This window comes from Phragmites australis, chromosome 15 (assembly GCF_958298935.1).
Source record: "Phragmites australis chromosome 15, lpPhrAust1.1, whole genome shotgun sequence".
Taxonomy (NCBI): domain Eukaryota; kingdom Viridiplantae; phylum Streptophyta; class Magnoliopsida; order Poales; family Poaceae; genus Phragmites; species Phragmites australis.
Window position 1 is genome coordinate 8,645,453 of NC_084935.1, and position 61,163 is coordinate 8,706,615.

At 44.0% G+C, this 61,163-nt stretch overlaps 5 protein-coding genes and 1 pseudogene across 5 annotated transcripts; 4 read left to right on the top strand and 2 right to left on the bottom strand.

Annotated features, from left to right (window-relative positions):
• The first annotated feature begins 2,682 nt into the window (after positions 1-2,682).
• LOC133893435 (aspartic proteinase nepenthesin-1-like) lies at positions 2,683-4,467 on the top strand. Its single transcript, XM_062334448.1, has one exon. It carries the CDS (start codon positions 2,894-2,896, stop codon positions 4,220-4,222), a length of 1,329 nt encoding a protein of 442 aa, XP_062190432.1. The 5' UTR covers positions 2,683-2,893; the 3' UTR covers positions 4,223-4,467.
• Positions 4,468-9,157: 4,690 nt separating this feature from the next.
• On the top strand, positions 9,158-10,759 carry LOC133893492 (aspartic proteinase nepenthesin-1-like). The gene has a single exon (XM_062334520.1). The coding sequence runs from the start codon at positions 9,177-9,179 to the stop codon at positions 10,563-10,565; it is 1,389 nt and encodes a 462-aa protein (XP_062190504.1). The 5' UTR covers positions 9,158-9,176; the 3' UTR covers positions 10,566-10,759.
• Positions 10,760-11,921: 1,162 nt separating this feature from the next.
• LOC133892105 (aspartic proteinase nepenthesin-1-like) lies at positions 11,922-13,331 on the top strand (annotated as a pseudogene).
• Positions 13,332-23,798: 10,467 nt separating this feature from the next.
• LOC133893451 (pre-rRNA-processing protein ESF1-like) lies at positions 23,799-29,368 on the bottom strand. The gene is made up of 7 exons (XM_062334474.1): positions 28,671-29,368; positions 27,470-27,586; positions 25,999-26,282; positions 25,539-25,701; positions 25,186-25,314; positions 24,359-25,086; positions 23,799-24,246 (listed from the first exon to the last, which is right to left on the bottom strand). The coding sequence occupies exons 1-7, from the start codon at positions 29,301-29,303 to the stop codon at positions 24,000-24,002; spliced, it is 2,301 nt and encodes a 766-aa protein (XP_062190458.1). The 5' UTR covers positions 29,304-29,368; the 3' UTR covers positions 23,799-23,999.
• Positions 29,369-29,501: 133 nt separating this feature from the next.
• LOC133893452 (glycerol-3-phosphate acyltransferase 9-like) lies at positions 29,502-35,436 on the top strand. The gene is made up of 12 exons (XM_062334475.1): positions 29,502-29,726; positions 29,851-29,908; positions 31,357-31,475; positions 32,348-32,447; positions 33,281-33,376; positions 33,769-33,865; positions 33,964-34,051; positions 34,124-34,220; positions 34,536-34,621; positions 34,710-34,829; positions 34,986-35,084; positions 35,172-35,436. The coding sequence occupies exons 1-12, from the start codon at positions 29,620-29,622 to the stop codon at positions 35,218-35,220; spliced, it is 1,116 nt and encodes a 371-aa protein (XP_062190459.1). The 5' UTR covers positions 29,502-29,619; the 3' UTR covers positions 35,221-35,436.
• Positions 35,437-36,058: 622 nt separating this feature from the next.
• On the bottom strand, positions 36,059-36,890 carry LOC133893454 (NDR1/HIN1-like protein 26). The gene has a single exon (XM_062334476.1). It carries the CDS (start codon positions 36,854-36,856, stop codon positions 36,251-36,253), a length of 606 nt encoding a protein of 201 aa, XP_062190460.1. The 5' UTR covers positions 36,857-36,890; the 3' UTR covers positions 36,059-36,250.
• Positions 36,891-61,163: the final 24,273 nt, after the last annotated feature.

The following is a 61,163-nucleotide window of genomic DNA, read 5'->3' on the forward strand; positions in this document are numbered from 1 at the left end:
TGTTCTCCTATCTCTCTCCTTATTTTTCTGTATTTACATTTAAGTATTTTGCTTACTTGTAAACTTTACTTTCCGTATTTACTTTGTGTCCTATCTTACTTGTTTTTCATATTTCCCTCTAGTTTAAATGGTAGTCATATTTCTATTCATGTAAACTAAAGTTACTACTTATTCTAAAATTTAGTAGGAGTAAATTTTTAATAGCACAATTCATCTCCTGTTGGACTATCGATCCTTTCAATTCCGCGTTCATCCTGAAATGGAAAGCAACACAGAAATAAATGGAACCGAACGAAGCCTCCCTTCCACGCAACTGCACGCGCGGCCACCGGCCTGCAGATCCACCCCTCGGCTTGTTCCACATCTGCCAGGTACGTTTCATCTTCCCCAGCAGCCAGGTACGTGCCCATGCCTCAAGAAGTTGCAGGTGAGATTTTTTTAGTGTTACCGAGCAAGATTCTTAGAGCTGAAATCAATTCGGTTGGTGCCTGGCTTCCTCTAGAAGTGTTTAGTTTGCAATTTGCTAGAAGGCATACGCACATACTAGTGCATACGAGGAGATGCAACGGCAACTTATTGCTTTTAGTGACAAATTGCTAGTTTGTTAAAACTCAAAGTGTAGTGCAAGTTTCAGATTACCATGGTATTGCCAAGGGGCTTCTCTTCCTTATTCCTATATTTTATTTTCGTGTAGGATTCAAGAAGCATGGCATCTCAAATCTTATATTTTTCTATTCCTGTGTTTTTTCTATCCTACCTTCAAAGAGACCCTCAACAATGAAAAACTAAATTATGAGATCAAATTTGGAAGAACTTAACATACAGTGAAAATTTTGAAAAGTAAATCACATAAATCTCTAGTCTGTACATATTTCACGGATTCCGTCTACCATCAATACTAGAAAAAACACAAACAATCTTTCTTCACCCGACAGATCCCACATGATCAATCTTTTGTAAGGTTGTGCTACATCTGTTGTGCTGCCACACCTCTCTCCCCACCAGACTCTCCACCCCTCCCCCTCCGTCTCCTTTATGCCATCATTCTCCACCACCACCTCTCCCTTCCCATCCTCTCTCCACCCTCACTTCCCCGCACCCTCTTCTTCCCTCAATACCCTAGCACCATCCCATACCACCACAACCACCTTCACCACCACTAGCACCACCACAGCACGCCTTCACCTCCTTTCTCTCACATGTGGTAGAGCTCAGGCTATCGACGGGAGTTATGATGAAGGTACGATGGCCCATGATCACCACAATGACCCTAGAGTTCCGACTAGACTATAAATAATATATTTTATTAGAAAAATATGATCAAACTAATTCTGAAGATAGGATCATAATAAAACATGCCTTGTAGTCTTGGAGGGAGGGAGTAGTAACAAGCATAAATATATGAATAATCACATACCGACAAAATGTCTTCACTTAAATTTATACCACAGGAATGCTTTAAATCCTATCAAACACATCAGGATGTCCACAGTTAAAACGTACACTGCCAAGAAAGTTAGTTATGTCCGATACACAACATATAGACCATAAGACATGCCTCCGCTTAAACTCGAAAAGCTTCAGTGCCAAGAAAGTTTCAGATAATGACATTAATTGCAGGAAAAAGTAATGATCTAGAGTGATTATTTCAGTGGAGTCAGGTTACGTGGGGAAGAATATAAAACTTTTATTTAACGTTGTCTATCAAATATAGCTAAATATTAATCGCACACATTAAATTGCATAGCAAATAAAGTTATGTATATTTTTAAATAAATAATAGAATACAACTTTCAATTCTAGCTATGTAATCGCACACGACTATTTGGCTTGTATAAATATAAGGTGGCTTCAAGGCAAAGCAAGAGTATAAAAGTTTTTTTATGCTTCTAGATAGGAGATAGTACGTGATTGAAAAGTTCAGACTTTTTCGTATGGCAACGTTCAAGAGGACTTGTACAAACTATAAATAGAAGCAGTCTGTCTATAGCATTCCACTATTTTATTTCTTTGTGCTTCAGTGGACCTCTCTTAAATAGTCTCGAAATCACTCAACACAGCATAGACTTCACACGAGCCTTTCTATGCCGAGTCAAATACAACTTTTAGCCTTGTAGTGTTGACATTGATATAGCGACTGATGACTGATCGTGTTAGGTGGTTTGAAGTGGTGGACATTTCTCGGAAGGAAGTGCAGAATCATGATTCATCATCTAGGCAAATGGTACGGAGGCACTGTTATAGTAGAATTAGGCCTGAGTGTATGTTTCGTGTTGGGGTTACGATAATCTTCTCTGTATATTTCAATTTTATTGATATCTCTTAGATTAATAAAAGTTTTGCTATACGCCACGAGACTTTCGCTTTGCATTTATTTTTCTGATAATATCGGTGCTCATCCAGTAACAACAGAGGTGGTTACAAGGCGACGTTCCACGCGGTTTTCTTCTCCGATTGGATGCAGTCAATTCATGCACCTGACCTGCTTTTGGACCGCGACGGCTTTTGACAAATGCGCCTAACAATTATCCAACGACCGCAAGGCCCGTTCAATTTAGTAGAACCAAGTTCGAATGCTTATTGCCTGCACGCCGAACAAATAGCTCACCTAATCCCTTAAAAATTCAGTTGCCATGTAATCGAAGGCACCACCTTCTTGGCGTGAGCTTGACAACTGACAAGAACGACAGGATATACGCAGAGCTCAAAAACGCGGCTGCTGCTCTTCCAGGCAATTCGCCAACGAAGACCGGCACAAGATGGCGTGCTCTGACCAGGTAGTAGAGGCAGCTCGCCACAACACAGGGCATGATCACTAGACACTGGCTTATATAACACGAGCATTTCGATGCCGTTCTTGTACATTCCCAGCTAGTACGTGCTGCAGCCTTAGATGTCATCGACTTCACAAATGGCGTCAGTCGCCGTCCTCCTTCTCGCCGCTTGCGCAACAATGGCCTCGGGTGCCGCCGGCGTCCGTGTCGGGCTCACGCGCATCCACGCCGAACCCAGCGTCACCGCGTCCCAGTTCGTGCGCGACGCCCTGCGCCGCGACATGTACCGGCAGCATGCCCGGTTCGGCAGGGAGCTCGCGGCGTCCTCGGACGGCACGGTGTCCGCGCCGACCAGGAAGGACCTGCCCAACGGCGGGGAGTACCTCATGATGCTGGCGATTGGGACGCCGCCGCTGGCGTACCCGGCCATCGCCGACACGGGCAGCGACCTCATCTGGACGCAGTGCGCGCCCTGCGGCAAGCGGTGCTTCAAGCAGCCGGCGCCGCTGTACAACCCGTCGAGCTCCACCACGTTCGGCGTGCTCCCGTGCAACAGCTCGCTGAGCATGTGCGCGGCGCTGGCCGGGGCGACCCCGCCGCTGGGGTGCGCGTGCATGTACAACCAGACGTACGGCACCGGGTGGACGGCGGGCGTCCAGAGTACGGAGACATTCACGTTCGGCTCGGCGGCGGCCGACCAGACCCGCGTTCCCCACATCGCCTTTGGGTGCAGCAACGCGAGCAGTGATGACTGGAACGGCTCGGCCGGCCTCGTCGGGCTGGGCAGGGGAATCTTGTCTCTCGTCTCGCAGCTCGGCGCGGGCAGGTTCTCCTACTGCCTCACGCCGTTCCAAGACACCAACAGCACGAGCACGCTCCTCCTCGGCCCGTCGGCGGCGCTCAACGGCACTGGCGTCCGCTCCACGCCGTTCGTCGCCAGCCCGACCAAGGCGCCAATGAGCACGTACTACTACCTCAACCTGACGGGCATATCCATAGGCACGACAGCTCTGTCCATCCCACCCAACGCGTTCTCCCTGAAAGCCGACGGCACCGGCGGGCTCATCATCGACTCCGGCACGACCATCACGTCGCTGGTCGACACGGCTTACCAGAAGGTCCGAGCCGCAGTCAAGTCCCTAGTGACCCTTCCGACGACCGACGGGTCGGACGCAACGGGGCTCGACCTGTGCTTTGCGCTGACGTCCCAAACGTCGGCGCCACCGGCCATGCCAAGCATGACGCTCCACTTCGACGGAGCGGACATGGTGCTGCCAGCGGACAGCTACATGATCTCGGGCTCCGGCCTGTGGTGCCTGGCGATGCGGAATCAGACCGACGGCGCGATGAGCACGCTCGGTAACTACCAGCAGCAGAACATGCACATCCTCTACGATGTCCGGAAGGAGTCGCTGTCGTTTGCTCCGGCCAAGTGCAGCACGCTCTGACCAGATTTGAAGATATATATGTGCATAGGATCCCTGATTGATTTTTATATAATGAGTATTCAACAAAACATTCCAATTCAATTATTCAACTGAGTAATCCAAATGTAAAATATTTCAAAGGAGACACTCAAGTACCCAACATATGCAAGCAAACACGAAATAGATGACTGAAGTGGGATGTATAGAGCTGAAGAGAACAAATTACAAAACGACACAATTCATTATCTCCATAATCTGCAAACTCATCGTTGTCGTCACCACGATCATCACAGGAAGTGCAGGCACATGTCACTCAATTAAACCTGCGACTCCGACTCAATCTTATCTTTCTTTTGAAAGCCACCCTCTGAGTTGGTTTTCCATATGATTTATCATAACCTTCTAATCCTGTTTCTCCGCCAATAATAATGCGGAAATCAGCGCCAAGTACGTGTCATAGTCTTCCTTCCAATACATCTCCCGAAGTATACGCTGACTTGAGGGGGACGTAGACAAAGTCTTCTATTCAAATCCTCCTTTGTAATTTCTTTGCCACAGAGCTTCAATTGAGAGACTATGTTTTGTAGAGCTAAATCATACTCAGTCACATAATTGAATTTTTCATAGCGCAATTGTTCCCAATCATACTTTGCTTGTGTAACTCTATCTCCTCCATCTCTTATCAAAGTGAACCTCTAGGCCTTGCCATATAACAAGTGGATCCCGTTCAATGATATACATATTTTGGAAATCGTCACCTATATGGTGCCATAGATAATTCTGAGCCTTAGTCTTTTGCTCATCAGGAGCAATGGAATCAGGAATAATTGTCTCACTGAGATTATTCCTGGCTAAATAATTCTCAACCTCGCTAGCTCATGCCAGATAATTTCTTTGGCTGCTAAGACAATCGACCTACTTCAATGGTTCATATATACTTTGCTACAATTTGATATCCCCCAGGAACAATTTTCATGAAAACAAAACAAAAAATAATTATATGTAACATACCTTACAAAAAATAATTAAACAGACAATAACTTGTTTTGTGCACTAATTGCAAAAAAAAAAAACCTTGTATGTGCACTGGAACGCAATACAAATAGTAATAGCTACTTTTTTATTACCAGGTTCCCTTTTACCCAGGACCTTCTCGGAGGTCATTTTTAAAGAGGCGTGCATGCCCGGGGTTCGAACCCCGGACCGACCAAGTCGCGCTTATGTGTCTTAATAGCTCCTCGGTTACCACAACAAAACTACTCCATCCGTTATATATGCAACAATATACATGCCCAAGTTATTCCTAGAAAGGCAAAACATATGCCAAAGTTACATAGCCATAATTTCAGAGTAGATCTAAACAGTCATTACATGAACAGGATCAAATAAAGTTATATGACCTCAAGATACACAAGTGTTGGTAATCAAGCATATAATAAAAAAGAAGCATGGGCATGCATAATTCCAAGATTAAAAAAAAAAAAGATGGAACACATGTCACTACTATAGAATAGATCTTATATACCGGCCTATCATTGTCGATTTTTTACGAGCGGGTAGTGATAGAGTATCCCTATCGGTTTATATCAAGGATCGGTACTAAAAATCTATTCAAAAAGAACAGACAATGAAACTTGATTATCACTGTCGGCTCTAGCTATGAACTGGCAGTGATAGTTTGTCAAGCATCATTACCGGATCACTGCTAGTTACGAACCGACGATGATAATAGATGATAGTTTATCTTAAAAAATTTATAATTTTTTCATACGAAGTTGAATGGGTACAAATTTTATATTAAAATTATAACCCTCGACGAGATTTACAACTTTGTAGTTAAAAACTTTTTAATTTGAGGTATTTTAAATACCCAAATAATAGATGACAATGAAGTCGAGCGAGCTGGTTGAGCGACTGGCGTACATGGTGGGAGGCGTGGTCGGGATGCGTGGTCGGCATGGTCAGGAGGTTTATCTTAAAAAATTCATAATTTTTTCATAAGAAATTGGATTGGGACAAACTTTATATGTAAATTATACCTCTCGATAAACATGGCCAAATGGGCCGTTCGTGCCGGCCCGGCACGGGCCCGACTCGGCACGGCCCAGCTACGGCACGGCCCAAACGGCCCATCTACAGTACGGACCGTGCCGTACCGGCCCGCGTGCCTTCCCCTCGGCCCACGGCACGGCCCGTCGGTGACCGTGCCGGGCCGGGCCGGCCCGGGCACGATTTCGGCCCGACGGGTCGAAATAGATAAAAAAATATAAAAAATGAAAAAATACATAAAAAAATATATAGAAAATAGATAAAAATATAAAAAATAGATAAAAAAAATATTTAAAAATAGATAAAAATATATTTAAAAATAGCTAAAAAATTAAAAATATAAATAAAAAATAGAAAATAGTGCCAGGCCGAACCGTGCCGGCCCGACTTGACCGGGCCGTGCCGTGCTGGCCCGTCGTGCCGCGCGCTCGGCCCAGGCACGGCCCGTGGCGTCGTGCCGTGCCGGCCCGACCCGTCGGTAATCGGGCTGTGCCGTGCCTGGGCCGTGCCTACAGTACCGTGCCTCGGGCCGGTCCAGTAGCCACGGCCCATTTGGACGTCTTTACCTCTCGACGAGATCTACAACTTTGTAATTGAAATTTTTTTCCTTTGAAATCATTTACATATCTAAATAATTATTTTGAAGTTTTAGATAGAAGAGATCAAAAGAATTGATATGCTACTGCTATCACTAGGATTTTTATGGTGAGATGATAAAGATGTATCGTGTAAGCTAAGAGGTCCTGGATTCAAGTGTTATGAACCAAAATCGCGTGACTTATAATTTGCGGGGTGCCTGATCAGTCAAAAAAATTTGTTTTTTAATATCATTTTGAGTGGATTTTCTAAAAAAATTGCAATACCACCCGTTGAAGTCACCGGTTGACAATGATGTCCCTTCACTGCCAGTTCTAAAGTGCTAATTACTCACTACTATCTCTAAAACTGACAGATAATAGGATTTTAGAGTCAATAATAAAACTCTTTTCTGTAGTAGTAGTGTGCACACTCACAAAGTTTTGTCGTTGTAGTGGTGTGATGTCTCGTTGGAGGGAACGTAGATCACCTCGTCCCACACGGGTGGAAGAGAATAGTACTGACAGAGAATAGGATTTTAGAGCCAATAATAAAACTCTTTTCTGTAGTAGTAGTGTGCACACTCACAAAGTTTTGTCGTTGTAGTGGTGTGATGTCTCGTTGGAGGGAACGTAGACCACCTCGTCCCACACGGGTGGAGGAGACGACGATACATGGAGAGAATTAGTGTCGATTGATTTCTCTCTGTAGGGCATATAAGTCTTTATATAGGCAATTGATGTGGTTGTCGTGGCCAATTTGGTAATGTCTATAGTCTCCTTGCCCTAAGTTTCCTTTTTTTTTCCCTGGTAGTTGGGGCAACACGTCGAGGCTGGGCGATGCGACTTTTGACAATGCGAGCTCCGAGCACAACCGACCGTGATAGCTTCGCTGAATTTTATGTTTCTTTCTTCTCGTAGTAAAAATTATCATTTGAGTTGAAGTCTTGTGGGATGTTTTACGGTAGTATACTCTACATCACCGATTTTTTTTCCTGAATTTTTCATCACTACATATTTGGTGGGTGCTAGATATGTTCTCGCAACAAGTAAACTCATTGGAGCATTTATTCGAGTCAATTTAAGTTTGATTTCTTCCTTTTCAACGATACATATTTCCATACAACTTCTTTTGATATTTAAAAACATCGTCTTAGATGCTTGTCAATTAATCGGGAGTAAGCCAAACAATTAAAGTAATAAATATGTGAAAGCTAGTAAACTAACCATATGAAATGGCTAAAATATGCACTAGGGAGGAGAATTATAATTACCTAGTACATTATTTGTATTTAGTGATTCGGCCCTGTTAGATAGTATGCATTGGGGGAGTTATATGCATTGGGTGGTTGTTTGTAAGTGATGTAGAAGCCACAAAAATAGCAAAGTAATGTCTTGCCGTTGGAGTGACCATAGGTTTTTGACAAGTTTCAAGCACCTAATGGCTTTGACTGCATGTACGAAGTGGGCTTGCTCTTGCCGTGTCAAACCAAGACAAGTGAAAGTAGTATAAAACCAGTGTAAGAGTGTAGAGAGCAAGAGCAAATTAAGACTAGAGTGGCAACCTAAAGGTTTGAGTTATTATGCTATAGTAGTGTTGGTGATTTAACAATGGTGTTATTTTCAAATTGTTTCTATCTTAATCAAACCATATATTTTCTAAATATTAGTTGCATCGTTAGGTTGAGACATGTATGAGTTGCTCAGCGGGGGGGAAATCACAATAGTTTTGGATTGAACATGAGGGTCATGATACCCCATAAGCAGGAAGGTTGGCGCTACTACTATAGAGACCCACGATCATCATGGCTCTCTGCTATATTCAGTAGTCAACACAAGTTCAGCATCTTCATCCCATTGTGCTTAAGAAAATGTGTCTCAGGAGTACACGTGGGGAGGGCCGTGACTCGGAGCAGGCCCGAGAGAGCATCGGGCCAGCTGATGGGCTATTTCCTATTGGTCTGGGAAAATGGGCCAGAATCAGAACTTCTTTATGGTCACTCAACTGGCCCAATACAAGCTCCAACGTTCGTCCGGATTGTGCTCTGGCCGAGTGGCGACATGCAAGCACCGGAGCGCGCGGTTCGCCCGAGAGCTTGCGTCGTCGCCGCCGCGCCGGAAGCACATCACAACTCAGTTCCGCGAGCGGCGTGGCCTCTTGGCACTACCACGGAAGAATCCAACTGGCGACACGAACGCGAACAAGATTTATAAGCATCTACCAATGTCGCACAGACGTGCGATGCACTTCGTTCGCAGCCACCATTCAATCATTCGGATACTTAAATAAGTAGAACCTGTAGACCTAGTTCGTCAACTATCCATAGATCATTCGGAAACAAGAACATGTTATGATCAAACTCCTCTCACTTTCTCTTCCAGTCTTCCTCTCTCCTTACATCCGAGCTCTAATGGCCTCCAAGAGAACACTTCTCCTCTGCCTGCTCCTCTTGTCGCTGTGTCTCTCTGTCTCCACCATCTCGAGCCGTGGAGTTCGCCTCGTGCTGACGCATGTCGACACCCGCGCCGACCTCACGGGGGTTGAGCGCGTCCGCCGCGCCGCTGACCGGAGCCACCGCCGTGTGAACGGCCTCCTCGCCGCGGTCGCGCCCTCCACAGCGAAGACGCTGCGGAGCGACAGTGGTACGTCAGCCACGGCGGCCGTGCACGCGAGCACGGCGACGTACCTCGTCGACCTTGCCATCGGCACGCCGCCGCTCCCGCTCACGGCGGTACTCGACACGGGCAGCGACCTCATCTGGACGCAGTGCGACGCGCCGTGCCGGCGGTGCTTCCCGCAGCCCACGCCGCTGTACGCGCCGGCCAGGTCCGGGACCTACGCCAACGTGTCGTGTGGCTCCAAGCTCTGTGAGGCGCTCCCGAGGTCCTCCCGCTGCTCTGCCCAGGAGCCGCGCTGCGGATACGACTACTCCTACGGCGACGGCAGCTCCACCGACGGCGTCCTCGCCACGGAGGTGTTCACGTTGGGTTCGGGAACAACCGTCCACGCCCTCGCCTTCGGATGTGGCACCGACAACCTCGGCGGCACTGACAACTCCTCTGGCCTGGTCGGGATGGGGCGGGGGCCGCTGTCTCTGGTGTCTCAGCTCGGCGTCACCAAGTTCTCCTACTGCTTCACGCCCTTCAACGACACGACGACCGCCAGCCCCCTCTTCCTAGGCTCGCTGGCGAGCCTCTCGTCCATGGCCATGTCCACGCCATTCGTGCCGAACCCCACGGGCGCGCGGAGGAGCTCCTACTACTACCTCTCACTGGAAGGGATCACCGTCGACGACACCCTGCTGCCGATCGACCCGACCGTGTTCCAGCTGACCGCGTCGGGCCGTGGCGGGCTCATCATCGACTCCGGCACGACGTTCACGGCGCTGGAGGAGCGCGCATTCGTGGTGCTAGCCCGCGCTGTTGCGTCACGGGTGGCGCTGCCACTCGCCAGCGGCGGGCACCTGGGCCTTAGCCTCTGCTTCGCGGCGCCCGAGGGGCGGGGACCCGAGGCGGTGCACGTGCCCCGCCTGGTGTTCCACTTCGACGGTGCTGACATGGAGCTGCCGCGGGGGAGCATCGTAGTGGAGGACCGGCGCGCCGGTGTGGCGTGCCTCGGGATGATGAGCGCGCGGGGCATGTCCGTGCTCGGCAGCATGCAGCAGCAGCATATGCACGTCCTGTACGACCTCGAGAGGAGCGTCTTGTCCTTCGAGCCCGCCAACTGCGGCGAGCTCTAGGACTGGCGGTGATTCGTCGATCTTGAGCCCATTTGTGTGCTGATAAGGGCATTTTGCAGCTGAGTTACACTGTGATTTTTGGGAAGAGATTGTTGTAAGATTGAAGTTCCGCGCATTCTCGTCTAGTTACAACATGGCATCAACAATAATAATTATTGCTACTAGCTAGACTTATCTAAAACAGTAAATGTTGTAGCATCTTTCCTTAGAACACTCTTCGGTTGCACTCTTTCCAGAGGTTCCAAGTTGCGAAAAATTGGCATCTCAAACTATTCTTGTACCATGAATGTGAACATTTGAATCAATTGCAAACGGGACTAAACAAAACACCTCTCAAATCTAGTGTTTTAGTTAACCAATCCTCAAATTAACTTACCAATTTAATGCACCTTAATTAGGATAAGCTCATAAAGTTGCAGTTGCGATCCAAACACTTTTGAGGCTCCGCTCACAAGCTTGAAGACGATCCATCGATGGCCATCAAGTTCCTAAACAAAGTATCTCCTCTCCTTCTCACCTCTCTGCTCTTGGATTGTATTTGTTGTTGGTGATTCTCACAACACTCTAAGTGCACACAGCTACTTGTGCAAATGGAGCTAAAATATCATAGGAGACCTGGTCTCATACATCCGAGGGCTACACTACTCAAGGCCCGTCTTCCATCACCAATCTCAAAGTTCAGTTAAGAGCTTGGCATTTAGGTGTTACTAGTCTGTGTTGCATCTAGGTGCAACAATTGTCTTCGCCATAAGTGGATGTGGACGGGAGGTGCGATGGATGGCTATAGATGACGCCATCAAACGATGGCTTTGGCATGTCCCATTAGTTTTGTTGACAACGCATACCATTCTTTAGTTTTCCTATTACCCTATTTGAGATGCAAAAATATCGATTGAATTATACATAAATGAAAATGATAATTAGCCCGGATAATGCTTACCCATATCCGTACCTACTAATTTTTTTCCGTCCATAACTATACCGTGAACACCCGTGGGCGAAGAGCAAGGACCTGTGGATATACCTATTTACCCACCCGCTAGGTGGTGGTGGGGAGGGGTGGGGCTAGTAGCGGTGGCGGCGGCGCCGTGCCTCGGGGCTAGGCTTGAGATGGCGAGGCTCGGGGTGGGGCTAGCAGCGGTGACGCAGCTTTGGGGACAAGGCTGGGCAACGCCTGGACGAGTAATATTACTTTGGAGAGATTAAATTCAATAAGGTCGCAGTCATGCAACAAAATAAATTCAATAAGGTCGCAGTCATGCAACTGTTCGATTGATTTTTGTAAGGTCAACGAAACTACCTTTGTTCGATCAAACCGAACCAACGAAAAGAAAACGGATGACGACGAAGCACGACATGGCGTGCAAAGGTGTAGCAGCGCTGCTCAGGCTTGCTGCTGTCCTCATGGTTGGCCTCCTCCCGCCGTTGACTTCTGCGAACAACCCTCACGGCGGCTTCCGCGGCACCCTCACTCGCATCCACCAGAACTTTGGCAACTACTCCGCCGCGGCGCGCCGCGACGCGCGTCGCCTCGCGTTCTTCTCCTACGCGGCCGCGGGAGGCGCGCGCACGAGCACGAGCTCCTCCCCTCGTCTCCTCCAGACGCTAGTGGAGAACGGTGCGGGAGCGTACCACATGAACCTGTCCATCGGAACGCCGCCACTGACCTTCCCCGCCATCCTCGACACGGGCAGCGACCTCATCTGGACGCAGTGCGCGCCGTGCACCGCGTGCTTCGCGCAGCCGACGCCTCTGTACGACCCGGCCGGCTCCTCCACGTTCTCCAGGCTCCCTTGCGCGACTCCCCTGTGCCAGGCCCTGCCGAGAGCCTTCCGTTCGTGCGACGCCACCGGCTGCGTCTACGACTACCGCTACACCGTCGGCTTCACCGCGGGATACCTCGCCGCGGATACGCTCGCCCTCGGGGGCACCTCGTTCCCCGACGTCGCGTTCGGTTGCAGCACGGCGAACGGCGGGCCCATGGACGACGCGTCGGGTATCGTGGGGCTCGGGCGCAGCGCCCTGTCCCTCGTGTCGCAGCTCGGCTTCGGCCGATTCTCGTACTGCCTCCGCTCCGACGCGGACGCCGGCGCCAGTCCGATCCTGTTCGGCTCCCTTGCCAATGTGAGGGGCGACAAACTGGTGCAGTCCACGCCGCTCGTCCAGAACCCGTTAGCGCGACGCTCTCCGTACTACTACGTCAACCTCACCGGCATCACAGTCGGCGCGGCTGACCTCCCTGTGACAAGCAGCACGTTCGGGTTCACGGCGATCGGCGCGGGAGGAGTGATCGTGGACTCCGGCACAACTTTCACGTACCTCGCCTAGGCGGGGTACGCGATGGTGAAGCAGGCGTTTCTGTCGCAGACGGCCGGCCTGACGAGGGTGAACGGCGCGCTGTTCAACTTCGACCTGTGCTTCGCGGCGGGTGCCGCCGCTGCCGTGCCCGTGCCGAGGTTGGTGCTGCGCTTTGCGGGCGGCGCGGAGTATGCCGTGCCACGGCAGAGCTACTTCGACGCCGTGGACGAGCAAGGAAGCGTGGCGTGCTTGCTGGTGCTGCCGACGAGGGGCCTGTCCGTCATTGGCAACGTGATGCAGATGGACCTGCACGTGCTCTACGATCTCGACGACGGGAAGCTCTCCTTTGCACCGGCGGATTGCGCTAGCCTTTGATTTTGAGCACCAGACAATGATGTCCGGATTTTGCCCGACCTTTCACGGTACAAACAGGAACAATCTTTGTTCTGAATTTTTCACTAATAAATATGCAGCAGAAAATAATGTTTTCCTTTAATCTAACAATTTTTTTTAATGAACAAGCATGAGATAGTGCCTATTTCATTGATAAAGAAGGAGAGTTACAGTAGTCGGACAACCTAGGAGGGTATCCGCAAAGGAAGAGAACTTTACAAAGTATACAACTAAGATCCTCCAAGAAAATAATGACTGCGGAAAAAAGAGCGACAAATGTTGCTCTCCCGCAAGGCTCCACATCTTGGTCTCCTCGATTTTGCTTAAAAGCGATGTAGCCGACAATTCTTTGCGATCGGAAACGTGTGCATTCCTCTCTTTTCCAGATCTCCCATAAGACCAGGATGACAAGGGTGCGCATATATAGCTTTTCATGGCAGGCCGAAGTGAGTGAGTGCCACCAGTCATGTACCGAGTCGCTAGGCTCCCATGCAGCCGGTTGTATATGTGCTTGTGAGGTCCAATCCACAATGTTTCCCAGACCCATCTAGTGTATCTGCAGCCCACAAGCAGGTCGATTGCCAAAGAATTTACACTTTGGCGGTGCCCTTACCGTCCAGGTCATTTTCTTGAATGGAGTCTTCACGGAGCCAAAGAATTGTGCTCTGTATGCCGAGGCATCCGTGTGCCCAGTATGAGGTGGACCTCTTGGATTATGTTCCATAAGAACACGGACTCGTGCAGATGTTGGACCAAGAGGTTTCCAACTAGATTCAAGTCTCGGATTCAAGTACTGTCATGCAACGCCTCGCTTATCGTCCTTCTTTTATTTTTTGAATTTCAGATTTGAGAGGGATGATGTCCTTGAGCCTCCTCCCTTGCATCAGCTGAGTGCCAGAAGCTTGCTGTGGCCTTGTTGACAATCGTGATGGTCACGGCTGCAGAGAGAGGAGGTGATCCGTGTAGTCGCAAGGCATTTCCATGCCTACCCAAGCTTTATTCCAACGATTTCCACTCATGCCAAAGCGAACGTAGATGTAGCGCGCGGGTGAACTCGTCAAGGTTCAGAATTCCCAACCCCCAGATCAGTCAGTCGACACACACGTTTCCAATTAATTTTGCATATGCCCTCGTGAGTCGTGCATCCCTTGCCCATAGGACACATTTTTGGCATTTGTCCAAGTGCTTGAGCATTTCCTTTGACGTCTTAAGGGCAATGAGAAAATACACTGTCAAAGTCCAAAGATAGGACTGATTTGACTAATGCCATCGGCCTGCTTGGCTTAGGTTCTTCCCCCTCCAGCTCATGAGGCACCCGGCTGCCTTATTCGCTAACGGTTGAAAGTCAGCACGTCTCAATTTGCGTAGTGCTAGAGGCAGGCCTAGGTACTTCCATCGGAAAGCTCATTGGGGCGACCGAGAGGTCAGTGAGGGCCTCATGGAGTCCAATCTGCTCGCATCGGATTGGTGCCATCAGGTTGGAAGTTTGTGTTTAGGCGACCGGGAGGTCAGCGAGGACCTCATGTACAGTCTCCAAAGCATTGAAGGATTTACGCTAGGTTGGCCACATCTTCTCTTGTTTGTTTGATGAAAACGACCGCATCGTCTGCACCGGCCACCCAGTCAATTAAGGACTCCTAACTCCATAGAGCGCTCGAGCAACCAGTACAGCGGGTCGATGGCGAGGATGAACAAGAGGGATGAGAGGGGGTCACCCCACCACATGCCCTGACCATGTTGTATCCAAGTGGTAGGGAAGCCATTCAGTAAGACTTTCGAGGATGAAGTTGCTAGGAGTGCCGCGATCCAGTTCCACCATCAGGTTGGGAAACCATGGTGTTGCATGAGGGATAGGAGGTAATCCTTAGGGGTGTTGTTCCACACTTAGTTGATGATGGTTTTTCAATCTTACAGTATGCAGATGATACAATTATTTTTATGAAACATGATATTAAACAGGCTAAAAATATAAAGCTCTTGTTATGTGCATTTGAGCAATTGTCGGGCCTAAAGATCAATTTTCATAAAAATGAGTTATTCTGCTATTGGAAGGCAAAAGGCCGTGAAGATCAATATACTCAATTGTTTGGACGTGGGATAAAGGACTACCCATTTAGATATTTGGGAATTCCTATGCATCATAGAAAGCTTAGTAATAAGGATTGGCAAATGGTGGAAGAATGATTCCAAAAGAAATTACACAGTTAGAAGGGTAAGCATTTGTCTTATGGTGATAGGCTAGTTGTTGATGGTAAGATTTGGCATTTATAATGGTCATTGCAGTACTGATTAGCTTAACGATAAGAATGTAAGGCTGCTGCTGATTCAATTATTGTTTGGTTTTAAATCGGAAGGCAGAGTGCTCTGATCAGGAAAGCCTGTATGAGATCAGGGGGTGTAACTGCGGAGGATGACAAGGTACAACAATGGATCTCAGAGCTTGTCGGAGGTATCCAGGTGGTTTCCGACCAGGTCTCTGGCTAGGTAGTCTCCGTCTAGGTGGGTTCCGATCAAGTGGCCTCCAACCAGGTCTCCATCCAGATGGCCTCCAACCATGTCTCTAGTAAGGTGTTCTCCAGCTAAGGTGGCCTTTGAGTAGGCAGGTATGTGTTTCCGATCAAATGATTTGCGAGCACGTGGTCTCCGAGCAGGTTACGGACTTGCAGGCTGGTCGAACTTTGAACATGTTGGAACCCGAGCACGTTAATCTCCGAGCAGGGACTGGTCAAGCTTCGAGCATGTTGGAACTCAAGCACATTGGTCTCCGAGCAGTGATTGGTAGAATCCGAGCATGTGGTCTCTGAGCATGCTGGTCGAACTTTGAGCACGTTGGTCTCCAAGCAGGTGGAGAGACTGATCGAATTTGAACATGAGGATTCTAAGCAGGTGGTCGGACCGAGCGATGACTGGTAGAATTTGGAGTACATGGTCAGAACGAGCAGGTGATATGCGAACAGATGTTCGGACTGAGCAGGTAGTCGATTCCAAAAAGGTTGAACTATGCAATAAAAGGATACTCGTGTAGATACATGCAAACTTACATGGTTGAATAGAAAAGATGTGTCAGTTATAGAAAGTTTGGAGATCATATGGCATAGCCGAATCATATCTGTACATCTTGTTTGGTTTGAATTAAGAGTCTTGATCTTTTACAGCTAAGATCTACCACCCTTTAAATATGAGAGGGTCATTGCCGATTGAGAATCATCATCAATCGATCAAAAATACAATCACATCTATCTTTTTACCTAGCTCCTGTAGTCTCGTCCCTTTTTCTTCACCCTCTTGCTGCTACTTGTTCTTGATCTCGACGACCAAAGACAAGCTGTCGACCATCTGCACTCTAACAGGATCCCTCCCGAGTGTGGTGACGATGAAGGTGCAATGATGTGGCACCACGACTTGGGTTTCCTAGGCGTTGCCCGTCAGATAGTTATCGCCAAAACTTCTGATCCACATTGGAGCTTCTGATTATCCTGGTCAGAAATTCTAGTCTAGGATTGCACGTGAGGTGCTTAGTGTTTGGCACGCAGCATCTTTTCACGTCAACACACTTTTTGGTGACTCCGCTAGGGATTCGAAGCTTTTGGCCATAATCAATCTGGCAAAAAATTAATTAAGAAAGTATTGTTACATCTGCGCTCATGGTAACGACACTGCCATCTATCTGCACCAAGTCCGAGGTAAAGCCCAATGTAAGTAGCACACTTATTACTCAGGAAAATGCCAAAGCTATGATTGAGAGTTTAGATTTATATAGCCATGTTAGGGCTTTAATGTTTCAAGTACCAGATTTATCTAGCATTAGAGACAACTCCTATAGCATGGCGTTAGTACTCCAAATATTAATTCTTTTGGTAACATGCAACATAATTATGTGACTCCCAACTCATTGGCAATGCTTACACCACTTAGGATATTACAAACTAAAGTGCCGATGAATGTTCAATATGGCCGAATTAAGTTGATGAATTCGGCAAATTATTTTGAGCCACCATTTGCTAGTAATGTTGGTACCATGCAACAAGAAAGTTTACATATTAATTCATCCGCAACGTTTTCATCTAATGCGTTTATGCAACGAGTTACATTGATGAACAATATATATGGCCAGAATGATATTAGCGATTTGAATACTTATGATGAGCCATCTAGACCAGAGGTTGCATCACAATATTCACTTAACTTGGCCACATATTCGGCTAGTGATCATGGCCGAGTAGTTGAGACACTAAATACGCAAGCACCTTATACATATGCCTCGGTTACGAGTTATAGCTGAGTTGCTGAGAATTTGGCGAGCGTACATACACCTTCATACCACGATGCAACCTATGTTGCGCCTTATACGTTGCCATAGGGCCCCGATATTCCATATGGATCATTGCCGGAAGCAAATTTTAGAACTCTTTTGCAAAATACTACATATATATCAGCCTCATAAGTTATGAAACATCACGGTTATGTGTTGCACTTAATGCCTCCACTTCGACTTCAAATTATAGCCGAATAAACAAAAAATCAGCAAACATGTATGGACCAACATGCAGCACTGTGGCATGTAGTTCACCTTCATGCATACCTTATTCAGCTATTGAGCTAGAGCAGATAGTGTTACGGGAACAATGCATATAGTCGAACATATACCTAACTTGAATGGTGCTAAAATAGTGAATTCGGCTAGGGGCAATTTGAAATGAGAAAAGGAGTTTGGGCTTCACCATATGAAGAGCCAAATTCAAGCTCAAAAGAACAGAGGTATATGCTTGATGAAGTATTTGAAGAAGATCATAGCACGATTTAAGCAGAATTGCAAGAACAGTGTAAGAAACTATTTTTGTGTTATCGAAAAATAAAGCAAGGCATCACTAAGATAAAGGAATTTTCATCTAATGATATCATGCTACAAGAGGTACAATCTACAAGTATATTATTGATTTCCCAATATGATTCTATAGTTTCAATAGATAGATCTATTGGTGATACTATGCTTAATGATTTCAAAAGATTGGGTAAAGAAGGTATTGTAAATAAACAATCAGGTTCGAGTACAAATATTGAAAAGCCGATTACTATTGCATACAAATAGTCGATTAATGAAAAGGGAATGATGTCAATAACTACTAAGGAAAAAAGAAGAGTTGTTGGTTGCTAAGCATAATGAAAAGGAATTGTTGATTATAATGACCGAGCAATAGTTTAGTTCGGTTTCAAACCCTAGTATTATGCAATGACATAATGGCTGAGCACGATAATAGTTTGGATGCTAGCCTGAGCAAAGTCATAACAATAGCTATAGCCGAACAGAGGAATAGTTCGGATGTTTCTAAAAGTAAAAAAGAAATACCCTTGTTGCTTGAAGTCAAACCGTGTATAGAGTATGGATGTGTGCTGCAAGGGGAATTTGAAATAGAACTTGATAAGACAAAATCCATATGCAGAAGACTGTACTCTGATCATGATAATGCGGTCCCCTACCCGTGAGGATTTGAAGTACTAGAGCTAGCAAAATTCACGAGTAAGGGTGATAGAATCGCTGTGGAGTTTGTCGACCAAGTTATTTCACCATATGAGGAGGCCGACAATAACGATATATTAAAGTCAAAATTATTTCCATCATGAATTACTTTACTCTTTCTAAATTTGGTCTACACTTCATCACGAATGGGGCATAAGTTTTGTGATTATTTAGGATTTAGAGATACAAGGCCGAGGCTAGAGGAATTTAAAGATACCAATATTCGTGTGATGGAAGATAATTCTAAGATATTGAACAAGGATCAATCGACTAATGAAAGACGATTGAAGTTTGTTGGAAGTCCGAAGATCCAAGAAGGTACTTGGTCATCCCATCGACATGATCAAACTTGAGAGTAAAAATGTCCTAGTTCAGATATGTCAGGCTGAGTCTACAAAATACAGAGACATGGTTATTAGAGAGGAATATGCAATGCCTTCGGGAGAGAATGATGATCTTTTGATAAATGTGCAAATTTAAAATACTCCGGAAGGTCGCAAGTCAATATCAACACCAAGTTCTAGGGGGAACAAGAGTGCTAAGTTGAAGAAGTTAAAATAAAAAAGCCAAAGGTTGGTAGATGAAAAGTCGTTAATAATAACAAGAACAATGATATGAACAGGATTAAAGGGCCGAAGACTAGATTCAAGGAGCTTCTGGCTAAGTACGAAAAGGAAAAGACCAACAAGGTAAGTGCTAGTCGATTTAATAATTTTAGACGACTGAGGTCATCATCAAAGTAAGAATTCAGTTGTCAATGTTATTAACAGAAAAGTGCCAATGAAGAGGTTCTGTTTCTGCCATACAGGTTGACAATGCCCATGCCTTGGAGATATCATCCAACTGCGTTTGCTCCTTGCCATACATGGGGTTTCAACGATATGTGGATGTCATTGCCTCAAATGCATTCTACTTCTTTTCATTCGAGATGGGCGTCACCAAGGAGACCCGTGTTTGACAAATCATCATATCCTAACATGACTGTTTTGATCGAAGAAATTGGTCTAGTAATAAATGAGAGAATAAAGTGGTTAAGAAAGTGTATCACGTCACGGATAGTGGTAATTCTGATGAGCAATCAGATTTAGTTGGAAAGGAGGAAAAGCTGATTGATATTGCTATAAGGTTGGTTATATGTGAGGCAAAGGGATTGAAGGAGATATGATCAATATATGCCTATGCAAAGGAGGAGGAGTCTAATTTAAAGGAATGTAAACAATCAATTACTGTTGTTGTCCTGGTTGCTGATGATGATAACAGAACAATGGCAGGAGCTAGTCACAAGAATGTTGATGATGTCTGGACTAGTATACAGGTTGAATGGAGAGGCAATAATACTGTGAGTTCGGCCAGGAGTAATGCAAAAGCATCAGGTTTGGCTGCATTTAAAAGAAAGTTGAATGTGCATAAAAAGGGAAAAGGAGTATTTAGGTTGCCTAATGTGAAGCCACATCCGAGACCGTGTTCACTTGGTTTATCATATCCATAGAAGTGAAGATTGTCATAGCAACCTTGCACACAAAGGTTGAAAGAGAGGAAGATGGTTTGGGTCCCTAAGGGTAGCAAAAAGGTTGAAACTAATATTCAAACATCAATTATTGAAGCTACCCAAAAGGCAAAGCCAAAGTTGACATCCAAACAACTTTAGGACAAGCGTGAGGATGAAAAAGGTAATCAACATGGTCTTAGTCAGGGGTGGGGAGCCAAAAGGTGATTACAATGTGAGAAGTCTGCATTAGGGTACCAAAATCATTGGTAACCATATCATCACTTTTTATCATCTATTATGCCAATGCAGATGCCATTGACTCTTTATCCAGGTATGTTTGAATATCCATTATGGATTGGGTATGATCCTTAGATACCGTTTTATAAGTCTTTATATTTTAGTTGGGTACCATCAAAAAAGGAGATGTATGTGATCGGTTGTTACAGTTGTATCCAGAGCATTGTTATTATGTATTAGAAGCCGAAACATTTGTTAGAACTTTTTATTTTGGTTATATTAGTATGCTCAAAGGGATATCTACACTAGGAATATGAATCGTTTTTGTCGCCTGAGGGTATAAGAGTCGATGTTAAGTAGTAATCATTATAGGTTTGTAGTCATGCTTGAGAGTTAGGTTTATTTTTTTTGGCACGCAAGCTTTGCCAAAAAATAAGGGGCATGTACGATGGGAAGATTTGACATCTATAATGGTCATTGCAGTACTGATTAGCTTAACGATAAGAATTTAAGGTTGTTGTTGCTGATTCAATTAATGTTCGGTTTTGAATCAGAAGGAAGAGTGCTCTAATCAGGAAAGGCTGTATGAGATCGGGGGGTAATTGCGGAGGATGACAAGGTACAACAATGAAGCTCGGAGCTTGTCGAAGGTATCCAGGTGGCTTTCGACCAGGTCTTCAGTTGGGTAGTCTCCATCCAGGATCAAGTGGCCTCCGACCAGGTCTCTTGCAAGGTGGTCTCCAACTAAGATGGTCTTCGAGTAGGCAGGTACATGTTTCCAATCAAATGATTTGCGAGCACGTGGTCTCCGAGCAGGCAACAGACTGAGAAGGCTAGTCGAACTTCGAACACGGTGGAACCCAAGCACGTTAATCTTCGAGCAGGGATTGGTTGAGCTTCGAGTACGTTGGTCTCCGAGCAATGACTGATCAAATCTGAGCATGCGGTCTCCGAGCAGACTAGTCGAACTTCGAGCACGTTGGTCTCCAAGCAAGTGAAGAGACTAGTCGAATTTGAACATGAGGATTTTGAGCAGCTGGTTAGACCAAGCGGTGACCGGTCGAATTTGGAGTACATGGTCAGACCAAGCAAGTGATATGCGAGCAGATGTTTCGACCAAGCAAGTAGTCTAGTCCAAGAAGACCGAACTGCGCAATAAAAGGATACTCGTGTAGATACATGAGAACTTACGTGGTCGAATATGAAAGATGTGTCGGTTATAGAAAGTTCGGAGATCAGATGGCATAGCCAAATCATATCTGTAAGTTTTGTTCGGTTTGAATCAGACGTCCTGATCTTTTAAAGCTAAGACATGCTACATTTTAAATATAAGAGGGTCATGACCGATTGAGAATCATTACAAATCAATTAAAAATACAATCACGTCTATCTTTTTGCCTAGCCCCTATAGTCCCGTCCCTTTTTCTTTCCCCTCCTACTGCTACTCGTTCTTGATCTTGACGGCCAAGGACAAGCTGATGGCCGTCTGCACTCTAACGGGGTCTCTCCCGAGTGTGGGTGACGAAGGCGCTACCTGTCGGATAGTTATCATCGGAACTTCCAATCCACATCGAAGCTTCCGATTATCCTAATCGGAACTTCCGATCTAGGATTGCACACAAGGTGCTTAATGTTTGGCGCACAACATTTTTTCGCGTCAACACTAGTCCTTATTAATTATTGTTCTAAGCAGTCTAGTCATATTCATGCTATCCTTCTTTGAAGTCCCTACATGGATTCTAAATAAATTGGATTATTATTGATCCAGGTTTTTCTAGCTGAGTGATGGATGGATATAAAAAAGAATATAGCATGGCTGAATGGAACATGCTATATAGACCAAAGGAACAAGGTGGATTTGGAATCCAAGACATTAACATTCAAAACGAGTGTCTACTAAGTAGATAGCTTTTCAAATTAATTAATGAGGATGTGGTATCCTAGATATTACTTAGAAACAAATATCTAGATAACAAAACTATTGCTCATGTGGAAAAGAAACCAGACGACTTGCATTTCTGTCCAGGTCTAATGAGTGTAAAACTTTTTAAAAAAATTTGCGACATTTTAGACTACTGAGTGAAACACAAATTAAGTGAGCAATATCCCATCATAATATTTTTCTCATGAAACATGCTACCATATTAAATATATTAAGGTCAGATCCTTTTAATGTTTCCTTCAAGCGGGCTTTGGTGGAGAATAAGCTAGAGGCTTGGTATAATCTTTTGACAAGAATTGCATATATGTAACTTATTGACTTACCTAATACTTTTAGGTGGTCATTGCACCAGAGTGATCAATTCTCTATGCAATCAATGTATATGGCTCTTATAAATTCTAACATCATAGATCATAACTGGCATGTATGAAAACTAAAACTCTCTCTAAAAGTTAAGGTTTTCATATAGCTTAGTTAAAATAAACTGACAAGTAATGAAAAGTGATTCTTTTGTAGTAAAAATGAGACTATTTAATATCAATCTATTTATTGCATTTTTATTAAATTTATTTGAAGAGCTTCACAAATCACCTTTGGCTTACAACCTACTATTATCATAGCCAATATGTTCGGAACTTGACTAAATGGAGTAGGAACTAAGCTCAAAAGGCAAATGTTAGTTGGAGCGAGTGTCCTCTGTTGGGCACTTTGACTAAGTCAAAATTATTTGGTGTTTGATAAAGCAAATATTTACTCTTCTATTTAGATAATTTTCAGGACTACATATTAAGTATGTTTCTGGGTATAACTACAAAGAAAGGAGCGGGACAAAATGCGTACCACATGTCGCCTATTTGAGAGAACAATTGTGGAGATTTTCGCTAACCATGGCTAGAGGTTTAGCAATAGAACAAGTATTTAATTATAATCATTATATATTTGTTAGATCTCATTCACTTGTTTGGTGAATTGTTGCTATGTGAAAGATGGTGTCTATATCATAGCGAAAATTTTGTAATAAGTGCCAGCTTGGTACATGGATGTAATGGGTAGGCTATTATTATTCCATTATTAAAAAATGATATCCACTCACAAAAATTTGAGTCAAAAAGTGATGCAAATAAACAAACAAAACTAAATTTTTTTGCTGGAAAACAAGTTTCAAACTGGGCTCCAAACCTAATTTTTGTTCTTTTCCAGCACTCAACTCAATCTCCCGGTCATCAGCATGTAGATGGCTGGGTCACCTTGAAACTTCGTTGTGCACACGGCTTTACCAATCGGATTTCACTAAATTACTAGCAACTAGATTCAACAAACATTCAGGTGAGTTATTCGACCTAAAATGAACAAAACTGGCCAAGTGAATTCTTATATTGTCAAAATCCGAAAATAGGACGCATGTCCGTAGAAGCACAGTTACAAACATAAATAACAATTCATTAAACTATCCTGAAGCCTAACCTCTTCGTCATGAAAAAAAAAAATAGAACTTAAATTTCTTTTAGAGGAATTTCACTAATTTAGAAGTGTACCAGAGCAAAACAATGCTCTTATCTATCGATCACCTGTACTTGCGTTTTTGAATGCACCAAGGTTCCTCTTGAGAGACTTGACCGCAGATAATATCTGCAGCTTCTCTGTGGATGCCCCATCAGATTTCTGATCATCGTTCTTAGTAGCTGCTGCATCATCAGGTGGCAATTTACCTTCCATAGACGATCCCTCCACAGGAGGTTCCCTGTCTGCATTGCCTGCATGTCCCCCCTGCTTCCCAGCTTGCTTTCGCATGAAGGGCGCACTCCTGTATAAGACCAATGGATACATTCAGCAAGAGTAGGCACCGAACCAACCACACTATGCATGTCAGGTACGTTACGCAGTATTATGGCAAGGAAAAATGTATACACATGTACCTCTTGTACTGGGGATCGGTAGGATCCAACGCGAACAAATGAGACGTGAACATTGCTGAGAACCTCTCATCCTTGCTAAGATCAATATCAGGGAGGTTGTCCTCGGCAGATACCTCTTTACCCTTCTTGCCCTTTTTACTCTTTTTGCGCTTCAAGTTATAACCCTTTGCACCATTGGCAGTATCCTGGTCACCAGCAACCAAGAGCTCCAACTCTTCTTTGGTTGCTTCTTGCTCCATATATTCCTCTAGGGGTTTGTCCTTTCCTTTCCCCTTTGCTTTATCTTTGATCTTTGCCTTTTGTTTCTTGCTTTTGATTGGCTTAGTTTCTTCATCAGACTGCTCCTCGGCGAAAAAATCATCATCCTCGTCAGGCTCATCTTCGCTGTTATAGTCATCATCATCCTTTAACCCCCTCTTCCTAGCTTTTCTTTTCTCTTTCATTTTCTCTTGGTGCTTCTCCCAGACAGTCTTCTCCTCATTGCTCTTTCTCTCTAGGATACGTTTACTGAGATCCTCAAGCTCTGTGTTGAATGTAATCTCCATATCCTGGCCATCAGTTTGTTCCTCATCAGATTTGTCACCTTGCAGTAGAAGAGCCAGCATCTCCTCTTTTGTTAGCTTTTGTTTGCATCCCCCGTTTGGTAGAGAGTCATCATCAGAATTGTCTACACCGGCCTCATCTGACGCACTGTCATCACTTGCTAAATACATGTCAAGATCATCTAACTGCAATAAAAAATAAGTCACAAAAGATGCATATAGAAGAACAAGAAACAAATAATTACAGGATAAATAGGAACATTGGAAAACAAAACAAGACATAACCTGATCATCAGTGAACTTTCGCCTCAAGACCTTCTTACGCTCTGGTTCATCATCGTCCCAGGTGAGCTTAACTCTGCTATGTTGCAAAGCACGAGTCTCGAAATCAGGCTCCTTGTAACTCGGAGGTGCCTAAAATCATTCAAGTTATTTACCAAATGAAATGCTTCATTTAGCATGACTGGGAAGCAACTTGTACATTTGTAAAAACATAAAGTAAAAAAAAAAGCAGTGGAAAAGGATAATATAACGATCAGTTGCTTTGGACCAAAAAATAAACGACAACTTGTCACTATGTTATTCCAATAATTGTCACTACTAACTGTTCAACATTACAATTTACAAAAGAAAGGTACCTCTGTAGCAACATCTCGAGCAGGATGTTTGAACTCCATAGAATCGGAAATAAACTGCAAATCAAAGACATTTGCTGTTTTCAAGAACTCGGTACCATCAAGAGTCGTGTACAGGTGATTTGCAGTTGCACTAGAATCACACACCACCACTGCATAGTAATACCTGCCACAGGATCAATACAGGCGTGAGAGAGAGAGAGAGAGAGCAGAAAAGCAACCCTTGGTAATTAACATTTTAATATGGAATAAATTGTTAGAAAAAGCTGATTGGAATAATATGAAGGCAATTCTAGAAATGCCAAGTAGAAACCACCATAGCTAATCTATATCTACTGCAAACTTTTGTAGTTAAAATTATGTAGACATCAATTTCACTCCATTTGCAGCTCATGCCCCAGAAAAACACAGCAAAAACAAAAACATAATCAGCAAAAGAATGTCTATTCACTTCGTTGCTAACCTCAGTCTGTTTAACTCATAAGCACGCAGCTTGTTGTTCTCTTTGTCGGAGTCAACATTTTCATCATCATCGTCGTCATAATCGCTGTTGTCTTCGTCTTCGTCATTGTCCTCGTCATTGTCATCATCATTATCATCAACATTGGCATCAACAAGAGCAGCTGGGCCCTGAGTTGATTCAATTTCCAGGCACTTCAGTCCAAATTCTGATGGATAGATTGAGACTGATAAAACCCGCCCACCTTTTGGGATGCAAGATGTCATCACCATATACAGGTCAACTGCCTGTTGAAATGCGGAAAGCAAAAATACATAATAGTCAGTGGCTAATTGCATCCAAATTACCCATTAAAATTTGCTAGGAAGAAAACTATTTAAAAGTTACAACATCAATGCTAAGGGGCTGTTCAGATCTTCAATTTAGAAGATGTTGATCTTGTTAAATTAGTTTCGTACTTCACAGTTAATCTGTCATATTAAGCTTCAGTATCTCAATTTCCAGTTCCGTACCGCAGGTACCAGTTTATTTCCATTCTGATCCTATGCCGTGTGGCCCTGGCATTCCTCCTACGTGAGTAGATACGGCCCACGAAGGCGTCCACAACACTTAACTACAAAGAACCACAGAATATGATCTAGTCTTATCATTTGTGTAATCATGATTTTCAAGATATGATCGTAAGATCCTGATACTGTAAACTGGAAAATAATCCTAGCTAGGACCTATAGTAACAACCTTGTTCAAAATATTATGGTTGCTATAGAGAAAGTCAACATTATAGAATGAGTAGTGATTCAGTGCTCCACCAAAGAAAAAGAAAGCACATATTCTAAAGCAAATTGTGTGAAGGAAGTTCTCTTGGTTGCTCATGCTAGCACTTAGGACAATGGAAGTGGTGGTGTTTGCAGTGATCTGGATTCCGAAACGGTTCTTTCATGTATATTTGGGCCATCACTGATCAGCCAATGGATATACAAGCCAAAGAACTCAGTAATTTTTTACATCAACATGTACTTTCCTCTTAATCCTCAATAATACCATGTTTTAAAAGAGATATGGCTTTTATCATTTGGAGTCGAAAGCAATTTATCTCCAAACTAAACTGAGTTGTACTGTTGCAAATATCACCTACTTTTAAGTTTCAACAAATAAAAGAGAACAGAACCTAAAGATAATTTCCTGCCAAACAACACACTTATAAATGGTACCGAATAAACCAAAATAATATCGGTTTCGCAAAAATCCCAATTCATCCCCATGAGTTTAAGTAGTTTAAATTAAGTAAAACAGGAAAACTACATGTTAGCCTCACAAAACAGAAGCATTGAGTTTCTTTCAAGGAAAGGAGTTGGTAGAACCAGTTATTTCTTAAGTGCATGAAACAATAAAATGTCCTTTGACCATAGCTCAAATTTGTTTAGGCACAGATGTTTACTTCTCAGCATCAAATAATTTTTGCATTAGCACACACCTTGATATGATCCCAATCCATATTAACAACAGCAAGCCTGTGAGTTTCCTTGTCAATCATAGGCGTATCATCGTGCCGGCCCATTAAGTAATGAGCAATGTCACTGCCGACAGAGTACTGTAGAAAACATAAAAACCAAGAATTAGCCATAAAGCAAGCAACATGCTGTAGCATAGCATGTTTTGCTCTTGAATACAAGGATTATAGATAGAACATTACAACTATCAATCACTGTTTAAAAAATGGAAATTATAAGGCCCATACAAAAGAAATATAAAAGATGCAGCAGCATAAACCAGAGAAATACAGGCAACACCATGAACATACATCATCAGCTAGTAGAGTGCTTCACTAATTGAATGTCCAATTATACTTCAGTACAAGAGCACAACATTATACAAGTGTGAAATTTTCACATTTGACTGAACAGGAGGACGGATGACAACATCAAGCAGGAAATATAAAACACAGATGGTGAGGAGCACTATCAAAATCATCCAGGAAGCAGAGAACAACATTTGCAAAGAAGGATAAAACATAGAAACTCTATCACAAATGTTCTGGAAGCAGGCATCAGTACTTGGTGGGCGGTGCAGTTGTTTATAATCACAAGTATCTCAAATTGATCATATGGGAAATTCCACACATAAGCACACATTAGACTAAAATCTGGGAACAGAACTAACTAAGCAACGAAGTTACTGAGATGTCCATAATCAAGAGTTGTGCTTCAAAGTTGTTAGTTCTAGTTACCAACGTTGAAACACACAACTATAGAAACACACATCTCTATCTATGCGTGACGCATGGAACTACATGCTCTACAAGGAAAATAAACTCTAGAATAGACCAACCTGTACAGCAATGACTAACTAGAACGACCAATTTGGGATTAAAACTAGCACCTTGGCAATCCATATGAAAGTGCTTCCTCCCAAGAATTGAAAAGTATAGTATTTAAACTTCAAAGCAAATTGAGGGCTTGAAGCTTGAACTGAAACTATTCTACTAGCAACCACTATCAACATTGATTTTAAGATAAATGTAATTTAGTTAGTACGAGAACATAGACTGGCAACTATAATAAGACAACAGGAAATGGAAGTAAGCTGCAAACTTTATACTAGTAAAAGTACTTCCCGACCTCAAGCGAGAGCAAATCATATGACAAAGCATCAAAGAATTGGAAGCGACGCATCACCTCATCGTCATCCACGTCTTCATCCTCGTCGTCATCGCTACTGGAGCTCTCTTCCTCCTCCTGCTCCTCATCTTCTTCCACGTCCTCTTCATCCTTTTGTTCAACAAACTTCTCTTTCTCCTTTCCCTTCTCTTTACCCTCCTCTTCCTCATCTTGGGTGAGATAGTAGTGCAGCATGGGGTTGTCCCTGGCGCCCTTCTTTCGTCGCTTGCCGCGCTTGTCCACCGGCGCCGCCGACGAGGCGAACCTCGGGTCCGTCATCATGCTGCTGAACCTCGAGTCCAGCGCCACCTTGGCCTCCTTCCGCCGCATCGGCCGGAACCTCGGATCCGTCCGCGCCGCCGCGAACCGCTCGTCCTCCATCGCCCGCTTCATCTTCTCGGCCCTCCCTCCCTCCACCTCCTCCCCTTCCGATGCCTTGCCCTCGGGCTTCCTCTCCTTCTTGTACTTCTTGCTGTGCTGTTGCTGCTTCTCATCCCGCCCGTCCTTGTGCTTCCTCCTCTTGACCTGGGCGGCGTCGGTGGTGGGATTCTCTTGGTTCTTCTTCTTGTGCTTCTTCTTTTCCTTATCGAACTTAGATTTCTTGGCCTTCTTGTGGCGCGCGGGCTCGTCGGAGCTGGCCGGCGGCGCCATGGCGGCTGCTGCGAGTGCGCGGTGGCGGCGGCGAGAGGGGCACAAGGGTACCGGCCCCTAGAAGAAGATCGCCTCGCTTTAATGCAACGTGATTGGGCCGGTCCGGGCCGGACTAGACTGCTAGTGGGCCAACTGGGCCGGCCCATAAAGCGTCTGCCAGGTGGGGTCCTCATGTTTATGAGCTGCTTCCTCTCGTCGGCCACACCGTACACGCCTCATTACGCCCATCCACGTGCTCGCTCGCCCCCATCGCGAAGCTTTCCTCGGCGGCGTCGCCGTCTCCGACTCACCGGTGGCGGGCGTGCGGCGCGCAGAGATGGCGTCCTCGTCGGTGGCGGCGGACATGGAGCTGGACCGCCCGAACCTGGAGGACTACCTCCCGCCCGACTCGCTCCCGCAGGAGTCCCCCGGGAGTCTCAACCTGTAATTGCCCTAGGGCCCTGTCTCGACGTGTCACCTTTCCCATTCCGTAACCCTAGTTTGGCTAGTGCGTCGATCCTAGCGAGATTCATGAGGCGTTTTGGTTCCCTAATCTGCGCTTATGCAGGCGCGATCTGCTGGACATCTCGCCGGTGCTCACCGAGGCGGCGGGCGCTATCGTCGATGTGAGTGGCTCACTGGATCTTTAATCTTCTGTTGCTTGTGTATTTTCGGGTTAGAAGGTGCTGTTCTAGAGGAGCGATAAATTTCTAGGCTTCTGATCTGCGATGTTTAGCAAGCTTCTTCTGTTGGTAGCAAGCTTCTTCTGTTGGTAGCAAGCTTCTTCACTGAATTGTTTTTCGTCCATGCTTGGGTCTCTAGAATCGTGTAGAATTTTGGTATATTCCATTCACTAGCTAGGCGTAGAATATACTCCATTTGATTTTAAGGTCACTGAGTCTGAGGATTAACGTTCTGGTTTTGTTCAGTGAATTTATGTTTTAAAACCTCTGCAGCTAGATTTAATCTTATAGTGAATTCAGAGGACTTCACAAAAAACAATTCCTTCATTTAAAACAGTGTGTGTTTTGTGGTTATTGCTTTGCCTTAGTTTGTTAATCTTCCTCGTTTAGGAGGACTTCTCATCATTTACGTGGAGTTTGGGACTTTAGAATCCACAAGGTTTAGCTAAAACAGGTCCCCTTTCCTATCAGGAATAGTTAATGCTGTTTCTTTTTTCTATTTGTTAGGTTGTTTATGTAGAAAACTTGTGTAATTTGTAGTTAATTGTCATCACTCAGGTGAAGCTGAAAGATCTACTAATTAAGGCTTTCAGCCTGGTTCACTACTGAGGCTTTCAATCTGAGTGACTCAGCCTCCTTTTTAAATGATTTGCTAATAGTAAATCTTGCCAATATGGTTTTTGTAGAGCAGCTAGGTACCAGGTGCCCTTTACTTTACCAAATCATTTATCTCAGCAACCTGGGCAGCAATCCTCTTCATCTCACACCACATCTTCCTCCCACTCTATAACTGTCTGTTATCACCTGTCCCCACTGTGGGTAGTACCTCAGCTGCCTCCCCCCAGCACTTCTGCCACATTGTTCCAGTTTCTTGCACCATTAGCATCCTGTGGTTTTGGCTACTGCATGCTTCTTGCCCCTTCCCTGGCCCTTCTGCACTGGCATCATTCTTTTTTTGTTTGTTTGTTCATATTTTTACATTGGTAAGCTTAAAACGCATGGTTTTTACGAACATTGTCAAGTATCAACTAAGATTGCAGTTAAATCTTCATCTGTTAAGGTGTAAATGGAACATGATAGTATCATGTTCCATATGGATATGACTTTGAGCATCTTTTGTATATGTTAACCATTTGCCAGATAATAATTGGAACACAAAAAATACCTGATGCTTGAGGTGCGCATAATTTGGGTTACGACTTTGCAAAGTTTTTGCCGTGTCTTCATGGCCTAAAACCTTGCAGATCGTCATAATTTTATTTCCACTGGACTACTGTGTTTGTGACTTAAATAGTCATATGGGATAAACAGGACAACCTTTTTATTTTGATTCTTCCTTATTTGTTTGACTATGTCTACTTATTTCATTGCCTGCATTTACACTTATGCAGGATTCATTCACTCGTTGCTTTAAGTCGAATTCTCCAGAGCCATGGAACTGGAACATCTATTTGTTCCCCTTATGGTGCTTGGGGGTAGTAATAAGATATGGTGTACTCTTTCCACTGAGGTAGTAATAAGATACCTCTCCCTTTTTTTCAACTCTTGCATTATTCTGCATTTATTTATTTATTTTCAGCATATATTGGGAAGTGTTTCAACCCAATAAGAGTAGAACACAACTTTTGGAGCAAACGAGGATTGGGGGAGTGTTAAGCCTATTCAGATCACAATGCTAAATCTGTAATTGGGTCCATTTGACCACCATCACCGCCCACAACCTTCACTTTTTTAGAGAAAACAATGTAAAAATGGCATGATCTATACTTTCCTTCATAGACCAGATTGGAAAAAATATTTCTGACAAAACTATCTCTTCCTTAATTCAGAGAAAGATTAGACTGCCCTTTTCTTTCCTCTAAACAACCAGCGTAGTGGGTGATGGATGTTTTGATTGGCATCCACCCACTACTCCACTATTTAACAAAACTGCTTTAATATGTGTGCAGTTTAGTTTGAAAGCATGGAAGACTAGTATCCATGGTCACGTAGTGTAATGTAGTAGAAGAAAGAAGTGCATTTGCCATTTCATTATACTTCCTTAACTAGATGCTTCAAGGTAAGCATTTTATTGGTGTAACCCTTCTAATATGAACTAAACAGTCCGGCCAATGATGCACTGCACACATTTTCAACCCTGCTTAGTGTTTGGTCACATTTGTTCTTTAGTTTCTTGTGGAATTTTTTTTCCCATATTCCCTCCATGACCTCATTTATAACACTCTTTCTACGAAATATCAAAAGATGTCAAGACTTTTATAAATGTTTGCAGATAAGTGTCTCAGTGAAATCCATTTTCCGCATGTGCTTCTCGTTCCTCTAATGTTTTCTTTCGTAAAATATTGAATCATAATCAACTGGTTGTTTTAACTATCTAATCAGGTTCTTGACGCTTGCAATAGGATGGTTAGTATTTTTTGCTGCCTTTTTTCCTGTCCATTTCCTTTTGAAAGGGCAAGATAAGCTGAGAAGTAAAATTGAGGTGAGCTATTTTATCTCCATATATCTATGTTAGCTTCCATAGTATCTCTGCTCTTCCATCTTTTCTTAGATTAGTTATCCCTATACTGCATGCGTGTGTGTGTGCATGTGTGTGTGCATGTGCATGCACACAAGCGCATGTCTTTATTTGCCTCCAATCAGAAAATGAGATGCTGACCTTCAGAACTTGGAGTAATAACTTGCTGCTGCGGTTTCCAGCTTTGACTGTCTATGAGTTTTGCTGTTGAATTGTAGGGATTGATATCTTCTACCTAGTTCACACTTAAGTTTGACAATGACTAGCTTTGAGTTCCGTCTCGTTTTTCCAACAATGCCTTCAACTTCAGGGGAGCTGCCTTGGGGGCAAGAACTACCTGCAACATGAAAATTATCTACAGACCATCTATGCTTATAGTTATCCTGTTAGTTGTACTATTAAGACTAGTAAGTGTTTATTGAATAACCCCTTCAAGTTTTTTGAAACCCAACTTGTGCACGCACAATTACTCGTGAGCAGCACAGGTCATTGCTATCAGATTTAGGTTCTCCGGAGGGGCATATGCCCTGCATAATCATGAGTCAGCTGTACCCCTACCACTAGGTCTTGTCTTTTCTCTCTCTTTTTCATGAAATAATATTTCGCTTTGTTTAGGTTTGACTATAGGAAATTAGCTTTTCAAGACTGCAACAGTTTTTATGGTTTTCATAACTTAGTCCATATTTTCAAGCCCCCTAATTGTTCATTTCTTGGCCATTTCTTTTTTACACCATTGCTATAGTAATTTGTAAGTTTTCAAGTTCTTAATTACATTCTTTGCTTCAAACTTCATGCAGAGAAAGTTGGTTGAAATGATGTGCAGTGTTTTTGTTGCTTCATGGACTGGAGTGATCAAGTATCATGGACCACGCCCAAGCACACGACCTCATCAGGTTACCTTTTTCTTTGTTCTGGTAACTCATGTTTACATGACTTGTGCATATGTAACACTAGAGAGGTCCAATTGTCCATGCTTTTGGGTTGCAAACATAATAGGGGTAAATCTAGCCATGTTCACATGGAATCTTTCATTGGCTAATGTAAAACAAAGTACCTTTCCATCACATGTATTTGATATCTCACATAGTGGAACTTATGTGCATTCTATGCCATGTTATAATATTATCGTTTCACTTTCTAATTTAGACTGCCTGTAGCTCCAATAATAGCATTTGTATGAAACCATTATGTAGGTCCTTATTGTTCTTATATAATCACCAGTGCTTCTGTAGATGTTATTTAATTGCTCATTAGTGCCCTTTGCAACTCTGTTCCAATACAACAGGTGTTTGTTGCAAACCATACATCCATGATAGATTTCATTATTCTGGAGCAGATGACAGCATTTGCTGTCATTATGCAAAAGCATCCTGGATGGGTTGGTCAGTCTCTCATTCTTCAGAAACTTCTCTGCTGATTTTCATTTTAAATCTAATGCTAGATCGATAATTTATCTATTCATGTGCTCCCATTTTTCCAGGATTTATTCAAAAGACTATCTTGGAAAGTGTGGGTTGCATCTGGTTTAATCGTAATGATCTTAGGGATCGCGAAGTTACAGCACGGAAGTAAGTTTTCTTTATTGAATTGTAATCCTATTGATCATATAGTACAATTTATTCATAGAATTATATTGTCAGGCTACGAGACCATGTCCAACAACCAGACAACAACCCTCTCTTGATTTTCCCGGAAGGAACTTGTGTTAACAACCAGTACACTGTCATGTTCAAGAAGGTGAACCCGATCTTTTTAAACTGACTATATAATTGGACTCTCTGAATAAGTTACATAATCAACGTACCTTCACCATACTCACGGTGTCAATACAGCATCATTTTTAACTTTAGTATCAAACTGACAAGCATAGTATTCCTGCCTTTCTGGTACGAAGCGAACATAAAAGATTTCATTGTTGGGCATACAGAAGACAGTCAAAAGATGGCAGATGCTGGAAATTAGACACTCTTTGCATGGCGTTTATTTGGATATTTTCTGTTATTGACCAATGACCATGACGATGAGTTTGATTCTTTCTCTATATGTTCTCAGGGTGCTTTTGAGCTTGGCTGTGCTGTCTGTCCAATAGCAATCAAGTACAATAAAATATTTGTTGATGCCTTTTGGAACAGTAAGAAGTAAGGGATACAAAGGACAAAAATAAATTTACGTTATCCACACTTGGCTTCTACATTCCACATAATTAACTAACATGAACTGTTTCAGACAATCTTTCACAATGCACTTGGTTCGGCTGATGACATCATGGGCTGTTGTGTGTGATGTTTGGTACTTGGAGCCTCAATATCTGAGGGATGGAGAGACTGCAATTGAATTTGCTGAGAGGTAACATATTTGGATTCCATTTCTTTTCCAAGAAAAAGATAGGGCATTTATTTTCCAAGAAATAAATAGAGCATTTCTTTTCCAAGAAAAAAGATAGGGCCTTTTGTAAAAAGGCTAGAATTTACTTTTTCATACATAATTAAATGCTTTGCACAGAGTAAGGGACATGATAGCTGCTAGAGCTGGTCTTAAAAAGGTTCCATGGGATGGCTATCTGAAACACAATCGTCCTAGTCCAAAGCACACCGAAGAGAAGTGCGCTCTCTCTCTCCCCCCGCCTCCCCCCTCCCCAATTTCCTAAGTTATGTTCTTCAAAGTTTCTGAAAAGTTTTCAATCTCCAGGCAGCGCATATTTGCCGAATCCGTCCTGAGGAGACTAGAGGAAAACTGAATGGGTGTCAACTGATGCAAGTGCAACTTAGCTACCTTGGAATTCAGTTGGCTTCCTAAAACAAAAGGTGAGCTTGCGACACGTGAAATGACCAGATCAGTTTTGTTGTAAATTTGTTATTAGTTCGATAGAATTAACATAGTAGCCAGCAACCTGTTTGTATTCTGGTATGATCTGGTTGCCAAATACTTATCTTCATGTATGTTTGATTTTCTAGAGAGGGCGTTCCCTGCTTTGTTGGAAATCAAATTAGTTTTTAGACAATGTTGCTAGGGTTTCCAGCTTAACCAACAAAATGCCCTAAAGCTCAACGCACCATCAACATATACCTGGCCTAATCACCATAGTTCCATCTAAGTGAAACGGTATTATCAGGTTTTTTACCCGGCCTCGTCATCATATACCCAGCTGCATAAGGTACATGTGCATTTCCTCCTGTAGTAAAGTTTACCTTTTCGGTAGTGGTAGTCGTGGGTCAATTGATGGTTTGGATGGCGAGGCTTCCTTGTCCTAACATCATAGAGAAGAAGACTGTGTCGCATCTGCCTTGATTTCAAACCTCAGATAACGAGCTAGACACAGAAGACATCAAAACCATATAGCTCAAAAAGATTAAAAGAAGCTTGGCCTATTCTGCAAAGTCTATCCTCGTTTCGAAATAAAGGAATGTAGCGACGATCGATCCCGGATAAGTGTGGTTTTTTGTTTTTTTATTGGATTTGGATCCCCTCTATTTTTCATCGTGACAGAGAGCGCTGTAACATTTTGTAAACATTTGTAGCAGGCTAGCCGACAACTTTTTTATCTGGTGCTTCTTCAAATTTTTAACTCCAGATCACGAATCACAACTCTCTTGATACGCATACGCTTGTTACAAATAATTGCATTACAACAATAACAAATCAGTCAAATGTGCAACGAGTAAACACAACGTGACCTTGAAAACCAAGGCGAAAAAGAATTACCAAGACCCAAATTAATCCCAAACGAGAGGAGGGGAGGGTGGTTTGTTGAGGTACAACCAGGAACACTAGAGATAGAGCGAGCACTGCGAGTTCCTGTACTCCTGCTGGAGCGTGCCGTCCCCGCGCAGCTTGAACTCGCAGTCCACCTTCATGTGGTGCTCCCTGTTGTCCCACAGCTTCATCTGGAACCGCACCATGGAGTTGAGGACCAGCCGCAGGCCGACGCTCCCCGCCGAAACCTCGCCAGCGAACCGCTGCCACACCGGGTCGGTCGGCGCAGGCCCCGACGCTGCGAGGGCTCCCTGCACCTGCGTTTCGCCCTTGGGCGCCTGGTAGAAGGGGTCCATGACCGGGCCGGACGCGATGAGCTGGTCGCCGTAGTACACCGACCCCTCGATGGCCTCGTAGTAGATGCCGACCTTCTGGTTCGGGTTTTGCTCGCTGACGGTGAACCTCACCGGCAGGTTGGCCAGGCCTGACTGCCGGCTGGCGTTCGGGATGGAGAAGTCGGCGAGGAAGAACTTGGGCCGGTGCGGGCGGAGGCTGAGCCACAGCACGAAGAGGATGATGCCCGCGACGAGGACGAGCGTGAGTAGCACCACGCAGAAGAAGTTCACGCACCGCACGGCGGGGTTCTGCCGGTGGTGAATCGGCAGCCGGTAGCTCGGCATCGCGGAGCACGCTGCCTGTTGCCCTTGAGCTGTCTGGCTTGCTGCCTTGGACACGATGGTGTCGCGCGCGATCGACGTCTTATAGCTGCAGCCCAGTGCCACTGTGCATGCATGCATGCATGCAAGGCAGTAATATTCCTGTCTTGATCAAAGGCGAGATGCTGACACAGTGGCACGCAAATACGCAGAGCCTACTGCACTGCATGGGCATTGATTCCTGGCTGCTTCGCAGGGAGTTGGCCTGTGCTGGAAAGTGAAAAACAATGTGTTAGAGGCTCGAAGGACAAATTCTCTCTAAGGTGATTGGTGATTCTTTTAAGTCTTTTTTTAAAAAAAAATTAAGTCTTCCTTCTTCTTTTTTCCATCTGTTATTTATTTTCGCTCTTTCAGTATGCGCTACTATAGAAAATATCATACGTACCCTCTTCACTACCGGTTCTTACCAAAAACCGATGTTGCATCTAGGCCCCTAGCTAAGTGGTAAGTGTTTTAGTGATTAATGACAATCGTATCATTGTGACTAACAAATTTATTTTGAAAGGTATAAAAAAATTTAGTTTATAACGATGATTGAGTATTTTTATCCCTAAGTTGTTTATATGGACGATCAAAGAATATGCACATCAAGATTAAGTATCTTCTAGTTCTAAGTGTCACAAGAGAGAGTAATGACACTTAGAGTAGTATAAGTTTTTTCTTAGTTCTTTGATCGTACTATAAAAGAGGCTAAGAGTAGTAGTTTGACCTAGTCGAGTTTATATTTGGTTTGATGCACATTTATAAAATTTAGCACTAGGTAGCTCATAGAATCTCATAGTTGAGATGTTGTGAAGTTAGAGCTCAGTGAAGTTAGTCTTATCGGATAGTTCGATGATATGACTCTTGTTCTCACCGGAGTATTTTTCTTGATTCAGACAGAAATCACATGCGTTGACTAGATGGTTCAGTGATTAACATGCAGGCATCATCTGAACCTTTTCTTGGTGACACATATCCTGAAATTTTTTAAGTGTTACACCGGATGGTCCGGTGAGAGCACCAGAGCTTTTTCAGCAGAAGCAATTTTTCCCATGTGAAATTGAAGTTGAACTCACCGGATTATCCGGTGATGGAAAGATGGGAGCACCAAAGCATTTCTTGCAGAGAAGAATTTTTGGTTCCAAAAGTAGCTACACTCATCGGATGATCCGGTGAAGGCAAAGAGGAATCACCGGACTAAATTTCGCAGAGAGGATTGCAACGAGTAGTCTAGCTTGGTTCTACTGATCGGATGGTCCGGTGATGAACTAAGGCATACCGAATGAATCCACTGGATTATTTATCAGTAGTAACGGCTAATGACAGCTGGCACAGTGGGCTCTGAAGATTGTACTAACCGGATTATCCCGTGAGTGTGAGAAGATATTCACCGGATTATCCGGTGTTAATAGAAAAGTGGGTTGTTAGGCAATGGCTAAATTTAGATCTCTATCCTATAAATACCCCCTCACTTGATTTCAGTTTGATTTCTTGTGACCTCAGAAGAGCTCATACACTATGTGTGTCGTAAAAAGAAAGAGAGTGCACTTGAATGAATTCAAAAGTTCTTAATTGAAGATTAAGGACATCTTTAGTTCTTGGAGAGTAGCAAGTGCGCATCTAGCTGTAGTCTAGGCTTGATCTTAGTCATGTGAAGTTATTGGCTTGTTACTCTTGGTGATTGGCAACACTTCGTTGGTCTTTAGTGATTGAAGGTATCTCGGTGAGCTCTTAGAGTCCTTGTGAGGACCCCGAGAAGAACTATGTGCTTAGTTTGATGCCCACCAATTCGAAGATGTAGAAATGACAATTATGAGTGAGCACTTGAGACTTTGTGACTCAAGAGGAGCGATATCTTTTGTGGATGCTCCAACAAAGACTAGGAGGGAGTGCCAATTCTTCGATACCTCGGAAAAAAATTGGTGTTCTCTTATTTATCTCCTTACTTTCCTTTATTTACATTTGAATATTTACTTACTTACAAGCTTTACTTTTTGCATTTACTGTATGTTCTAGCTTGCTTATTTTCTTACTTTCATCTAGTTTGATTGTGTAGTCATATTTCAATTCATCTAGACTAAGGTTGCTATTTGTTTTAGAATTCAATAGGAGTAAAGTTTTAATAGCCCAATTTACCCCCTCTTGGGCCATTTGATCTTTTCAACCAGCAATAATGGCCTATCTGGCAATAATGAAAAACCATGTACTTGAGCACAAAGTAATTTTCTAGATCTGGTGGAACACTAGTAGAAATGATTGAAAAAGCCACATACATGGCCACAAAGTTGAAAACTGCAACTTCAAAGATTTTAATCGCGAGTTTGGTAACTCGGATTGATGAAATATTTGTGCAACACTGACTTTTAGATGTAGCACTATGTCTCCAAAACAATTCGGGCAAATTGGAGAAGGTCAAGTTTCGACCAAAAACTCTAGAGGTCCTGTCGAGAGTCTTCTGAGTTTTTTTTAGTCAAGAAGCGTACAAGTGGAAACACCTATATTTTTTCTAGATATACCTCATGTTAGCTTCGAAAATAGAAGTCGAACATCAAAATCGGACTTCATATGCAAAATTTATGTTTGTTTTATTGAACAATGTACGGATTGAAGATAAACTTTTTCATGTGAAGTATGATAGAGACAAACTTTATATGATAATTGTAGATCTTGACAAGATGTACAACTTTGTAGTTAATAATTTAGAATAAATTACCACATAGTCATCAGATAAGGTTATGAGGTGAGATGGTAAGGAAGCTTCGCGCGAGTGATAAGGTTACGGGTTCGACTCTCACAAATTGCATGGGTGCGTAAATTGCTATATTCGCGGTTCGATTCTCACAAACTGCACGGGTGCGTAAATTGCTATATTCGCGATTCGACTCCCACATAAGCCGCAAGGGTCGTCACAAGTTAGAAAAGCTGCGGAGGGCCGCTAGGGTTCGTTCGTCGATTGCAAAAAAAAAAATGGTATAAAAACATTAGATTTGGGACCGAATTTTCGGGCAGTGATAATATTCCGGTTCTAAAACTTGCATTGATACTCGCAGTGATACTACCTACCGCTTAATCAATCAGCAGTAATGTTATTTTTAAACCGACGTCTTTTTTTTTAAATAGTGATAGGTCTCCCGTATTGATTCTCAGTCTGTCTGTCGTAACTGAAGTTTTGGGGTGCAACGGCAGTATTATTCTTAGATTCTGATTTTTTGAGTAATTTACTCTTAGGTCGTTCTTTACTTAAGGGTTTTTTTTTTTTTTTTTTTTGCAGATATCAGAAGAACCGTTGCCGAAACTTCGTCCTTGGGCAAACACAAAGGCAAATGCTATTATGCTGCAGAAGGCAAACCATCCTATGGATTCGTTAGAAACCACTACAGCCTACTGTACTGGTATCACTTGTATCAAGTTTTTCCTAAACTGTATATCCTCAGTCGAGATGGATTTGGACAGGAAACTATCTGTTTTCAGTTCAAAACATGGTAAAAGTGGGGTTGAAACTTTCGTATGTTACAAAGTTCATGACTCAAAAGGGTCAAACGTGTCTGTGTGCTCTATAAAAGAGCGCCGTTCAAATAAAGCCTATTCAGTACAAGAGTAAGCATCACGTCAGGCTTACTGAACAAAGTTTAATGCATCTGAGCGCAGGATAATTGTCCACAATATGCCAATATTTCGGATGAATGAAATACGCAGTAGCTGTTTATTCCCTTTCTTATTTGTTTCTGTAGAAACGAGGAAAGTTTATTAGCACCACGACCTCAAAAAAGGCCACAACAAGCAGTTCGTTCAGTGATTACAGCCGTACAGGAGAAGTGAAGGGCGAAGAAGCAAAGGACTAGATAAGCAAAAAAAAATAGGCAACCAACACCGAAAAAAAGAAGCTCAAATTACTCCTTTGCAAACTTCACCCAACCAAAAGATTTCTTTTTTTCCAGAGAATTCACAAGTTGTTAACGCCTCATGAGATCTCTCTCCACAAGTCACGTTATATAATACAAGTTATATTAAACACAATAAGGTAGTGTTTGCCTGTTTGGTTTGAAATTGTAAACGCAAACGGCAATGGTATCAAATCACACAGGCAATGGGAAGGGAATTAGTAAAATCGCGACCTGTTTGGTTGGGGAACAGGTAATGGTATGACAATTCAAGGCCTTTGCTCCAACTGTAGCAACGATTCTGAATAAAATATTTTTCTCAACAAATTGGATCCATAAAGGTGAAGAACAGATTGGATCCATCAAACATGCAGAATTCTCTCCCCATCGATCAGAGAGCCAAACAAACGTGCTTAACGGAGAGTAAAAAATCCCAATTACAAGATCATCACAAGGTGGATTGTTAGAGTATATGGTATATGATACATAAGTATTCGGTTGTTATAGTAGGTTATGATTAGTTTCCATTCTTATCTCTAGAGTTGCTTTATATCTAAACTATATGTACTTTATATATTCGGCCATCGAGGCTCAATAAAATACATCGATAACATTAATCAATTATCTACTCTCACATGGTCTCACGAGTTTAGATTCTAATCTTAGGTCACAAACCCTAGCCGCCGCTAGCTTCTGCACCGCACGCCCATAGGGAGATTGATCTCTATGATCTCCGTCGGAGGCAATGCTGCTCGTACCTAAGGTTTACGCCGCCGGTCGTGTTGATCGGTCACCCTAAAGAGTCATTTCCGATCTATTGATCGGGTTTTTCTCTCTCGCCGGTTGTTGATCGGCGTTTCTCTTTGGTTTTTCCGATCCAAAATCGGTTTGCGTTGCCTGCCGCTTGTCTTCTTCACGCGCCTCTACTCTAGCTTCGGCACCGGCTCCTCCACTCGCGTGCAGCAAGGCCAGCTGCTCGTCGTCGACTCCACACCGGTCTCCACGCCCGGATCCATCCATGCGCCACTGACGCTCGTCTCCATGCGCTCGACCATGTGGCTCAGGAGCCTGGGCGTGCTCGCGTACTAATCCCCAATGGTGTGCTTGCATCGATCGTCGTGGTCCTCTGCGTACCACAACTCCACGTCTCCGCGTGTCACCCATTCACGACTCCACAAGTCACGTCGTCATGCCACTCCGTCAACACATCGCCCGCACCGATGCTTCACATGCCTTCACGTGGCGGTCCGCCACGTCTTCCTATGCCTACATCGCTCGTCTCCAACGACCACGTCGCCCCACGTGATCCGTGTGCTCGCGCTGGATCCGCTCCACCTATCTAACCACGTCACGTGCACGGCTGGCTGCTCTCGTCCACGTGTACACGCACATATCGCGCAGCCCGACCAACATGTCCCCTCGACCACGGCCGTCCTCGACCAACACTGTCGGAGGGTTAACTCCTGTCGCAGGGATCCTGAGAGACCCCTTTTTAGAGATTCGGCCGGGGGGATGATCCTGAATATGTTCACCGGAGAAATAAATGGGTATGAATGCGATGGCCGGTGGGGTGGAATGATCTAATGCGGAACGGAGTGAATGCACTGGTGTTTAGATAGGTTCGGGCCGCACGGAGGCGTAACACCCTACTCCTGTATGAATACTATAAATGCCTTGAGAATGTCCCTCAAGGATGTTGTTGGTTACAAGAATGTCTATCTATCTTAGAGCCTGAGGCTCCTTGTTCTTCAGTCTGCTCTTCTCTTCGCTACTTCCAAAACTTCTCAGGGATCGTCTAACTTGTCGAGCTTGCTCAGAGGTTTCAATGCTTCACAAAGAGTAACTTCAAAAAAGACTTCTTCAGAGAAAAAACTTCTCCTTTTTCTTGTCTGTGCTGCCGGCAGCTTTAAATACCCGCCGGCAGTAGCGTGCCCCGAGCGGGAGGAGGGCACGAGTTCCAAGATACCATAAATGGAAAGGGCGTCATCATAGCCTCTGTGCGAAGTGACCGGGGGTGGAAAATGCGTCCCACACCCGGTCATCCGTCACCATAAATGCACTGGCAACGGGCGCTGTGGAGAGGGCCCACCGGGCAGCCGCGGAGCGGCCCGGCGTGCCCGCCCTGTCTTGTTCTCCTGCCACAACAGCGCGGCAGACGGAACACCTCGGCCCTTACGACGTTATCCCGAGACGGGCCAGATGGCACGGGATGGAACCCGTGCATTCAATGACCCCACGCCCTTCTGCCAGAATGTGGCAGGAACTGACACTGAGCGTGGCGGGAGAAGTTGGAGGTGACAGGCCACGCGCACTATTTAAATGCGGCCTTGGGCCTTTAACTGGCTGACACCTCATCAGTGGGACCCTCGGGGGCTACTGTCAGGGGGATCTCTGAGTCATCGGGGAACCGAGCGCTCGGGGGTCACCGTTCACCTCCCCGAGCACTCCCTCCCGAGAGTGCCCTTTCTTGGTCCTTGGGGAACCGAGTGCTCAGGGGTACTGTTCACCTCCCCGAGCACTCCCTCCCGGGCACGTTTGTACGGATCCTCGGGAGACCGAGTGCTCTGGGGCTGCTGCACGCAGCCCCGAGCACTCTCTCCCGGAACTTCCTTTAGTGGGTCCTCGGGATACTTGGGTGCCCAGGGGGCCACCGCTCGCAGCCCCGGGCATGTTTCTCCCGGTACTTAGCTTTCCTGACCGTCGGGGGACTCGGGTGCTCGGGGGCCACCGTATACCTTCCCGAGCACTTTCTTCCCAGCACTTAGACTTCGTAGATCATCGGGGAACTTAGGTACTCGGGGACCACCGACTGTGGCCCCGAGCGTCCTCTCCCGGGACTTAATCTTTTTTACCTCGCGGAGGAGACTCCGCGGGATGGCACCACGTGGCGGATTGCTGGCCTGACCTCGGGATTCGGGGACCCCCCGGTTCCTAATTCACCGATAAACACCCTCGACCACGGCCATCTATGACCATGTCTAGGCACACGATGCTCCAGGGGACACTCTCACGCATCGCTGCCCCGCCGCTCCGTCCACATGACGCTCCACGCCAGTTCGTCGTCACCACCATCACTCGGGATGCCTCCGCCATGTCCGCCTCGCGCGCCCTCGGTCTGATCAGCCGATCGCACGCACCTCCCGACTGATCGGCAGTGGCTCTTGTCCACAAGTACACGCGTCTTCCCGAGCGTCGAGGCTGCCGCTGTTTCGCCTTCGGGCTACAGTGTTGCCACATGTGGTTTGTGCCTCCGCAACGCCATCGTGCCCTCGCTGCTATGGTCTAGCCAAATAGAGGCTCCCGCCATCGCCCTTCATCGCCATCCCGTGCGCCACGACGCTTCGGCTGATCGATGCCACCTTCCTCACCACGTCATCGTCTTAGTTGTCAGCACACTTGGTCTTCGTCACACTATTCAGGTGTCCTTCATCGGCTTCTTCGAGCACCGCTGCCATGCTGTCCTGGACACTGGCATCACTGCTCCAGGCCACCATGTAGCATCTAGGCCCTTAGGTAAGTGGTAAATATTTCGGTGATTAATGGCAATCGTATTATTGTGACTAACAAGTGTGTTTTGAAAGGTATAAAAAATGTTAGTTCACAGTGATGATTGTGTATTCTTGGTTTCTAAGTTGATTATATGGACAATCAAAAGATTTGTGCATGAAGATTAAGGATCTTCTAGTTCTAAGTGTCACAAAGGAGATGAAAGACACTTAGATTAGTATAGGTATTCTTTCTTAGTTTTTTGACCATACTATAAAGAGGGGTTAAGAGTAGTAGCTTGATCTGGTGAGTCTAGACTTTGTTCGATGCACATTTGTGAATTTCTAGCACTAGGTAGCTCATAGAAGCCCTTGGTTGAGTTGTTAAGAAGTTAGAGCTCAAAGAGGGTTGAATTGGATGAGCTCAACAAGAAATATACCTCACTGAATAGTCCGGTAACTTGAAAAGAATTCTCACCGAAGTGCTTCTTTCGGTTCAAAACAGAAGAGAACTTAGTGCACCGAATGATCCGGTGTCTAACTAGTGAAATCACCGGAAGCTTTTTCTGCTGATACGTGTTCAAAAGTTTTCGAAGTGTTTCACTGGATGGTTCGATGTTGGAGTAGTGAGTGAACCATACTATTTTCAGCAGAAGCAAAATTTCCAAGGGAAAATGAATTTAAGCTCACCGGATTATCCGGTGATAGAAAGAGGGGATCACCATACTATTTTTTGCAGAGGAAAATTCCAAGTGCAGAAAAATAAAACTCCACTCACCGGATAGTCTGGTGTTTATGTTGTGCTCACTGGACAAATGAACCAGAGCAATGTTGTAGAGAGGTTTAGAAGAGGTTTCACTCACCGGATGGTCCGATGTAGGCAAAGTTGACATCACCAGACTAATTCTTACAGAGAGGTTTGCTACGAGTGTTTTAGCATGGTTCTTCTGACCGAATTGACTGGTGTTACTTCAGTGGTCACCGGATGAATACACTGAAGGATCAACGGCTAATGACATCTAACACAGGTACTCACCGGATCATCCGGTGCTAACAAAAAAAGTGGGTGGTTAGACAACGGCTAATTTTGGATCTCTAGCCTATAAATACCCTCTCACTTGGTTTCATTTCCCTCTCTTTTGATCCAGAAGAGTTCATACACTGTGTGTGTCATCAAGAAGCAAGAGAGAGCACTTGAGTTGATTTTCAAGTTCCTAATTGAAGATTAAAGGATATCATTAGTGCTTGGAGAGTATCAAGTGTGTATCTAGCTGTAGTCTAGGGTCGATCTTGGTCAAGTAAAACTATTGGCTTGTTACTCTTTGTGGTTGGCAACATCTAATCGGTCTTTGGTGATTGAAGGTGTCTCGGTGAGCTCTTGGAGTTCTTGTGGGAGCCCCGGGACGAGCTATGTGCTTGATTTGATGCCCGCCAATCTGAAGATGGAGAAGTGGCAATCATGAGGGAGCACTTGAGTCTTGGTGACTCAAGGGGGAGCTATATTCTTGGTGGATGCTCCAACAATGACTAGGGGGAGTGCCAACTCCTCGATATCTCAAAAAAAAATCGGTGTTCTCTTGTCCATCTCTTTACTATTTCATAATTTAATTTGAGCATCTATATTCTTGCAAGATTTCAATTTTGTATTTTCTTAGTGTCTTTGCTTGCTTGTTCTGTTGTCTTCTTCTAGCTTGATCGTGTAGTCGTTTTTCCTTTCTTCTAGGTAAGGTTGCTATTTGTTCTAAATTACGATAGAAGTTTTAATTGCCTAATTCACCCCCCCCTCTTGGACCATTCGATCCTTTCACGCTGGTTCCGTCTCTACCGTCTTCGTCCAGCACAACCTCGTTGCCAATGTCGCAATCTACTCCTCGACCTCTTCGTCTACTCTGGCAACTGCGGGCTGCATCGGCACCTTCTCCTCCTCGTCTCTCTGCACACCATGACCATTGAGGCCTTTTCTGCTGGTCCCTCAAACATTGTCTCAATGTTGGGCTCCCTACCTTCGCGCACCCGATACTGGCAACACCAGTGCTTGCCTTCGTCCCCGACACATTCCCGGGCTTGGCAAACCTGGTGCACACCTCGTCCTCGACGGCCTCGATTGCGTCGACTTCGGCATTGACCTCTTCCTCAACGACTACCTCATTTGTGGCATTGTCTTCTTCCCTCGGGCCTCCCTGCGCCCATCACCATGGCGCTCCTTGCGCCCATGGCTTCATGTGCGACCCCCTTTACCATGACAATCCCAACTACAGCTACGTCGACCACGGCTATCTCACGCATGGCATCCTCGACCATGGCTACTCGCCTCGCTCTCAGCTACCTCGACTTCGGCACAAAGGGCTGCCATCTACATGAGCAACTCGTCGGTTTCTCCAATCACAGCATCTGCATCGTGTTGTTTTGACTGTGAGGGGATATCCAGTCTTATCGTCTGCGACGCTCCCGCTACAACTGCTAGGGATGTTAGAGTATATGGTATATGATACAAAAGGATCTGGTTGTTATAATAGGTTAAGATTAGTTTCCATCCTTATCCCCAGGGTTGCTTGATATCCAAGCCATGTGTACTCTATATATTAGGTCCTTGAGGCTTAATGCAATACATCGATAAAATTAACCAAATCTCTACTCTCACATGGATAAAAAATTATGAATGGAAAAATTCAAACCAGATTTTTCCACATCAAGGTAGCTGATGAGAATGTGTAAGACCCTTTTGGGCTCTTGGACTTCCTCCATAAATCATCCCTCATTAGAGTGCCCCACCCTGTCGGCCTTCTCGGTACCTTGCTACAACTGATGAAGACGGAGGGTGCCGCAACAAGTGGGAAACAATGGCAAAGGATGAGGGGTGGTAGGGAGAGGAGGCAGAGGAAGAGATGCGGGAAGTGGTGGGATTTCGGTGGGGCGGGTGGGTGGCCATCGAGCAACAGATGCCAGCACAGGGAGCACGATGAAACATAAGGAGAGGAGGTGATGGCATATCGATCTGATTATGCCAGTGTAGGAGCGGTATCCACGGCGTGGATTGAGGTAGGTCTGATCCACGCCACCCGTGGAACCAGATACACACATGGGCCAAATCCCCATATCGGGACAAAAGTGCATTTGGCTCGGCCATGGATTGGAGCAACTCACGTCCGATCCACGCCGATCGAAGGGAAAATAAAAATCCCCAGTTGAGGCTGGGAATTGAATGGCGGTGTCGCTCTCGCATGCGCTCCAAACCCTAGTCGTGCGTCGCTAGCTGCTTGCCTCCCCGATCCAGCGGCCTCCGCTCCGTGGTGCCTGCTCACCTCCTTGACCCAGGTCTCCGGCAACTGCTGCTTGACAACTCGCTCCTCTCATTGTCTCCTACTTTGCCTCCCGGGAACGCAACCCAAAGTCACGCCACACCCGACGATCATTCGTGCTTCTCATTCCCATCGCTGCCTAGCCCCATTTCGTTCCTTCCGCTGCTTCTTCTCCGGTGCGTGTTGCAAGTTATTGGTGTTCCGATCTCATTCTAGTGCCCGATTGATTTGCATGACACGTGAAGAATTGTAGGCTGTTGAACTTCCACATGAGGAGTGGGGATGTAGTGATCTAGAGCCAATTAATCGCACCATTTATGCTATTAGGAGAGCTCAAATGGTGAGGAGAGAGATACAAGAACTGCTTACGCTCTGTAATCTTCAAGATTTAGTCTTGTTCATTCTAGATTAAGTGTTGGGTCAATTAAAAGAGCTGTTTAGGCTCATGCCGATCGATGCCCAACATGATTCTGGTTGGATCTCACACACTACAATCGAATAGATTTATCGCCATATCTGTGCATGCGTCTCTTTCTTCATCCCTATGCTAGCTGCATGCACTGAGTTTGTTATTGTTTAGCAACGCCCGGAGAAAGCATTCCATTGTCTAGTCATACCAAAGGGGTCACAAAATTGACTATGCATGATTACAGCTGATTCATGGCTGCTTAACAACAAAGAGGAATTTTTTAGCCTTTTCCAGTAAAAGGACACACATCTGATATTAGTAACCTCTGCTTGTTCATTGGACATTTGACGGGATGCATCACCAGTTTGTGTTCTTCACACCTTATAAATAATCAATCAATTGGTGTTCGTGTTTATATACTTCTAGGATTAAAAGGTAAAATCCTGGTGAATACATAGGGTAGAATTGTCAATAGCTAGTATTAATCTATTGTTGCCTTCTTTTTCTAATTTATTGGTTTGGCGACAAGTTCTTGATATCACTGGAAATTACAAACTATAAGACGTATTTATTTTGTAGCATATTTTTGTTGTCTTGGTTTGGCTTAGGGTTGCTCTTCTGGTAACAGCGCAGTAGTGCGCCTTCTCTCCCTCAATTCATCCAAGATCTGAAACAATTCTGAACTGACCGTGGGAAAGCAAGGTGAGGAAAAAAATCAGTATGTGATCTTTTATTTCCTGTTTGCGTATTTGTGTGAGCTTACATTCTTCGTTGGATTCTGGTTACCTATGTTAGCCTATGGAAATCAGAGGCTTTTGGTTGTTTGTTATTATCTCTGCACTATGGAGCTTGACCATTTTCAACCATATTCTTTTCATTTCGTTCCTTTCTCGATTTCCTTCTCCGTTCTCATTCTCTTTATTTTCTCTCGTCTTCAACAGTTTCCCTTCGAGGAGAATTACGAAGGGAAAGAAGAGAGACTCCTGTCCTGAAGGGAATGACTCTGGGAATCCCTTCGTGACGAAAACTGTGAAGGGAAACCGTTGAAGCGTTGAAGGGAATGAAAATCCCATTGTGAAGAGATTCTGGACCCTGAAGAAAAACCGTTGGAGATGATCTTATAAATTAGAGGGTCTTTCAGCACAAATCCCTCCCATACGACAAGGTCGCCAATTTAACGGTCGAGGACATTTCTCAAAGGACCAAAGCCCTCTTTACTGCTGCCTAGTGTGCTTGCTATCGTGCTCTTTCTTTGCCTTTATGTCACTGCTCAGGCGTGAGTAATTCCGCTTGTGTTGCCGTCCCCTTTATGGCAGTGGTTGTTTTTTTCACACGAACTCTTCTCCTATCTTAATGAATTCGACAAAGCTCCTGCTTAGTTTGCAAAACAAAATGCAATTAGAGGTTTGTTCATGGTAAATTCTTAATCTTGTACATTATTTCCTGTCAAACAACTATACTTTCAATTAGTATATCATGAATTTTCTGTTATTTTCATCATTAATCTTAAGATGTGTTTTTTTTTTTGAATAAATCTAAGACAATTTGTCTTTGAACAGTTGAAAGATTTGGGATGGAATGAAAGACCTAATATCGTGCAGGTTGCAATGACAGGAGGTAATATCGTGCAAAGATGGAATAATGGACTTGGCACTTTGCTTGAGTAATGGTTGTTATTGCTCGCTGAGAGGCAAATGGCATGCATCAAAGTTTTTCTTTTTCTTCTTTCTATTTTGGACTATTTTTGTAGTGATCTTGAAGATGTGTTATGGTACATGCATATACTGTCTTATGTTTCAAAGTTTGCAATTTGATTTAGACATGTTTCTGTGTTGGACAGAGGCAATCCATGCCAATCCAAGCCCTTTCCAAATAGCGGTTAGGAACCACGTGATTAATTAATCTGTGGGAGATGGATTGGGTGGTGGGAGGGGATCAACCCAATCCCCATATGGTTTGTTTCCCACAGTTGCCAAATAAACAAGGCCTACGTGGCATTCGAAAATGGTTGGGTTGAAACAAACAAGAACTAAGGAATCAATTACCGTTGTAAACATGTCACGTTACAAATACCACAACCAAACACTACAATGGTTCATACAGACAGAAATACACATCAAGTTAATATTTCTTGCTTGGGCTTGTAGAGGATGTAACTAAAACTCCTTCCAATGATCTTGCCATAATCCTAGTGACCGGTCCATGGCTCTCTTGTTATGCTGCCATGCTCCTTTTTTTGAGAGGGATGTTGCCATGCTCCTAGTCAGTGGTCTAGGGCTTTGTTGTGAATTGACCTTGCTTGCTCTATGTGTTTTTGAGCTATTGTTGGCTGGGCAACCTGACTCAATTGTTGCAGCCTTGGCCTTCCCAGGTTTGCTCTACCCTGTCTTGGCTTTCTTCATGATGGCAATCAAAGGATGCTCATCATCATCCAATGTTGCTGCTGCCTTTCCCCTTTTCCTGTACAAAAAGAAGCACGTGTTAGGAATGCAAATAACTAACTTCAAGAAAAATGGAAAAATAGTAGTGAGTATATTTTTGACTTTTTATTTATATAGGACCGAGAATGGCGACTAGATGAGGTGAATAAACGTCTCACATATTTCTTTCGAAATTGATGATCTTGTCCTATTACAGTCACCCAATGCACCTCAAAACTAAAGTGAAAGTAAAATTAGAAAGAAACAAGTTACTATAGAAATCACAAAGAAAACATGACTCTCATGGTTAAAATTGAACAATAGGTTCCATTAAAACTCAATCCATACGTCATCGCACACAAAAACTTGCAACTTGAAAAACGAATACTTAGATCCAAACAAGTAGACTCCGGATGAAGAACCTCTCCAAATTGATCATTTAGAGGTAAGAGAATTTAAGACCCACTTGTATACATTTTTATATGAATTTTATACCTTTAGCAACAAGATGAACGACTTCAACAAGAGACAAAATTTCAACCCTTAAGCAAAAAACGAAAATTGCAACAAAAACCAAAAAACTCGCAACGAAGCAAGTGAACCAATAGAAGGAATCTAGAAAGAGATGAACACAAGCATAGGAGAAAACTTGTACTTCATTTCTTACAAAGGTCAGCCCTCTTTTCGGTAGATTACAAAGTATTTTCCTCACAAAAACCTCTCACCTATTACAAAGGCTAGATTCTCCTCTCTCTTTCCTTTCATCTAAAACCCTAACATACAAACTCAAGTGACTGGCTCAAGTATCTCCTATAGCCCTACCCCTCTATTTATAGGCCTAGAGAGGTTCATTAGCCCTTAAGTTTCCTTATTCTCAAAGTACCTCTCACTTCTAATGTACCCCTACTTACCACCGGGGTATTTTAGTCTATTTTCTTCTCCATCCATCAGACGACCGTGGTGCCTTCATGACTTAGCTTCGCCTCGACACAAGCTTAGTGATGATGCCACGTGCACTCCATCCTTTCACAGTTTTGAGGCCAAACCACGAAGCCGCCTTACACGTTTCTCAAAGCATGACTCACTGCCACATGCTTTCACCTCAAGCAAGCATCCCAATGTCTATACCTGTACTTCTCCTTACGATCTTGATCACCGGAAAACCTCTCCCACTCTCGATCCCTCGGGCTGCCTTATCACTTGCATCGGCATCCCCTTCGCTTGACTTTGTCAGTTCAGAGCCTCCACAGAAAACATGAACGCTGGATGTTTCGGTGTTCACTCCTCCTAAGCATCGGACCATCCTGCGCGTTCAACTCAATAGACCAATCTGTTTGGAATCCTCTATGCAAGAAATAGTCTTGCGTCCATTTCACCCCATCGTCGGATCATTCGGCATGTACATACTCGCTAGAAGCCATTTTGCAACATCTCTGCAACCAACACTCCAATGAAGCATCTGGTGTGTACATCCTTGATCGCCGGACCATCCAACGAGTGTAAGCCTCCCAGAGCCATTTTGCAACCTCTCTGGCGTTGCCATCCTTCATCGTCGAATGATCCGGCATACACTTCATTTTCTACCTCCGATTTGAAATTCTCCAACGTGTACTCCGTCTGAACACCGAACCATCCGGCGCGTTCAGTTTCCCGAACGCCGAATCATCCGGCGTATACAATTTTCCTGGCACAGAAATAAAACACTCCAACTCTATATTTCTCTACAACTTTAGCTAGTCATGATCATAATTGCAGTACATAAATATGTTCATGCAATCCAGTAAATCAACAAACCAAAACAACAACCTTGTCAATCACTCGTCATATATAAGCCAAGACACATTTTAACTTGGTTTCTCAATTTCTTTCTAGCTGCGTTGATGATTCCCCCTCATCATTAGGTACATTTTCCTTACATTTCTTAGCATGGTGGCCAATTTTGTTGCATTTCTTGCATTTGTGCCTCTTAGTGTAAGGTTATTTGGCATGTCCCTTGTGCCTTTGCTTTTTTGGCTCCCCATATGTCTCTTCAAGGAGGGAGGGTACAACTTGAACCATAGATCACCCTTTGCTCACTTTGACTTGATAAGAAATGGCCTAATGACATATCCATATGAAGCTCTAAACCTCTCAACAGAGTAATATTCTTGAACATAATCCTCAATCTCGAGATTTCTCTTGGAGCTTATGAGAGCTAGGGCATGTGTGCATGGTTTTCTAGTAAGTTGCCACTGGTTGCAATTGCATTCCTTCAAGTCTAGTTCTACTAACTCCCTCCATAGTATACCATCTTCATATGCTCCACTCACTTCTACAACTAGTGGTCCACTCTTAGCAATCCTGCATCCCCTTAGTCCCCTTGTCCTTTCTCTGAGTACCTTCTCCACTTTAGGGATGATTTTGCCCTCAAATCTTGCTCCAATCCTATTTCCGAGTTCCATTTTCTCCACCATTAGCTACCTTAGCTTGTCACAGAGGTCCACAATTGGCAATGCTTTGAAAAGATTGCCTTCTTGTTGAAGCCTTCAAAAATGTTGTTGTTGATATAGTCCACCTTGCAAAGGCCCTTGAATTTGCTCCTTGCCCATATGAAGGGATGGTTTTCGCTCAACCAATTTATGGCTTCTGGACTTGCCTCTCTGATGTGCTTCATGTGCTCCTCATAGATGTCCTCACTCCATGCTCTTGTTGCTTGCCACAAGTTCCTATCAAACACCTCCCATATGTACTTCTTGCTCAAATTTTTCTACATGTGCATCATGCACTCTCTTTGTTCACATTAATGAAAGACATCTTTGATTAGAGCAGTCACACCAAGCCCTGCAACTGAGTGGAGGGAAACACCAGGTACTCCTTCCTACCAATATCCTGATGAACCATGTAAGAACCTGTTGTGATCGTGATCACAACACAGTGAATAGTGACATAACTTTCGGTGCAATAACTGTTCATCTCTCTTTACATCAGGTGAGTATGGGTATTTATATGCATACATCAATCAATCTCATTGTCATTATATCTTTACCCCTTATCCATAGGAATATTTCTGCTAACACTAGGGGATATTCTAGAATATCTCATGGGTATTATGGCCATTGTCTACCTACATTGCCCTAAGCAACGGAATCCAAACACGTGTCCTAAGGGACCTGCATTGGACCCTCTGTCCAAGCTACTAATGATTTCCCTTTAGCTATTTCCTCATCAGGTTCTGACTAACTTGCAGGTTCCTTATTAAGAGAGCCTTCACTCTATCACTGAAGGCCTTTGCGCCACCTTCCTTCGGTCTTAGGGCTACACCTTTCATCCTTCGGGCTTCATCGTGCATCTTTGGCCTTTGGACTTTGTCACGCCCCTTCAGCCTTTGCGCTTCGCCTTCAAGCTTTGTATATTGGGCTTCGCCATGCCTTCTTGAGACTAACTCCTGCAGAGCATAAAGTGAAACTATCCTTACTACAATGTTAGCCTTGCTATTCTGGCTTGTGGGATTTGATCGTTATGGCTAAAGTCAACGAACAGGGGCCCACACGGTAACATTCTCCCAACAAAACCCATCCTGATCCATCCTACCACAAACAACATGAAATATAGCGATGGAGATAGTTAGACACTACGGCAGTTATGGTGGAAATATAGCGAAAAGAATCAGGGGACGGTAGCTTGGACTTACCGCTCAGGAACGTAGGAGTTAGAGCTCCAACCATCATCATCCTGGTACACGAAGCATGAGATGAAGGTATTGGATGGACTCCCTGTCACAGCCTCGCCCAAGCTGTGTTGCACCGAGGGGTTCTATGACCCCGATATCATCCTTCAGTGAGCGCTGCCAGGGGGATTTGAGGGTTGCAACAGGGGGATGGTGCAGTGGCAGTAGATGAGTCAGGTTTAGGAGGGAACATCCGAGAGGTGGAAGGAGTGGGGCATGAGGTGGCAGGATGGATCGAGAGTGTTGTTGCTCGAACTTTTGGGCGGTGGTATTCGATCTGGTCAATCGGTCAAAGGCAATCCCACATTTTGGACTGAAGGGTAGGAGAAGAATTGTCATTTAATTTGTTTCCTCTCATATTTTGAAGCCCTAATAGACCCAGACTGAATGGCAATAGCATTTTGCAGTACACAGGCTCGTTTGCGATGGTATTGCCATCTTGTGACCTTTGAGATGGTATTATCTAACTTGGACTCTTTTTGCATGGTAGTTTCCTAATTTTCTCAATAATGTGTGATGAGCTAAATGAACATGTAGAACAAAGTGAACATAAATCATAATCCATGAGTGTAGCCAAATAATTACAAGGTACATTTATGTCTATGATTGAGCTAAGCTTCTTTAAACATGTTGCCTCATTTAGTTGTTTCCTACTTTGCCTGATCTTTTCCCGACATAGTCTCCCACGATGTTGGGTAATGGGTGCTCAGTTTTTAGCAAATACAATAAACATAATTACTGCAATTAATTTTATCACACTTTAAGTATCACAATATTCCAGTCTAATAATTCTAATCACTGTGATATATCTACTAGCCATATAATCTAATTTCGAACTAGATGAAGGATAAAGCACAATTGTGATAAGTGGGACTTACTAATTATGAGGAATCAAGATCACATAGAGGTCAATAATCAAAAGACAATCAAACATCATTAATCATATTTGATACAAAACCATTGTTTACATACCTCAACAACAGTCAAGTAATGGCTATGGAACATTGGCATAATTAGACCTTGGAGAGATTAGAATGTCCTCTAACTAGAGGGCTCTAATTCCATGCTAATTAATAGTCTAGTTACATATCTAGATTAATCTAAACTAATCTAGACAACTTCTTGAAGGCGGTGGGGCGAGTTTTCTCCGAAAGGTGACTTTGAACTCATGATTAGTCGATGCTGTAGCATGGCCAATTTTAGGAAAGTGTCAGATCATCACTTGGAAGTTAACCGTGTTCAATGTCATTTTGCTGTCCTTCTGGAAGTTAACCGTGGCTTCCATTGGATCCTTCACACAAATCCTTCCTGTTTTGGACTCCAGGATAGATTCCATGTCATCGATGATTGCAAACTTTCATAATTAAAATTTATAATAATTATGTGGGTGGAAATGTGAGGATTCTAGAAGACTTGATTGTGAAGTAATGTTTTGGGTAGTATCGGGCTTCTATGGGCCTACTAGGCTATTGTGCCAGCGCAGAGATGGAGTGATGGTGTCGATCGACACTGTGGTCTTTGTGGCCCATGGTGTCTCGTGGGTCCCTTTATCTTCTGGCTAATCTGATGAGCCTTTTTCTATACTTTTTCGTCATCTTTTATGATATTTCTGGAAAACAAACTTGAACAACATAATATGTGGAATCTGCCAAGGTTAACGGTGTTTCGCGGATTCAAGAGAAAGTCGCGTCATGTTGTGTACATGTATAACTTTGAATGTAATATTGCGGGCATGCCTATATACCAAGTATACGAGAGATGGAAGAATGTAATAATTGGAAACATGTAAACTTTATTCATTCATATCGAAATCAAAAAGTACAAGTTTCTCATATTATACATGTCACTCCACAATGCACACGCTATCTGAATATCTCATATGATTTGGCGATTGCTTCGTCTTGGTTCCCGGGGCTTCGTAAAGCGACTATGGTTAATTACACTCATCTCTTCGGGCTACCTCCGATTAAGCTGCACTGGCGGTTGTCATATCAAGGTCATCTCCGAGTCTGCAAAGCTGTAGTCACACGCAACAAAGATCAAGAGATGTAAGCGTTAGAAATAAAAGCAGTAAAGAAATGGGATAACAGTCTAGCATGAGCTTTTTGGGCTATTTATGTATCACAAATCAACATCGGCCACGTGTGGCCTCAGCATCATGTATGTAGAAAGAGGAGAGCTAGGAGCGTGGTACGACGCATAGATTCTATCGGAAGCGGCAGTGAAGCCACAACCAGGAGCTCTAACTCTGTGCTTGACTCACTAACTCCCTTTTCAGGCCTCAGACTTGTCTTCAATGACCGACCAAAGGCAACAAGTAACGTGCCACGAAGGCAAAAGCCACAAAGGTGAGGGTGATCACTTGTGAGCCACAAAGGCTCCTGCTGCAATAGCACATTTATTTTCTACAATCAATGTTGTCTGACAACCACACAAACATGATGACACAGAGGCAAAGCCACATAGGCTAGGTGATAGCTGTGGAATTGCCTGGCCTCAACATTATCTCTGGCCTTGGCAACACCACATCTAGAAATATAGCATTTGCTGAACCAAAATGATATCATAGCCATTGTCACTACAACCGGCTTACTTCCATCAGGAAGGGTAGCCTCACCACGGCCGACCATAGCCTAACAGAAGGAGAGCATCTACAGCCGGCCAACCATCAGAAAGAGCAGCATCTAGGGTACCTTCACCTGCAACTTAGCAAAATTGGCACTCAATACTTCCATCAGAACGAGCAGCATCACCCTAGCTGGTCGCAATTCAATAACAGCATCGCTGTAGCCAACCAACCATCAGAAAAAGCATCATCAAGGGGACATTCATCCGCAACCCAACCAAACTGGCACTCAGAGAAGAGGACGATATCATCAGTAACAAATGCCTCGATGGATCAGATCAAAATGGCTAAAAACAAAATAATCATAGCCGGGCTCAAATAGAGGGAGCACAACAGCACATCCAGCAATAGAGTAACAAAGGGCACAACACACACCAGCAACATATCCTGTTCGACCAACGACAGCGGTACATAGTAGGACAGCAAGAATGGCGGCCGAGCCTCACACAGGGAAGCACTACGGTGTCTAAATCAAAACCATGGACATATAAGCATGATGATAAGGCTATCACGACTCACGACTAGAGCCCGGACTTCACTAGCACGTAGTCGGAGTACAAGACTTCGACGGCGCACGACTAGAAGCCAGAGCTTCTTACAGCACACGGCCTGAGCTCAAGCGTCCACGACACGACAGAGAGAGAACCGACGGTCGCTCATCACGCTGGGTTGTCATCCCGATTTGACTGCAGGGATCGGGCTCGGGCCAACAGCGATGCGGCATGATGGCCAGATACAGGCACAGAGAGAAAAAACAGAGACAAAACCATGGCGGCCGGGAAAGACTGAGGCACAACGATGAGCATAGGCAGCACGATGGCACGCATAGACAGTGACACAGCAAAAGCACGCCGACGCAAAGGTTGGGGACAAGGATGAGCTTCACGGCAAGATGGCCAGACATCACGGAGCAAAAAGGAGAAGGGGATCACGGCTGGGCCTCACCTTGCGTTGGAGCCATTGCAGCAACGGCAATAGACGGCAGCACGTTCTGGTCAGAGATGGGAAAGCAGCAGGGCTTTCACAGCGGTGCCTACAGAATCCCAGGGTGCAGTAACAGATGTATTCACGGGCAGGGCTTAGGCCAAGCTTCCAAAGATCGATCCTCTCCACCGGTCGCCCCTCCCTTCCTTTATATAGGCGGCTCGGGACTCCAGGAAGAGATAAAGCTGAGCCTCACCTCCAATTCATTGGGATTCCTCGTGTATCACAACTAGACTCACAAAATCCACGAATTGGAGATAGAATAGGCTAGAGACCAGCTCAAATATGAATAGAGATGAGGCGATTCAGTTGAGGAATCAAAGGAGACTAGGTGACTCACATGAGGGCAAGCTGACAAGCTCGGGCCCAGAGAAAGGCAGCACGGCTCAGTTCGAGGGGTGATGCGGTGGTCCACCGTCCAGGGAGGGGGTAGGAGAGGGGTGGCAAGTCGACTCGGGTGGAGAAGAAAAGGGGAGAGCGACGGGCGGCTTGATTTTGGGGTGGTGGCGTGAGCGCATGGGAGAGGCGGCTCGGTCGAGGGAGGAAAGGAACAGGGGGCGCCCGCCTGGGCAGACTCGGGTGAGGGACAAAAGAAAAGAGGAGGGGGCGGTATGGGCCAGCTTGGCTCGGGCTGGTGTGGAGAGAAAAGAGAGGCGGCTCGGGCTAACTTTGAGCTGAGGAGGTAGGTCGGCTCGGGCTGCAAAAAGAGGAGAAAAGAGAGGAATTGGTAGCCCAGGCCTTTTCTTTTCGATTCTCTTCCGTATATGCATACACATCCGTATATGCATCCGAAAATAAACTTGAAATGGGCACCAACGTCAAAATGCAGTCGTACAAACAGTAATAATCAGCAATTATGATTATTATCTGGTAGTAAATTAAGAGAATCTGGCGCCAACAACTCTAATTGCTCTCACTTATGTGTTAGATGGCAGACATGTAGCTATACGGATGGGTGTGCAAGCTACAAGAGATTGAATTTTCTAAAAGAAAATAGCATTGATTTTGAGCTCATATTAGTTGAGTTATTTTTAACATAACTAGCGCATCAACTTGTGCGACTGCACAGGCTATAAATTTAGCTTACGACTGAATTGTAGATATTTATGTTAATAATGGTTGTATGCTAAGATACATCAGCTATTTATATTTAAATATTGAAATATAAAATATAAATGTAATCGTTGTTCATAATATTGGAATCATGTTTATTATTTATGAATAGATCTAATTTATAATTTTCATTTTATGTGTTATGCAAATTTATTTTTATTTGTTTCTTGATTTTTTTTGAAATTATTACTATTTTTAATGTCGTCACCGTATCTCATATTATTTTTTCTAAATACATTATAAATTTTTGATATTATTTTTATGTGATAATCCGTAATATGTTTGCGTTCTGTTTTAATTTTGTAATGTTTAATTACACGTATATTTAATTGGTATATTTTAATTAATTTGGAAAATTGTATTGATTGCTAACGTAACTAAGTTAGAGTTTGCTGATGTAAATTTGTTGGACAAACGGTATCTATAAAAAAGGAAAGGCAAGGTAAGAAGTAGTCTTATGGCTGGACTCTATGATTTGTTTTTTAATCTTTTATATTGTTTCGTCTGATTGTTGATCTATGGTTACAGTTAGTCAATCAATCAATTCGACGGTTGGATGTTTTACTTTTTTATAAAAAAAAATATGATTTTCTTAAAATTAATGTAAAGACATAAAAGAGCCTCCAATTAATAAATATAAGATTATCTTAGGTTTCTTTTCTTTTTTAAATTCTCCCTTGTACATGTCACCAACCAAACTCTCTTGTTCCAAGTTTGCCTGATAAGGCCCAAAAAAAACATTTACTGTAGAATTCAGATCACCGTACTTGCGCCAGAGAGGACAGGTTGACTGTAATTCATCACTCGATTTTTAGTTGACTGAAGCCTAGGAAAAGTGGGGAAAAAGTAAAAGTAAAACCTCTCGGAAATGATGTTGCACACATAGATGCCAGCTCCTAGTGCAGTCCAGTCCGGTCCAGCCCATGCAAAGTTTTCGCTGACTGAGCGCGTGGCTTCCATACGCATGCATGCACCGTGTACGGACACGCGCACCGTCTCGGCCAAGTAAAATATGCCAGAGTCTAGATACTTCTGGAGTAGATCACCATGCCACTAAATTATTACGGAGTACTTCTGAAAAATTATCGTGAGCTTTGTCAGTTGCTGACGGGTCTTAAAACTCGTACGAACGAAGTACAGTCAGGTTTTTTAACAGGAGGTCACCATTAAATATAATTTATCAGATAAAATCTAAATAAATTTAATAAAATTTAAATAAAATATTAATAAACATAGGAAAAAAATACCGGATCTATGGATAGACCCAGTAAATTAGATATTTCGGACATATAGAGCCGATTTTTTTTTCCTTATGTACGGTAGGGCTCAGACTTCGTCTTCATCGATTGTAGTGCATGCTGTTCCATCGACGTACAGTTTTGTGCTTATAACTAATTGGTTGATCGATTCATTTTTTTATGGACGATGTGTGGGGATTAATTTACATTATCATTATTGTGAGTGTCACAAGAGATTAATGTGTGCAAACTGCTTTATCCGTAGCAATAAGTTCGTTACAGTCACTTGCTACAGATTAAAAACGATAGAGTAGAGGATTAATATATCAGATCAACCTGAGAAGTTTTTTGTTTATACCGACCTGAGAAGAAGCTTTATTTTATTGGTTAAGGCGCGTGGTGGACACGCGATGTCAAGACGGGGTCCGTTTGCTGGCCAGGGGAGATGAGCACTTTGCATAAAAGCTAGCAGCAAATATATGCAAGTGTGACAGGGTGACGAACGACCGGCGGTGGACCCAAAGTCAAGCTTATCTTTAGCATCCCAGCAGGAGTACGTCATCGCTCACATCTGCAGCACCTTTCTTTTGCTTTGCTAATGCAAGAGTCTACTTGGATCACACGGCGTCGATCGCCCTTTACTGTGGGCTATCGCCGACGGATCCTCTCGTTTGAAAACACCACCAATCTAAAAAGAACCAGGTGCTTCGATATTATTTAAGAAGAATACAGATCTAAATATAAATTCGAGCCGGAGAGATATAGGAACTAGATGCATCTCTTTTGAAAAGGAGTTGTCTTTGTTTTTAGTTCACCGGTGACTCTAGGGTCAGAGGAAAGTTAAGGTGATGATCGGATCGAGTGGGCTGCGGTGTGACGGTGCGACGATGCGATGGTAGCACTCTTGGAGCTGTGGGTGGCAGGTAGGCGGTGGACAGGGTTGACGACAGGGAAGTTCAAAAATGGATTGGTTAGCATGATAGTGGATGATAATGAAAACGTCGTTGGAGATAGGAGGAGTGGGTGCCGTGAGAGCGGAACGGCTAGGGCAAAGCAAAAAGTAGAATAGTGCATTAGAGATTTTAGGTACAAGAAAAGATTGAATCATCGAATTAAGATTGTATAGCT

What these genes read in the sequence shown, in the direction of transcription:
- LOC133893435 (XM_062334448.1), top strand. Translation starts at nt 2,894, where the DNA reads ATGTCATCGACTTCACAAATGGCGTCAGTCGCCGTCCTCCTTCTCGCC.
- LOC133893492 (XM_062334520.1), top strand. Translation starts at nt 9,177, where the DNA reads ATGATCAAACTCCTCTCACTTTCTCTTCCAGTCTTCCTCTCTCCTTAC.
- LOC133893451 (XM_062334474.1), bottom strand. Translation starts at nt 29,303, where the DNA reads ATGGCGCCGCCGGCCAGCTCCGACGAGCCCGCGCGCCACAAGAAGGCC. An exon ending in TGGATTGGGATCATATCAAG is followed by an intron (nt 26,283 to 27,469) that starts GTGTGTGCTAAT and finishes GCATTTCAACAG; the next exon opens with GCAGTTGACCTGTATATGGT. An exon ending in CTCGAGATGTTGCTACAGAG is followed by an intron (nt 25,315 to 25,538) that starts GTACCTTTCTTT and finishes GAATGATTTTAG; the next exon opens with GCACCTCCGAGTTACAAGGA.
- LOC133893452 (XM_062334475.1), top strand. Translation starts at nt 29,620, where the DNA reads ATGGCGTCCTCGTCGGTGGCGGCGGACATGGAGCTGGACCGCCCGAAC. An exon ending in CGCGAAGTTACAGCACGGAA is followed by an intron (nt 34,052 to 34,123) that starts GTAAGTTTTCTT and finishes TTATATTGTCAG; the next exon opens with GCTACGAGACCATGTCCAAC. An exon ending in GCCTTTTGGAACAGTAAGAA is followed by an intron (nt 34,622 to 34,709) that starts GTAAGGGATACA and finishes GAACTGTTTCAG; the next exon opens with ACAATCTTTCACAATGCACT.
- LOC133893454 (XM_062334476.1), bottom strand. Translation starts at nt 36,856, where the DNA reads ATGCCGAGCTACCGGCTGCCGATTCACCACCGGCAGAACCCCGCCGTG.